Here is a 72,089-nt window from a genome sequence, read left to right as displayed (position 1 = left end):
TGGTATACATGTTGGCTAATGTATTCAAATTGCCCTTTTTTTCAGATGCCACAGCTACAGGCTGGGCCATCCAGGCCTTCTAGAGGAGCTGGGAGAGGGAATTCGACTCGCAGCCGAGGCAGGCGTAGAGCACCTATCCGAGATGATCCAGAGTCCAGCGAGGAGGAGGAGTCTGCACATCCTCAGTCAGAGACATCTGCGAGCAGAGAGGATGACTCTGAATCCGGTTCTGAGAGCAGAGGTGATGCCGAGGAGGATTCTGAGGGTGGCGACTCTGATTCGGATGGTAATGGTGTAGAGGTTTCTCAGCCGAAGAGGACGAAGAAGGCCTCTCAGTCTTGCGCTGGATAGCACTGATACAGATGTTCTTGCTTTATTTTCTTTTATCACTAGTAGTTATAGCACATTAGCTTTTAGGAAGTTTTATTTTCTTTAAAACTTGTACCTTGTTGTAAAATGTTGTAACAAAAGGATCATGATGGAATAAAATAGCTTTTTGTTCAAAAAGTGTTGTCGGGAAATCCATCGCGAAGTCCCGACTCGCCTTTGTTTGTAATTGATTTCAGAAAGTTGCACGAGGCTCCAGAGAGATGAAACTCCACCCAAGGAAGCTGTAAGAAGGCTGCCGACCAAGCTATGGGCAAGGGAGACCACCTGCCGACCACCCTTGGTGGTGAAGACCAAAAAAGGTGGTCGGCCTGCCAGAAAACCTAGTCGGCCGACCAGTTCATTCTCTTGGTTTTTGCTTTTTCTGCAACAAAGGCAAGGGAGAGAGAATGCAAGGTATTTTCAACATATGTGTGCCCAACCATTCTCCCCCCATCATTGCATAAGATCTAGGGAGTGTAGTCCTCGATTCTCGGGCCACTAATCACGCATCCCGATGCATAATGGCCGAGGAGTCGAATTACACGACTCAATGGGACATGAATGCATATATAAGCAACTAAAACCAACAACTCCATCATGGATAGTCAAGAGTGTCGGTGACCAAGAATCGAGGCACGTTTCGTCACTTTGAGTACGAAACGTCCCTCGTTTTCCCGCGTTCAAACTAAACCCTACTCCAAACATAATGTAACAAACAATGAATGGACAAATGCAACTCTAGCATGCGATCTAAATGCAATGCAACTAAGTGATGCGAAGATGCACGAAATGACATGCAAGCATGCAAATGGCATACACAATGCTATGAACTAATCAATGGCATACTCAATGCACATAGATTATATGGCATGCATACACAATGCACTACCATACACAATGTTATGAACGAGGCATACGCAATGCAATGAACTAATCAATGGCATACTCAATGCAAGATGGACTTAAACCAAGATGGATGGGCTTCGGCCACACCCAAATCAGTGGCCAAACATGATGAAAACAAGGCAATGACACACACGCAAGCATGTACAATGCAAGGGATCAAAGCCTAAGGTACGAGATACAACTCTACCAAAGCATGACAAGGATGAAATATGACATACAATGGCACAAGTTCCAGCTCTGAAATGACATGCAAGATGGTCCTGAATCATGCAAACAACTCACCCGATGCATGTTGGATGGCACAATTACCGAAACTAGTGAAGTGCATTACACTAAAGGTATGCAAAGCGATGCCCAAATGACCAAACCAACCCCAAACATTCCCTATGCAGACCCAAAATAGTGGTGAAATGGACTAAAACGATGGCTTGCAATGCACAAAAATGAAACTCATGCAATAGCCCAAAAATGAGGCATACAAGCATAGCTCTCAAACGCATTTAAAGAGTGGAAAACATGGGAATATGACACAAGTATAAGCTCTGAAATAACATATTCAACGATGCCAAAACAAGAAAATAACTCAAGTTAAGCATGCAAGAGGCTTCAAAACTCGAAGCTAGGCAAGGGTATTACACTACAAGCATGCATAGCAAGCATCATTCGACCATGGGACCTCAAAATAGAGCTAAGGAAGCCCAAATCATTAATAAAATCAATTTAGAACATGGCCAAAATATTCTAGAATCAATGGCCAAAACAACATGCAATGAAAGCTAGTGAGCATGGTTTACACTATAAGCATATGAAGCATTCAAGAGGCCACTAAACCAGCAAAAGTTAGAGACATGAAATGCCAAATAAAGCCCAAAAACCCACTAAAACATGATCAATGCATGCAAGAATGACATGCTCCTTTGATAGGCTATAAGAGGGGTTATTCTACGCATGCAAGAGACACACCCAAGGTGACAAAACCAACTCTGGACAGAGCCTAGGTAGGCCCTAAAAGTCACTGAAAAGGGCCTAAAACAAGGCTTGGTTGTATGCAAATGAAGGCTCCTTTGTAAGGCCAAAAATGCTAGTGAACAAGATAATGAGGGAGAGGGTCACCCCTCTCTGATTTTGGCTCTCAAAAATACATGTTAACCACTAAAAATTTTCTAGATTTTAGTAGTTAAAAGGCCAAGCAAAGGTCAACACAAAGGCCTTTGGGCATGACTCAAAACAAGGCAAAATGAAGCATGCAAGGGACTAGATGACCCCCAACAACAAAATGACCTTAAACAAACATCAAAAGGACCTCAAAAAAATACTTTTTTCAGTTGACAACAAAGCTCAAATATGCATGCAAATAAGGCTAAGAGATGGATCCAAATAAAGCTTAAAAGAGGGAAAAAGTGTTACCCTTGTAGCTCAGCAAAACTAGCAACTTCTCCAGTCCAAAACCAACTCTTTGAGACCTCTTAAGACCCTCCAAGAACCTTAGAACAATGGTGGAGGTGTGTGGCTATGAGGTGTGGTGTGATAGGTCAAGAACAAGACCCTTTTGGACTCAAAGTGTAGAGATATAGATAGGGATATATCTTGGAGCCTTAGAGCAATTTCAGAACCTGGTATAAGGAGAGGAAGGCTCTCTCTTATAGCGATACAAGGCCAAAGCTTTTTCAAGAAGCTAAAAAACAAGGCTCAAGATCCTCCATACACGTGTATGGAGGATGCAGTCTGTGCCTTCCAGCTGGCACAGTTGGCACCAACTCACAGAGACAAAACTGGAGGGAGCACGCCGACCAGTTAAGGTGGTCGACCGACCACTTCCCCTGGTCGGCGACCAGTTCAAAAGGTTCAACTCAAAAAAAGGTGGTCGCCAACCCATTTGATGGTCTCCACATTGAATGCAAGCTAGTGGTATGGTGGGAGACCAGTAAATGTGGCTCAAAAACCAAGGAGACCAGCTTCCTGACAAGAAAATCGGCTGGCGGAAGAAAAGTGGTCTCCAAGGAGAAAAGGTGGTCTCCCACCCTTGTATCACCTCCCAAACAATGAAAACAAGGTCCATGCCAAAAATGAACCAAAACAGATGCAACACGAGGGTTCGGGGGTCAAAACGCACAGCCGGGTGCCCCGAAAACAGGCTGTTAAGCATCGAAAGCGGCGTGCGACCACAAAGGTGGTCTCCCGGGCCACAGTGTCCCTCCAGAGAGAGGAAGCAAGGTGTGTGCCAAAAACCGTGCCACACAGAGAAAGTTAAGTGGTCCCGAACCGAGGCGCACGACCGACGGCTCCGAAAATCGAAAACTAGCCTCCAAACGGGAACAGTGGCCTACGACCACAAAAAGTAGCCTACGGCCACTGAGAGATGGTCTACAAGACCTCTCCCTCCATTCGGGAAGAGAAAACAAGACTTGGTTCGTAAACCGAGGCAAAATACAAAAAGGGCCCGAGGTATGGGGGTAAGGACCTTAGCCGAAACTCCGAAACCTCAGAACAAGCACAACATGCGCAATCACCGAGCGTTCAATCGATGACGTCTGAGTCTTAAGGTCGGTCAAAAATGGATTGTCTACACTCGGCTGGCGCCCCGGTACTACTTTGACCACGTGTTGTCATTCACAAAAATATGCCCTCGCAGATGCCATGCTCTATCTTTTCTTTTAAAAATGTTAATAACCTCTTTATAACTTGATTGTTATAATAATATGATAAAAATAATTTGTGGAATTAATAAAAAAAATTTAAAAATTCTGCATCCCCATTTTGTCATCGCACTAATCCCGTCATACGGGTGGAGAAGTGCGTTGCCATATGATTTACTATGGTGGTAAAATGTAAGAGATAATTTTCGCTTATTTTAAAATATTTCTTAATTTATCATGTATTAACACTCACCTTTATTTTCAAATTTCCTTTCATTAATCACAGTATTGCATTCACATAATTTTTTCTTCTGATAATTTCCCTAATGAGATGTCAAGACAAAATACATATAATAAGAGTTTTAAAGGAATATTTGAATGTGAGTCAATTTTTTTAATTTTGTTTGCCACGTCATTTAGAGGGAATAAGTTGTGTGAAATTCAAGTCTAGTGCAAGCTTAATTTATTATGCTTGAGTTACGTTCGAACAATATTTAACATAACTGAAAGAGTTTTGAATAACTTTTCAACCCAATTGAACCCAGACCAACGGTACCCTACCAAACGAAGAGGAAATTAAGAAACAAAAGGTTCATTTGTGGGTTGGTCTTTTAACTTTTTAATTTTTTTAGTCTGAAACTAGAAAGACTTTTTTTTTTTTTTGATTAATTAACATAACTGGAAGAGATTTGAATAACTTTTCAACCCAATTGAACCTGGACCAACGGTACCCTACCAAACGAAGAGGAAATTAAGAAACAAAAGGTTCGTTTGTGGGTTGGTCTTTTGACTTTTTAATTTTTTTAGTCTGAAACTAAAAAGACTTTTTTTTTTTGATTAATTTTTAACTTTTATAAGAAAAAAATGAAATAATTATGATTTAAATGTGACATTTTATCTTATCGAGATTAAAAAAAAAACTTTTTTATCTTTTTAGCTAAAATAACTTCAGTCTCACCCAAATCTACATACCAAACAAGCACAAATAAATGATCCTTGCCCCGCAAAATATATATATATATATATATATATAAAAGCAAATAAAAAATTATATTTACATTATTTTTTAAAAAAATCAATTCAGGCGAGGATTTTTTGGTTGTCTCACATTAGGGGTGAAATTTTGGCCCGCGGCCTGAGGTGGGTCTGGCCCGTTAAAACCTGTTTAGGCCCAACTCCAAGCCCAAGTCCAGCCCGAGGCCTGGGCCATCGTTTTGAAGCCCACCCCGGCCCACAGACCCGCCCAAAAGCCTAGCCCGCCCGAGACCCAGTGTTATTTTTAATGAAAAATAATAAAATTTTAGTGGAAAAAATAAAAAAAAATTTAAAAATTGTTTAGGCTTGCCCAAAACCCGAGCCCAGGCCCAAGCTCAAGGGCCCGCCCACTGGCCCACCCAAAGCCCAAATACCCTTGGGCCTGGGCTTAGACCTGGGCCTATTTTTTTGACCCGTGGGTCTGCCCGGCCCGATTTTTTGACAGTAACCCACAAGGCCTGACATGGGCCAGGCCGAGCCAAAATTACACCTCTATCTCACATGTGTCATGTCCATAGTTTAACGGGAAAGACTATGTCTATAGGGTGTGTATTATATATATTTTATAATCATATAAAAATGCTATAATTTTATATTTTTTAAGTTGTAATTAAAAAATTTATAACTAAATACAAATTAGGCATAACTAAAATTTTTAAAATAATGTCATAATTAAAAAAAATGACATGATTAAATGTACATATGATACTAGAGTGTATATGATATAATTCTCATTATTTTAATAAGGACTTGTTAATGATTCGTTTAGGAAGAATTTTTTTAACTTGACTTTTAATTTTTTAACTAATTTAAGTAAATAAATTTAGTTTAGAAAGAATTTTTTAACTTTTTATTTTTTTAAAAAAATAAAATACTTATAATTTAAATATAATATTTGTCTCTAGTCCACCATCTAGATTGGAGGGTCCAGTCCGGCCCATTGGATATACTTTTGGGTCCTTCTTCAATAATCTGAACCGTTCATATTTTAAGATTTATTGAGTAGGGGTGCAACTTGGGCGGGCTCAACCCAAGCAATCCGAACCCACCCCGATTTTTTTTAGGATTTGGATAAAATATTTTCAAATTTCTTATGGACTTTGGTGAAAATTCAAAAGGCCGAATTAAATTTGAACGGGTTTGGACAAAGATGTCAGATAATCCGAGCAACCCGAATCCCGAATTATACATATATAGATATATAAAAATATCAAATATACATATAAATTGTTAGTCATTACATGATATTAAAATAATTTAAATTATTAAATCTTATTGAATATATAGTATATATACAAATAATATAAAATCTTTTTTTTCACTCATAAATTGTAAAGACTACTATAACGGCACATCTCTTACATTATACAAATTATTTGTTTTTGATGTTATTAATGATTTTCTAAAAAAAATGTAAATAGAGTTAACTTTTAATAATTTAATAAAATAATGCTATATGTACCAATTAATATACTAACAGATGATGTGACATAATTTTAGAGTTTTTGGATATTTATAATTTGTATAATATGTGGGATTAGTAATAATGACATAAGATTAGTTGGTACACTAGTGTGTACATTAATTGGTGCATGTAGCACCACCGAATTTAATAATGCAGCTGCAAAAAAAAAAAATTGAAATTCATTAACAATTCGGGTTTAACTTGGGTTGGACTTGGACAGGCAACCTCGGGTTACAATTCGAGCCTAGGTAGGTCTCAGCACAACTTGGGTTAGGTTTAGACAATCTCTCAATCAGACCGAACCTGCCCGAGTTGCACCCTTATTGTTGAGTACATTATCCCTGTAAAAAAATCACGTCTATCGGATAACAGATACTATGTATTCAGATCAACTTTTTATGAACCGTTAATTTTCTGACCATTCATTTTTTTAGACACAAGTGATTCGAATACATAGTATTCATTATCCGATCGACATGATTTTTTACAGAAATAATATATTCAACAAATTTAAAAATGTGAAGGATTTAAATTATCAAAAAAAATCCAAAAATAAATTCAATAGGCTGTACTGGACGGACTGTCTCAGATTTGGACTAGAGACGGTCCAAACGCAACCCAATTTAGGGGTGAGCATGGTCCGGATTGGGCCAGATTGGAGGTAAAACCAGGACCAATTCGTTATTTACGGTTCTTGAAAAATTGGAACCAATCCAATCCGTTTAAATCATGGAACCAATCCGAACCAATCCATTTAAACACGGATTGGATCGGTTTAGGACCACGGATTCACATAATTAAATAACAAAAAATATATATATCACACTTTAATTTCATAAAAACATAAACATAGTGCTATATTAGTTCCACAATAGTAACATGTCTTTCTATAATAGCGACATACTGTTCTAGAATTTAAACAACCAAAAGAAAATTAGTTTCACCATAAGTATTTAAACCATTACAAATTAAAACTAAAAACTAACAAATAAAAGTAATAAAAGAAGATATTATGCAGGTTTAGGTTTGAGTTTAAGTTTTATATGGAATAAGAAAAGATACTATGGGGAGGATGTATAATAAAAATATAGACTATTTGTATATGGTCCGGATCGGTTCCAATCCGGAACCATGGAGTTTAATCCGGAACCAATTCGTAAACTGCGGATTTTTAATTGTTCAATTCGAAACCGAACCACGAATTCAAAAAACCAATCCAAACCTATCGGATTAGACTGGACTGGATCGGATTATGGATTTCAGAGATTCCTTGCTCAGCCCTAACTCAATTCACTTTGCGGGGACCAAGTGACACTAAGGCCTGATTTGGGGTGTTTCAAAAAAGTTAAAAAGTTACAAAAAGAACAAAAAAGTTATCACTATTCACAAATTAAAAAAATTAAAAAATTAATATACATAATATTTTAATCAAACAAAATTTACACAATTTTCAAGGCTGAATTGACCCTTTACTACCATGTGAGGGGAAAAAAAAAGAATTACACATGTAAAATCACTAAGTTGGACGAAAATGTTGGGCCATGGGAGTTCATCACGGGTTTTGTTTTGATAATTCGGACCGTTAATATGTAGAACTCGTCGAAAATTATATGCTTGTAAAAAATCACGTTGACCGGAAATCGGTAACTATATGATCAAATCAGTTTTGTATAAAAAATGAATGGTGTTATAATTAACAATTGACAAGAAAAACTAACACGATCAGATAGCTATTGATATCCAATCAACGTGATTTTTTATAAATATATAGTACTCGATGAGCTCTACATATTAACGGTTTCGATTAACAAAACAGGGACCCGTAGTGGGCCCCCATAGGTCGAACAATACCGTTCAATTTATTCCCGAAAAAGAGAGAATCAATCTCCTACCCCTGCCCCACGCTGCCCCTACGCTTTTGTCTGTACGGTTTATTCCATCACTAACTTCTGCTAAACACTTATCAATATAATTTTTTAATATATATTTTTTTATAAAAAATCAAAAAATTAATTCAAACATTCATATTTTTATCTTTAATTTTTTAATTTAAAAAAATAAAAAATACACTTATTTAAAATATGTCAAGCAACTCCTAAAAGTTGGCACCACTTCCATTTATGTCTCCAACTAACTCCTCTCTCTCTACCCTCTTCATTTCTACCCCAAAATACTCGAAAGAGAAAATTAAGCCAAAACAACAAAATGGAAGGTGTGTCGGCGACCATGTGCAAAGGCCTGAGAGGGTACTGGAAGAGGAAGAACTACGAGCGGCTCAGTAAGTCGGGCCGGCGGCGGAAGAACAACAACCAGGTGGAGCTAGGGCGGTCCGGCCGCCGCAGACGGCGGTTCTGGCGGATCAAAATCTCTCCGAAGCTCCGATTCTTCTCTCCGAAGAAATTTCTGATCGGGCTTCGGGACGCGTACGTGAACTTCATGATTCGGATCGCCAACAAGGGAGTGATGAGCAGTGGGTTCGGAGGAGTGGTTGATAATTCGATTGCTGGGTTCGGGAGGGGCCCAGTGAAGGAGTATGATGAGAAGATGATCATCGAGATCTACAAGTCGTTGGTGATGGCGCAGGCTCAATTCGTGCCCCGCGATGCAGGGATACTCGGTTCCCAGATTGTTTGTCAACCATGAAAGTTGAGTGATTAATTAATAGTAATAATAATAAACACTCAAAAAAATTGGAAAAAAAGAAAATTAGTGAAATGAAATTCAATAAATTGTGATATGTTTTCATTTTCATTTTATTTTTATTTTATTTCTGTGGTTAGAGCTGTTCTTGTTGGTGTAATTGTAACAGTTTACTAACTATTTTCTAATGAATTGTCAATAAATTCTACTTCGTTACTATGGCCTATTTTGAAAACAAGGTTTAAGGATAGTTTATTGACTTTTTGATTTTATTAGGGTGGTCTAAATAAGTGTATTTTTTATCTTTTTACGAAAATATGTGTAAAAAAAATAGAGAGGGGATGTAATGGAAAAAAGATAAAAAGATAGATTATTTTAGTATTGCCAAACTTAACCTTATTTTATTTTTTTGTACTTTTTTTTAGAAAAGATTACAAAAAAATTAAGAAAACCAACCTTTAACCTAATTCCAAACCATACCTATGTTTCTTCAACTTGTGAGTTTCTCCAAGAAATTTTACTTTTGATTTGGATGAGTATCAGTTGAGGTCTCTCAAGATAAATCTCTTGTTAAATGAGCGGGTTACATGAATAAGAATTATTAATAATTAGGTCGCGTTTGGTAATGCTTACGTTTTTTATTTATGTTTATAAAAATTTTATAAATTGATTTTGTTTGTTTTTAGAAAAATATAAACTACAAACGCGTTTAGTTTGAATAAAATGTTAATTTTTTTTTAAAAACATAAACTAAAAAATATGTTTATTTAGGCTTATAATATTTATATTTATTTTTTATTATTTATGACAATGGAGTCCTACTTATTATAATTTTAAAAAAAAATAATTAAAAAAAATTAGTTGAAAAAAATTAATTGAGAAAAAAATAATTAAAAAAAATTATTAATCAAATTTTTAAATTTCTGTTTAAAAATTAATGTAAACTTATTTTTTGAGTTTATATTTTTTCCTCAAATATATAAACTGAGACACCCATTTATAAATCAAAAAAATTATTAAATAAGTTTTTATGACAGTTTTTAAATTTTTGTAAATATAAATTAAAAATTAAAAATTGAAAACGAAATGATTATCAAATACACCCAAGTAATTAATATTTTGGAGATTAAATTTTTTGGTGACTATGAAATTATGAGTAGATTTTTAAAAAAATGATGAAGAGTAATTTTGGCATATAAAAGAAGTTTTATGACATCGACTCAAATATTTACTTTATACAATAGTATAGATAAAAGTGGTAGAATGTGAATGAAAAAAAATAAATATTGTTTAGAGATTGATGAAAATATCCACACACAAAAAAATAATAATAATTATACCACTCATATTAATATGGTAATTAAGTTAATAATTTATTTTAAAAAAATTATAAGAAAACTTAAATTTATTCTTTCAGTTTCACACTTCTCTAATTTTTCTTTTCTTTTTTAAATGAGATGGAGCCTTGGGGAAATTTTATTATTTGGTGCTCTTGGGATGAGTATCTTGTGATGTGAATTTGGATACTTGCAAAGAACCCACATTTTTTTTCCTTTTTTTGATTGGGTTGAAATAATTGGAAGAAAATGAATAAATATCATTTTAAAAATTTTATTTTTGATTAATTATTTATATAAAATAAGTATATAGAATTAATTTTATTTAATTATATTTTTAAAATTCAACATACAAACATATTAGAATTTGTGTTTTGGAATGCTTTCATGAAATTCCATTACAAATGGTTATTATGATGAGTTTTTAAGACCAACCAATTTCGTTGAATAATTTCTGTCCATAAAGAAAATTAATCAAATTTGTTGGCTAATAAAAGGTAGTCAAAACTTATCCAATAATTTATATAAATAATTACTTCCAAGTATTAACCAAAAATTAACTTTGGTGCGTTGTTATTGAGGTCTATATAGTAGGTTTTACGATTTCCACAAAAATAATTTGTCCATAACAATTTATACTGTTGAAATATTTATTGTCTTTCACCTCTGGGTTGTGCTTCAGACCCCAATGGGGGTCAATCCCAGTGACGTGGCGCACTGGGATTGGCCGAAAATCAAAAAAAAAGAAAAAAGTTTTTTTTTGGCCAATAGGAGCCGATCCCAGCACCCCAGCTAGGGGTCTAAGGCATTTTTAAATAAAATAAATAAATAAAAAAATAAAAATTGTGCTGAAAATTACAAATAGTTGTAGTGTGTTTGCGATAAAAGTTTGTTAATCATTTCACCACTTTTTTTAGTGCTAATCTTTTCTTCTTTGTTTTTTTCATACAACAAAATTTTTATGCATAATGATATGATTTTTATGATTCTCTTATTTCAAGTCAAAATACTACTATTATAGCTCTTAATTGCAAAAATACCTGGGCCATTGTATTTTGATTGTAAAAATAACGCTCAAGTAATATACAATAATGTATTTGATTGTAATATTATATATATTATAGAATGACCCGTTATATATATATACTAGCGTATGTCTGTGTGTTAAGGCACGATATAAATAATATTAGAATTAAAATATAATTATAATCTCAACATTATTTAAATTTATTTTTTAATTTAATAAAATCACAAATTTATTATAAAATTTTGGAGTTCTCAGAAAACTCCTCACAAAAACTTGCTTTCGCTTATATAATATATAACTGGATAGATAGATGTGCCTAGCATGCATACAATTTCCACGGACATACATACAATACTGCTTTTATTTATATAATTATATGAAAACTGTATGTATGCCCGTAATGTCCTAGTGGATTACGGGCATACATACATTGTATGAAAATATGTGTAAAATATATTGAACAAAAAGAAGAAAATAAACAAATAAACAAATATAGAGAAAAATAAAAACGGAAGAAAATAAAAAAATAAAAATGAAAGAGGGAGGAATGCGGGATCATGGGATCATGGAATGATGGGTGCGAAAAGGAAAAAGTAAGAGAGAGAGAAAAGCGAAAAAGTAGAAAATGTATGTGTAGGACATTTTTTGAAAAATATAACTCAGCCATTGTTTTATAATTTGAATAAATCTGATGAATAAAAATAAGTGAACAAAAAGGAGAAAATAAAAAAAATAAACAAATAAAGAGAAAAATAAAAATGGGAGAAAATAAAAAAAATAAAAAGAAAAGAGAGTGGAAGGTGGGATCATGAGATCATAGAATGATGGGTGAGAAAAGGCAAAAGTAAGAGAGAGAAGCGGAAAAATAAAAAATGTACATGTAAGATATTTTTTGAAAAATATATTTCAGCTGTTATTTTATAATTTGAATAGATCTGAGCCATCCAAATGTCTCAGTAGAGCAAATGTGTGTAGGACAAATTCAAAAATCATCATACTTTATTATATAGATATTAAAGATTCATATGAGATCTAAATTTACGAAATCTATCATGTATTCAATATATTTAAAAATAATAATTAATTGTTCAACTTCATTTAATTTGTAGACTGAAAAATTCATCAATATAATCTCCACAATAAACAGTAAAATCTAACTCCTAATTTTGAGATTACAGACATTTCCATATAATATGAATAAGAATAAGTGAACAAAAATGAGAAGAAAAAAAAAAACAAATAGAAAGAAAAATAAAAGGAAAAGAGAGATGAAGGTGTGATCATAGAATGATGGGTGAGAAAAAGAAAAAGTAAGACAGAAGTGGAAAAATAGAAAATATACATGTAGGATATTTTTTGAAAAATATATCTTAATCGTAGTTTTATAATTTGAATAGATCTGAGTCATCCAAATGTCCTAGTAGGACAAATATGTGTAGGACAAATTCAAAAATCACCCTACTTTATTATATAAATGTTGAAGATTCATATGATGTCTAAATTTATGAAGTCTATCAGGTATTCAATATATTTAAAAATAATTATAAATTGTTCAAATTCATTTAATTTGTAGACTATAAAATTCATTAATATAATCTCTACTACATACAGTAAAATCTGACTCCTAATTCTGGGATTGCATGATTTTCCATATAATATGAATAAAAATAAATAAACCAAAAGGACAAAATAAAAAATAAAAAAAACAAATAAAGAGAAAAATAAAAATGAGAGAAAATAAAAAAAATAAAAAGAAAAGATAGAGGAAGGTGGGATCATGGGATCATAGAATGATGGGTGAGAAAAGGAACAAGTAAAAGAAAGAAGTGGAAAAATAGAAAATGTATATGTAGGATATTTGTTAGAAAATATATCTCAGCCATTGTTTTATAATTTAAATAGATCTGAGCCGTCCAAATGTTCTAGTAGGACAAATGTGTGTAGGACAAATTGTGGACTAAAAAATTCATTAATATAATCTCTACAACATACAGTAAAATTTGGCTTCTAATTCTGAAATCGCAGACTTTTCCATATAATATGAATAAAAATAAATAAACAAAAATGAAAAATAAATAAATAAATAAACAAATAGAGAGAAAAATAAAAATAGGAAAAAATAAAAAAAAATAAAAGGAAAAGAGAGATGAAGTTAGGATCATGAGATCATAGAATGATGGGTGAGAAAAAAAAAAGTAAGAGAGAAGCGAGAAAATAGAAAATGTACATATAGGATATTTTTTTAAAAATATATCTCAACCGTTGTTTTATAATTTGAATATATATGAGCCATCCAAATGTCCTATTAAGATAAATATTTATAAGATAAATTTAAAAATTATCATGCTTTATTATGTAGATATATATATATATATATATATATATATATATATATATATAAATTGTGTTTGTAATTAATTTTCTTATTCATATTGTCATCCTGGTCTGTGCTGTGCCTAGTTTGGTAAGCCATTTAACACAATTGTACTATCATGTATTAATTACTTAACAAAATTCCTAACATTGTTTGCTCATTTTCTTGCATGGGTGGCTTAATTATTAATTGAAATTCTAAAATTAATAATGCTAAAATATATACATTTATTTACCACGTTTTTATTCATTATCTCATGTGGCATTACGGGATTGACTAATGCTATATGCATCAATTAGTGTATTAAATAATGTATCAATTGATAATGTAATATAATTTTAGAAGTTTTAAATATTTGTAATTTATATAATAGGTAAGGTCAATAATAATGATATAACACTAATTAATATACTAGTGTATATATTAATTGGTGTATGTAGCACCATTGTATTGGATTAATCACTAATACTAGTAGTGGACCTTTGTAAATTAAATACAAGAATAAATTACAAATATATCCCTGAGATTTGATTAAAATACAAATTGCTCTCTGTTAAATAAAATTTATAATTTCATAACAAATCGTCCATTTTATTAATAAATTATCAAGTCAATTAATAGTTGTTAATGATATTAGAAATATGTTTCAATTAATAATTTAAGTAATTTTATTATTGTATAGGAGAACAATTATAAATTTTATTTTTTTAGTTAATTCTGTTAAATAAAATTTTTTGGCAAGGGATATTCGTAATTTTCCAAACCACAAAAAGTAATTTGTACTTTAAGCAAATCTTAAGAGGTATATTTGTAATTTACCCTTAATAGAACTTTAACACGTAACATTATAATGGAAAATTTACTTATAAGTCCTATCTTTAGAAATGATCCGTTTAGTCCCAATGATATTTTTATATACTAATTAGTACCATTGATTTTGGAAAGGTATATTTAGGAGTTGTTTGGGGTGTTCTAAATAAGTGTATTTTTTGTCTTTTTAGACTAAAAAATTGAGGTTGAAAATATGAATGTTTGAGTTAACTTTTTGACTTTTTATAGAAAAATGTGTATTAAAAAATTATATAAATTAATGTGTAGGAAAAAATTAGTATTAGGAGTTGTGCAGCCGTAATTGTTGACTTTTGGTGAATAGTGATAACTTTTTAACTTTTTAAATAACATTTTGACTTTTTGACTTTTTTGAAGCTTTCCAAACTTGGCCTTAATATATTATTTGAAAATTGAATTTACGGTTATACTCATATTTCTATTATGTTTTCTTTTTCTTTCTTTTTTTTTCCTTTTGTGCTAGAAAGGTAAGATTCACAATTTACGATAATCAAATTTGGGATAAATTTTTATATAAAAATCTTTTTAATTTGGAAAACATTTCAAAATGAGTACAAAAATGATTTCAAATATGAAATTCTTCAAACATTCCAAAAGGATGTGACATTTTTCAAACATTTCAAAATGAGTACAAAAACCTCTTAATAAACTTTGAGTAAATGTATAATTTCAAACTGTAATACTTCAATGTAACACTCAAACAAAACACTCAAAAAAAACTCCTTAGTGTACTTTTTTCAAACGTAACAGTCCAATATAACACTCCAAAAAAATTTCTTAGTGTACTTTTCTCAAACGTAACACTCTAAAAAAATTTGTTAGTATAACACTCCAATATAACACATAAGAAAACTCCCCAATGTACTTTTTCCAAACGTAACACTCTAATATAACACTCTAAAAAAACTCTATAGTGTAACACTCTAATGTAACACAACACACAAAAAAACACTTAACTACATTTTTTTCAAACGTAATACTCCAATATAGCATTCTAAAAAAATGATATGGATTCTTCAAACCATTCCAAAAACATGTGGAATTTTTCAAATCATTTCAAAAAGATATGAGATTTTTCAAACCATTCCAAAAGGAGGACAATTAATGAGTTTTTTTAGACACTATTTGTTTGGAGAATTAAATGGGGGATTGAGATTAGTAGTGAGTTGGGACCCACTAATATTGTGTTTGTTTTGAGAGATGAGGAGGGGATTGATAGTAAGCTCCAGATTATGATGGGCCTCCCCAAGGGGATTCGGATGGGCCTCCAGGACTTGGTATTATAAAAATAATCCGGCGGATTAAAAATTTTTTATTTTATTTTTTACATGTCGGACATTTGTTTTTTAACATTAATATTTAATTTTTTTGTATTTTTTGTTAAGTAAAAATCATTAATTTATTTGTTTTATTTTTTTCTGGAAATTTTTTATTTTATTTTTATTTTATAATTTTTTTTTACATGTTGTGCATTTTTTAAAAAAACATTAATGTTCAATATTTTTGTATTTTTTTTATTTGTTTTGTTATTTTATATTTATTTTATATAAAAATAATTTAACAATCTGTACACTAACAACTATCATCAAAACAAACACAATTTTACTTAATCCCCTCACTATCAATCTCTTCCATTCTACCTCTGAAAACAAATGGGGCCTAGTGTTATGTTATTATGTTTAAGAAAAATACATTAAAGAGTTTTTGGAGTGTTACATTAGAGTGTTACGTTATTAAAGTATTACATTAGAGTGTTACGTATTTGTTCGTAATGTGGGATTTGTTTAAGAATGAGAGAAAATTCAAAAGCTCTATAGTGTGAATTATCTAAATGTGTAATTTTATATTTGTAGAAACTCAATTTTATCTCCTAAAAATTAAACCTAAATGTGTAACTGACTACTCTTTTGTATAATTTCTACTTGAGTGAGACCTTTGGGTTCATAAGGAAAAATAAAGAACTAAATAATTCATAAAATTATATTTTGAGATTTATTGATATTTTACCCCATCATAAATATAATATAATAAGTAAATATGATTATTATAATATTATTATTTTAAAATATGAATATTTAATTCAACTTCTATGGTCATTTCCTTTATTAAATTGTTCAAAAAGTTTCAATTAGACTGCTCAACTTACGTTTTATATGATTAATTCTATATCTATGGACTTATGGACTTATTGAATATAGAAAATATAAAGTAGTAGGTATGAGATGTAGGTGTAAATTATGTAAGTAGGAACAATATATAGGTGGTGTGTCTTATCATTCATAGGAAACACGTTAGTATTTTATCTTTAGGTATGAGATGTAGGTAGAAATTATTTAAGTAGGAACTACATTATTATTTTATCTTGTAACTTTTAGATAAAGATTGTGATATATTTCTTACATAAATATGGGTGTGTAAATTTGGCTGGATCTGATTCGATTTGACCCATGTGGGGTTGTGTGGGTTTCAGGCAAAATTAAGGTTGAATTGGACCAGTTTACGGGTCAAAAAATTAGGCCAAGTCTCAAACTTATGTGCATTTGGGCTTTCAACGGGCCAGGCCTGGGAGAGCCTAAATATATATATATATATATATTTTTTTTTTCACCTAAATTTTATTTTTTTTCATTAAAAATAATACTAAGTGTCAAGTGGATTGAGTTTTGAGTGGGCTTTACGAGGGCTAATGAGACAAGCCATGGGCCAGGCCCATAGGCTTGGGTCTATCTTCAAAAGGAAGGCTCAGGCCCAAGATCTGAGACTGGACTCAGACTCAGGCCTAACCAGGCCAAGCTCACCCAAAGCCGCACGCAAATTTCGAGCTGTTTACGAATTACAAGCCATTTTTACACCCTTACATAATGCTATTGAACACTAGGCATGATAAATGCTTAGGGTGTTGATGGCAATGACATTGATCATGAAAATTAAGATTAAGAGTTTAGAAAGAATAATGAGTGTATTAACAGATGATGTGATATAATTTTAAAGGTTTTGTGTGTGTTGTTTTTGGACCACACTGCCAAACAGGTACTCAACTGGAGAACACCGGCAGAATAGATTAAAATAAGACTCTGGCGGTGGTTCTTCCACCTAGGGGTACTCTAACAATCAAGTCAATACTCAATTATCTCTCAAAAATAGCAAATAGTGCTTTTACTCACTAGTCAAAATACCAAAAGCGTATCTTAGACCCACGAGGGCACCTTACTTTTATAGCCAGCACTGACCTGATCCTCGTAGAAACCTAGCTTCAATGGATTTTGGCTCAATGCTAATCTAGGACTCTCAAATAGATAAAGATAAACTCCCTATGAGCTCTTATTCTTATCCAGACTGAGATCCCCCTCCATTCTAGGACTCTTGACCCTTATCCGTTCACCCAGAATTCTGGTATCTCTACAGATAACCTCGGCCTAGCCGAGATTACCTCAACGCCATGACCAGGACATATGGCACCTCGGCTAGCACTTTGGTGCCACCTTAACCACGTGTTGTTATTCAGAAAATGTCTCCACAACTGCCCCCTAGGTTCTATTACCTCGGCATCTTGAGGTGATGGAACCTATATCATTCGTTCACATAGCATATCGGCTAAAGCTTACTTTATCCTTCATTACCGAGGTTATCTCACATCAGCTCCATATGACCAAGACTTCAGTGTGTTTGTCAATGCCTTAAAACCAAGAGCCAAGTTTTCCAAGTTCCTTAACCGAGATCGTTCCCCTAACCGAGGTTTTTGCTTCATTAAATCAAGAACTCCAAGAGTTCCTACACGCGTATGAGCTGTCACGCACAGTAACTCAACCATTTTCGCCACACGTCTCTTCCTTATTGAACCGTACCTGACACGCGCCATCAGGTCGCGTTGCTTTTGCGCACGCCGCCTAACAGACACGTCGTCCTAGGCACACTAATTGTGATTTTGCTGTCTTTTCATGTTTTGTTCAAAAACACCTCTCTTTCTCCGTTTTTTCACCTTTGCATCCTCGTTTTTTCCAAGCTTACAAGTTTTTCTCTCTCTAAAAATCCCCTACCTCCATTGTTGCCTTCTTCGAGCTTCCTGCAACTACTTCGTTCACCTTCTCCAGCGAAACATTTGTTGTTCTTCTCCGCTCACTGCCATCGTCTAACTCCGGCGCACTTCGTACTAGCTTCATTTTCTTCGGTAAGTCACTGTTCCCCTCCTTTCAGTTTTGACCTCGAACTTTGTTGCTTTTGTACACTACTTTTGTGAATGCATTCACGTTCTTGAATATATTTGTCTGTGACTTGAATTCCATCACTTTGCGTACAAAAGCATGCTTTGTTTGGGAATTTTTATTTGTTCAATCTATTTCTAGGTATACACAACCACACACATACTATTCATACACTTGATATTCTTGTAAATTGCCACTGTCTTCGATTAATGCACATTTTTATTCAATATTCTTGAATCCCTTATGGTTTTCTTGAGTCTGAATTATTGTTCTTCTATGTTTTCTGTGTCTTTTTTTCCAGATTCTTGCCTTCATTTCTTGTTTCCATAGTCTTAGGCTTGGGATTTTGTTCTAGAAACTTGATCTTTAGGAAAACCGAACCAAAAACCCTTTAGATCTTGTTGAAAAATTTACTTCAGTGCTCTCTAGGGGTTAGCCGAGGTCCTTGAAACCCACAAAAACCTCATTCTTCTGAATTCCCATACCTTATCCCTTGCCGACGTTATAGGTATGTTTAGGTGGAGGGTAGATATCCCGGAAAAACTTAAACATTTTAGGAGGGAGTTCTCCATCCCTGCCGACGTCCAACTCAGGTTGGCCGGGGAGGAGGACTCCATTATGCCCAACGACAACCTCATGCCCTTTCCAGTAGTCTCCTTCATCAAGTGTGGTCTTAGGTTCCTTCTTGACATCCTCTTCTACCAAGTCCTCCACTACTATAAGCTCAACACGATGCAATTGGCCATTAACTCTTATAGAGTCATGAACGAAATAATTGCCTTAGCCAACAAAGAGAACGCTAGGATTACTCTAGCCGACATTCAATACTGTTACACCATGTGTGGCCTGAAGTCAGAAGAGGGCTACATCTATTACCTTAAGCCGAGGTCCACAGAATACAAACTCATCGCCAACTTCCTAGACTCCAACAAGGGTGCTGGAGACGATTATTTCATCGTCTCGGGCAACTGGGAGTTCCCACCAGATGATGACCTTCACCTCTACCCCTCATACCGAATAGTGTTCAAAGAGAAAAATAGTAAGAGTGAAGTGTCACTTTACTTGCTTTCAAGTCTTTATATTTTGATACTTTTGTATGTTTTAATATTTGTTTCTTACTTGCAATCCTTCATCAGCCGCCCAAAGAATTTCGCAAGACATTCTTCTCCAGCAAAGACTTCAAGAGATTGCTGGACTGGTATGTTAATTAGCGTAAGGCTCCTCTACTCCTGAACTACATCCCGACCTATAAATCCACATTGCCCGACGTCCCCAAGAAGAGCAAGTCTCTACCCTTAGCAACAACTCCCCCAACAACCTCATCACCAAGGCCTGACCAAGCCTCGACATCTGACCTAGCAGAACAGCCATCAACTTCTGTTTCACAACTGATTCCACATTCTCAGCGTCAACGCCGACGTCGAGTTCCAAGGCACTAAAGTCACTGTCGTCGTTGCCACCGATGAAATAGGGCATAAAAAGGCCGTTGCTGAAGACCTTCTAGCCGATATTCCCAACGTTGTCACAATCCAATCTTCACCTTCACAATCCCAGCCCAAACCGAAGCCAAAAAGGCTAAAGAAGGCCCAAGCAAAGGCAACAGTGACTCAGATTGATTCTGAGGATACCTTGCCGATTTCAAAAATGGCCAAGGCAGAAAAAAGTTCCTCCGCCGCCAAGAAGAAGCCCGCCGAGGCTGACCCCTCCGAATCCACTAAGTCAAAGAAGCCGAGGTCGAACTCAGCAGCCAACTCGGGTTCTCTTAAATCTGATGACTCCTGGGCCTCCTCCATCATGATTGAGGATAAGCCAGTCAAAACCGGTGACAGCGCCTCTGATATTGAGGTCGATGTCTCCTTCTCCACTGCGCTGCTCCTTCCCAATGACCTCAACCGTATTGCCGAGGTCAGCGAATATGAAAATTTCGCGTTGATGGTGCAACATTCTGTACTGGTAAATCCCTAACACTTGGTACTCTTCATTCTTTGTCCTTAAACTTAAAGTTTACTAACTTTCTTTATTTAGTTTTTTTCAGGCAATCCAGTACGCCCATTCCTTCGCGATGCAGGCCGAGGAAATAAAGAAGGATTTCGTCTACAAGACCATGGAAGCTGCTGGCTTGCTTAAATCGTTAAACAATGTCGAGACCAAGATGAGGGTGCTGATAAATCAGGCCAAGGCAGCCAAGCAAGCTCAAGACGAGGCCGAAAAAAGGACTGGGGATGCAGAGGCTGTTGCTGAGGTCCTCAAGGCCGAGAAAAAAAAGGCCATAGCAAAAACAATCGAAGTCTAAGCCGAGCTCCGAGATGCCTTGGCCACAAAAGCCGCCGAGATCAAAGCAGCGGACGAGAAGGCCTATGCCGAAGGGGCCGCCGACGTCCGCGAGAACCACAAAAAACAAGTCAGACAAGCATGCAACAAGGGTTACACCCTTGGTTGGATTGCTGCTTTGAAGGAGTTGTCTGTCCCAAAGGACTCTCCTCTCAAAGATGAAGGCCGACTTGTGCCGTCATTCCCTTCCGCTTCAAGCCAATCTGAGGCTAAGGCTGGGGGGGAAGAAGAAGGAGAGGAAGTCGAAGACAAAGAGGCCGAGGTGGCAACTAATGCTAAAGTTCCTACTGGGGCCAAGTCCCCAACTCTAAATAAGGAAGTCCTAGACTTGACTCAGGATGAGGAGGACGAGGTCTCAAAAGGTGCCTCCTCCAAGAAGACTACATCCGAGGTGCCTATCGCCGAGAAGAGCCTCAATTAGACTCTACAAGAGATCGATGCCGAGCTCGAGACTGAGAAGGCTGCCGAGAAGACTTCCCAGTTGTCTTCTGGGGCCAAGACACAGCCTGCCGCCAACGCTGAGTAGTCTTGCTAGGACATTTTATTTTCTATGCATTGTAATTTTTGCTTCTTAAACGATATATAGCTTATATTTGACTGATGTTCCTCTTTACTCTTTGTAATTGAACAAGTAATCTCCTATGTCAGGCCGAAGTGTCTTTTTGTATCTGAACAACTTCCTTATCTAAATACAAGTCTTTACATTTTCTTCTACGTGTTTGAATGTATGCCTTCTTTTCCTCTATGTGTCATTCCATCCTTAGACTATTTTTGTACATTTTCAAAAGTGCACCTTATCTGTGCAATCTCCTCGGGTAAAAATACCTCGGACACAACTTCCAACTTGTTTATCTCAGCTTTGTCTTAACGCTCAAAAAACATTGTAACTTAGACTTTTCACAAGTGTTTATCTAAAACTTGCCATTTTACTTACTGTCTTCTATCAAGACTTCAGTCCCCAATGCTTTCCAAGCTTGGCAACCTGGTAATCTTGGCAAGTAAGTAAATACTTATTTCAATATCACCTCGGCTTAACTTCAACTTGTAAATTTTCCTGAAAATTTCAACAAGTGTTGTTTCAAGCATCATTCTCCAGCTCTCTACCCCGTAATGTGAACTTAAGTTTTACTTAGGTTTTCATTAAGCATGTGGCTATGGCCTTGTTCCCGAAGTTATGTTCAAACAGAGACTAGCCGAGGTTCTCAACCTTGGTTCCTTTGTTAATCTTACTCAAATGTACTTAGTTTCAATCTGTGTTTTACTCTGCCGATATGGCAAGTCCAGGTTAATTCAACTTAGTTCAACTCCATTATATGCAAGTGTAATTCAACTCTATTATATAATGAGTCTAAGTTACTCGTCATGTTTCACTTAGAAACAGCGCCAACTTAGTTCAACTTTATTATATGCAAGTATAATTCAACTCTGCCCTATAATAAGTCTAAGTTATTCGTCATGTTTCAATTAGAAATATCGCCAACTTAGTTCAACTCTATTATATGCAAGTATAATTCAAATCTGCCATATAATAAGTCTAAGTTATTCGTCATGTTTCAATCAGAAACATCACCAACTTAGTTCAACTCTATTATATGCAACTATAATTCAATTCTGCCATATAATAAGTCTAAGTTATTCGTCATGTTTCACTCAGAAACATCACCAACTTAGTTCAACTCTATTATATGCAAGTATAATTTAACTCTGTCATATAATAAGTCTTAGTTATTCGTCATGTTTCAATCAGAAACATCACCAAGCGACTGGTCAATCATTTTACACAAGTTTGAAAAAATTGAGCTAAACTTTATTATTTACTTTGGCTAATAACAAAAAACTTTTAAAAAACAAAAAATCTAATGATTGAAAAACTTCAGGTTGCAAGTATTCAAGGTCTTGGCAACTCTTTGCCTTCACTATCTTCAAGCCGATATGCTCTATTCCCCAGGATCGAGATGATTCTATAAGGTCCCTCTCAATTTGGGCCAAGCTTGCCCTCTCTGGGATCCTTCTTGTTGCCGACGACTTTTCTCAAGACGAGGTCCCCGACTTGAAAGTCTCGTGGGTTGACCTTCTTATTGTAAGCCCTAGCAAGCTGCTGCTGGTATGCCCCCAGCTGAATTGCTGTTTTCTCCCTTCTTTCTTCCAATAGGTCCAGATCTCGGGCTAAAAATGCATCATTAGTCTCGTTCTCCACTCCCTGGGTTCTAACCCCTAGGATACCGACCTGTAATGGGATTACTGCCTCTGTGCTATAAGCCATGGCAAATAGGGATTCCCCAGTTGATCTTCTCGGCGTAGTCCGATATGCCCAAAGTACATTGGGCAACTCTTCCACCTACTTCCCTTTTGCTACTTCCAGCCTCTTCTTAATCTCATCCAAAATAGTTTTGTTTGATGCTTCAGCTTGACCATTGCTTTGAAGAAAGCTTGGAATAGAGTAGTAGTTCTTGATTTTGTACTTTGCACAGAAGCGTTTGATTAGCTTACTGTCAAACTGCGTACCATTGTCTGCTATTATTTCCCTTGGCATCCCAAACTTGGTAATGATGTTCTTCCATATGAAGTTCTTTACATCAATGTCCCGAATCTTTGCAAGGGGTTCAGCTTCTACCCACTTGGTGAAGTAATCTGTTGCCACCAGTAGGAACTTCCTTTGTCCATTGCTTAAGGTAGTTATCCAACAAGATGTATGCCCTACTAGGCAAATGGCCAAGGGCTGGATACTAGATTTAAATCTGCTGCTGGTTGATGTATCAAAGGTGCAAACCTCTGACATTTCTCACACTTTTTGACATAAGCTTCAACATCTTTCTGCATATAGGGCCACCAGTACCCCTAAGTAATGGCCCTATGAGCAAGTGACTTGCCCCCTGCGTAGCTTCCGCATACTCTTTCGTGTATTTCATACAGGAAGTCTTCAACTTGTGAATGATGCACACACCTTCTGTAGAGATGTCTTTTTGTAATTAGACTGAATCTTGCCGATTTCAGTCTGATCTTGTATGCTTCTTTACGATCATCTGGCAGTTTCTCTTCTCTAAGGAATACTATTATCGCATCCATCCAACTTGGTCCTATCTCCACACGCATTGCTTCATTCTCTGTATTCTGTGGTTCTACACTTGGACGTGACAAATAGTCAACCATTATTGTTCTTGCCTCTCCTGGTTTCATTGCGCTAGCCAGGTTGGCCAAGGCATCAGCATGGCTGTTGTCATCTCGACTAACTTGCTGTAGTCGGCAATTATGGAATAATGCTACCAGTCTGCCCACCTCCTTTACATAGGCCATCATCCTTTCATCTCGGGCTACGTATTCGCCTATTGCCTGGTTGACGATAAGTTGGGAGTCAAAGAAAACCATCACCTCGTCGGCTTCCACTGCTACTGCCAACTTCAATCCTGCGATCAGTGCTTCATATTCTGCTTCATTGTTTAAGGCCTTAAAGCCCTAAATGAATGGATTGTTCCAGCATCCGCCCATCTGGCGATACTAGCATTATTTCTGCCTCATTCCTTGTCGGTTTGAACTCCCATCAACAAATAGGCGGAAGGAGTCACAGACGTAAATACCGCAGGGACTGAGTTTCTCTTCTTTCTTCTGTTCTGCTATCCTCCGCTGGGTTTCTTCTTGTTGATCTGGACATCCTATACCGTGACTCAACGGAGCTCAATGTACAGTGGCGCCTAGTGTGAACTCGGCCATGAAGTCGGCCAAAACCTGGCATTTGATTGTTGTTCTAGGTCTGAATTCCAGGTTATATTAGCCCAACACCACTGCCCATCTGGCTATTTTGCCTGTCAGGTCTCCTTGCTGCAACAGGAACTTCAAAGGATGCTCAGTTAATACCACAATCTTGTGGGCTTGAAAGTAATGATTCAGCTTCTTGAAGGCCATTACTAGAGCCAGTGTCAGTTTTTCCAAGGGTAAGTATTTGATCTCTGCATCTGCTAGGGTTTTACTCACGTAGTAAACTGTCATTTGTTCTTCATTTTCTTCTCTGATTACTACTGCACTCATTGCATGCTCTGAAACCGCCATGTATAAGAACAGCTCCTCTCCAGGTACTGGATTTGAAAGAACTGGATCTATGGTCAAGTATTTTTTCAAGTCGGCCAAGGCGACTTTGCACTCTTCTGTTCATAAGAAGTCTGTGGCTTTCTTTACTAAACTAAAGAAAGGTTTGCATTTGTCAGAACTTCTACTTATGAACTTATTCAGGGCTGCAGCCCTTCTAGTCAACATCTGCACTTGTTTTGCCAATGTTGGGCTTTTCAAGTCCAAGATGGCCTTGATCTTATCCGAGTTTGCCTGAATGCCCTTTCTGGTGACCAAGTATCCCAAGAACTTTCCTGACCCAACTCCAAATGCGCACTTTGACGCATTAAGTCGAAGCCAAAATGTCCTCAGGATATCGAAGACTGCTTTCAGGTCGACCAAATGATCCTCAGGTTCTTTGGTCTTCACAACCATGTCATTAATGTATACCTCCATTGTTTTGCCTATTAGATGTCTGAACATCTTAGTCACCAATTTTTGGTAAGTTGCTCTTACATTTTTCAACCTGAAAAGCATCACTCTGTAGCAATACAGCCCTTTTGGGGTGATAAATGTAGTATTCTCCTCATCTGGGAGGTACATGACTATCTGATGGTACCCTCTATAAGCGTCCAAGAAGCTCATACTTCCATGTCCTGAGGTGGCATCCACCAATTGGTCAATTTTCAGGAGTGGGAAACTGTCTTTGGGACAAGCCTTGTTCAGGCTGGTGAAGTCCACACAGACCCTTCACTTCCCATTATTTTTTTTCACAACAACTGTGTTTGATAACCATGTTGGGTAGTTTACCTTTCGAATGGCTCTGGCCTCAAGAATTTTATCCACTTCCTCTTCTACTGCCTCAACATGCATCAACGTAGGCCTCCTTGCTCGTTGGATGACAGGTTTGGCCGACATGTCCACATTTAGTCTATGGCAAGTGACCTCGGGGTCAATGCCAGACATTTCGTATGGTGTCCAGGCAAACACCTCAATGTTTGCTCTCAAGAATGCCTCTAACTTTTTTTCCTCTTCCTTTGCCAAGCCTGAGCCGAAAAGGAAGAAGCGTTCTTCATCCCTTTGCTGGACTAGGATCTTCTACAGGGCTTCCTTACTCTTCTCGGTTGGTTCTTTGCCGACGTCCTCTAGGACCTTTATGTCCTCGTCCTCAATTTCTGCAATTCTGCTCCTCGTACGCTGCAGGTGGACTTCATTACTGCCATGAAACAATTCTTCGCTTGCACCTGATCCCCTCTAACCTCCTCAATTCCATGGTCTGTTGGGAACCACAACAGCTAGTGCATTGTTGAAGGAATAACCCTTATTGAATGCAGCTATGGCCTTCCCAGGATAATATTGTAAGGGGAGAGAGTGTCAATTATTGTGAACTCCGTGTTTACCTTCTTGGTGCCAGCCTGCACCTCTAAACTTATTGTTCTTAGGGGCCATGTTGGCGTTCCGTTGAACCCAACCATTGGACTGCTCCAAATCATCTTGGTGAAGGCCAAGCTCTTTGTAACACCTGACATACATGATGTCATAAAAGCTGCCTTGGTCAATTAAGATGCGCTTTATCTGGCACTCTCTAATTTTTAGGGATATTACCAGGGCGTCATTGTGTGGATGCTGTACCATGTCTAGATCGTCTTCAATAAAGGACACCATTAGTCCCTGGTGCTCGTCTACCCTAGGTCTTTTCTACCGGACCTGATACACATGTTACAAGTGTTTTACCTTCTGAGTCTTCCCACGTATCTCGTTCTCATTGACCTTCGAGTGAATCACATTGATCACTCGAGGTTTGCCTACCTGCGGTTGTGGTGTGGCGGGGGTGGTGCTGTGGTGCCTAAGGCAGTCTCGCTTGTTCCTCCCTTGTCCTGGCCTCATTTACTAGGTCCCTTAAATAACCTTGTCTTACTAGGTCTTCCAGATGTGTTTTTAGGGCTCTACACCCCTAAGTTAGATGCACATCCTCATTATGGTAGGCGCAGTGCTTCTCCAGACTTCTTCCCATAAATTTGCCAGGAATTTTCTCTGGTGCTCTATAATAGGGCTGATTCCAGATTCTTTCCAAGACTTTGTAAACTGAAATTCGGAATACGGTTGTGGCTGCCTGTGCAGCCCTCAGTCTTGTCTCTTGCTTGTTGTATCCAGTGTTACCTCGGCCTCACTTCAGCGAGCCGTTTCTCTTCTCTGGTTTTGACACCTTTGTCCCCGGCTTGTCTTCCTTGGCTCTCGCATACTTCTCTATCCTGGCCAGAAGTTCCTCCATACTTTTTGGCTATGTCTTTCCCAGCGATTTTCGAAGCAAACAATCATCGTTCAGGCCATTCTTGAAAGACACGACTGCACCTCTTGGTTGCACCCTGGTATTCGGTTGAATACCTCATTACCTCTTGGCATAAGCCCTGAGACTTTCATCCTTGCCAATTCTCAGAACCATCAGGGAGTCCACCCTCAACGATTGTAGTTTGTTTGCCACAAACCTCGCCACGAACATCTCGGCCAAGCCTTCCCAGCTTTTCACAGTTCATTTCGGCAACTTGTGAAACCAATCTAATGCGATTACCCTAAAAGATGAGGGGAACACCTTGCAGAGCAACAGCTCGTTTCCGGTGTATAGTGCCATTGAGTTCAGGTACAAGCTGACGTGAAAGTTAAGGTCAAACTTACCGTTGTATATCTAGAATCTCGGCATGTGGAACCTTTTCAAGGCCTCAAATTTGTCCAATTCTACCGAGAACGGCGTTCTCGGCATGACCGGAGAGGTTACCTCGACATCTTGTCACTTCCTCTGGAGGTAATCTCTTAGATCCTCTTTGGTCCATCAAGGAGCTCGGCTATCAACGAATTTTAGCCTCTTTGGTGCACTACTCCCGGTGTCGTTATGAGTCCTCTTGGAGCTCCCTCCATTAGTCGTGTCGAAACAAAGCTCATTCCCTTAAGCATGCTGATGTTCTTTGGCATAGACTTCTTTGGTACGATATGTTTTCCGAGACTCTCCCTTCATCGACTTTCCTTGTCCGACCTCCTGTGAAGGCCGGTGAGAATGTTCCTTGGTCCTGTCGTGTTGAGGGACTGTAGGAACTATTTTCTGCCCTCTTTTTTGGGCATCTTTTTTGGCCGCTAGAATCGACATATCTTGTAACAGAAACGGTGGCAGCATGACGTTGTTCTGCATCATGAAATTGAAAACCGATTATAGGTCTGCCAATTTGTTCGCCATTCTCTTCATCTTGTCGTCCCTCCGTGTGCATCTATCTTTCCATACCTGGAGATCATCCTCGTTATAATACCCGCCTCGGTCTGCCTTTTTTTGTACGTCTCCCTTCTGGCCAATGTCTTTCTCTCTAGGATTCTGATCCTGAGTTTCTTCATTACAGTTATCCTTCTCTACGTTAGGGTCAATGTGTTTACCATTTCCAATAGGGATGTCATCCCAAATCTTCTCTTTCTGTCCGTCGTTGGCCATCTATTCTCCTTTATTTCCCACAGACAGTGCCAAATTGTGTGTGCTGTTTTCGGACCACACTGCTAAACAGGTACTCAGCTGGAGAGCACCGACAGAATAGATTGCGCCCGAACGACCTATCACAAAAAGATAAGACCCCGGCGGTGATTCTTCCACCCGGGAGTACTCCGACGATCAAGTCAGTACTCAATTATCTCTCAGAGATAGCAAATAGTGCTTTTACTCACTAGTCAAAATACCAAAAGTGTACCTTAGACCCACAAGGGTGCCTTACTTTTATAATCAGCACTGATCTGATCCCCGTAGAAGTTTAGCTTCAGTGGACTCTAGCTCAATGGTTATCTAGGACTCTCAAATAGATAAAGATAAACTCCCTAAGAGCTCTTATCCTTATCCAGACTGAGATCCTTCCCCATTCTAAGACTCTTGACCCTTATCCGTTCACCCTTTATTCCGGTATCTCCGCAGATAACCTCGGCCTAGCCGAGATTACCTTGGCGCCATGACCAGGACACGTGGCACCTCGGTTGGCACTTCAATGCCACCTTGACCACGTGTTGTTATTCAAAAAATATGTCCCCACAATTTTATATATTTATGATTTGTATAATGAGTAAGGTCGTAATTTTAAAATAATAATATCATAATATATGTTGGTATACTAATTAGTATACCAATTGGTGTGTATAACACCTCTGTTTTAAAAAAATTCAAGTGTAGTTATGGTAGATCTTATGGATCCGATTTACTTAGCAATATGTTTTGATTTAATATTCAATGATAAATTTATCACTATAAAATATCATAAAAGATTATAATTCAACTAATTACACTTCCTACATCATATTTCAATACAAATTAATACAAATAATCTAAAAATAAATTATAGCTCACAAACAAAAATTAAAATCTCTCAATCATTTATAATTTTCTTAAAATTTTCAGTATCATTATCATCCCAAATGATTATTTAACAAAACAAAATATACCACGAAAAATTTTCAAAATTTTCTCATTATCAAAATAAAAGACCTAAGTACCTGGGTAAAAAAATTTATTTAAAGTAAATAAGTCCAGTTTGTAAGATAGGAGAGATGGGACAGCATGTTGTTGTGAGGTTCGTTGAGGGCATGTCTCGAGTCTTTTTCGATGATCCAAGCCATCATATTATAAGATTCGTCGAGTAGATCATTCATGCAAAAACTCAAGAAAATTGAACATCTGTAACCTCATGGTAAGAGCACATTTGTTTTTAAAAAGTAAAAGGTTAACATGATTTTACTAATTTTTTAAAAAATAATTAGGATTTGATCATGGGATTACCGATTTCCGATTAACTTTATTTTTTATATGAATGATATACTCAACAAACCTTATAATTTGAATGGTTTAAATTATTAAAATATACTGGAAAAATACCTCTAAAAACTCACACAGCAAGACTTTTATGCCTTATGGCACAACAACAACCCTCAACCCCTGGTTGTAAGTATCCCAATTTTCAAATGAGATGTGAATTTGAGTGGCGTAACCATTTTGCCCTCAAGCATCGAATTTTTTTATATGATTTGGCCCAACTTCTTTAGTTCCATTGGGAAAGATTGTGGGAAAACAATTTCAATTGGGCTAGAATTTAAATGGGCCTAAAACCTTGTCAATGAAAAAAATTCCGAATAAACTAACAAGCCTCCGTTCAAAAAAAAAAACTAACAAGCCTGTATTTTCACAAGACCACAAATGAATGAGGTTTGATTGGGCTTTCTTGACTAGTTCTTTGAGTGATAGGACCTAATTTATTTGGGCCAGAGTCTCAGGCCTGTTTCTGCTTTTTAGGCCCATGTTTGTAGGAGTAACTGGCCTTGTTGGTCTCTTATAAAATACTTTACACGAGAATTCGGAGTTTTTTTTTACCAAACCATGTGATTTTAAAAAAAAAAATTTGTTTGGAAATGCAAATATAAAACTCAATTATTTTGTGAAGTCATATTTTTAAAAACTGAACTTCAATTCATTTATATGTAATTTGCCCTAAAATTTATTACTAATTTGAAAATATTTTCTTAAACTTGCACTGAAAAGATATTTTCTCAAATAAGTTCAAATCAATCAGCATTTGAAAGAAATTGTATGTAGAAAATCAAGTTAAAGGCATCTATTGAATTTTATTTTATTTCCCTCTTAAAGCTTAAAGTAAAAAGCTGACACTGACATCTAAGCACAATTACTCACATGCAATGCACGGAAAATCCGAAATCAGATTTTAGAAACCAATGATCCAATTTTGAAACTCTAGAGATAGATAAAAATAAAAAATAAATAAATAAATAAATTTTTTAAGTTAAAATAATCATAAAAAAATAAAATAAATTAAAAAATCAATAAGATAAAAAATTATATTCAATCTATAATCATTTCATTTTTTCTCTCATAAAAGTTAAAAAAGTCAAAAAAATTAATTCAAAACGAGACTTTTTAATTTCAGACTAACATAATAAAAAAAAATAAAAAGTCAATGCACATCCAAACGAAGACTCAGGATGCTTTGAGTCTCGTTTGAGAACAGGATAATTTAGTAATTTTTTGACTATTTAGTTAAAATATGAGTTAAAAAAATTAGTATGTTTAGGATGATTTTTTAATTTTTTACGAAACGATGTACAAAAAATAGAGAAAAAAGATAATCTTTGACTTTTTTGTATAAATTGTTGACTTTTTAACTTTTTTAATAACTTTTTCAATTTTTAACTAAACTAATTTGTTGCCAAACGGGACCTTAGTGTCGGGGATTAGGGGACCATGTCAATTGGGTGCAATTTCTCTGTTGTTCAGCTCTTGAATATAATCTGTCATTTTTTCTTCAAATTATCGTGCCAAGTGTTTCCATTACTGTTGGTGACTTGTAGTTGTGGTAATACGGTGATATGGATAAAATTTTAGTTTGAAAGTATTTTTGTTTATTAAAAATAAGTTTTTTCTTTTTAATATATTAATTTTCATAAAAACATCAACAGATATAAATACTCAAAATTCATTTTCTACCTCAACAAACACAACGTTATGACCGGAATTCCCGAACTAATCTACAACCAACTTCATTAATTCTTGCATATCTCTGACACCAATTAAGCACCTTTGCCCTTGTCTGATTCCACCGACTAATAGTGAGGTATAAATAATCCTATTAAATTAGTATAGTATTCACAATTTCACTCCCACCCCATTATTAATAATTTTACAAATTTATTGGATTAATTATGTATTGGATTAATAATCCTAAAACAAATTATCAAAACAAACATGAGATAATTGGGCTCACAGATTAATAATTCCAATCACATGTTCTAATCCTTCCAATTAAACATGCCCTTTAAGTACTCGAAGCTTTCCCTTTCCTCTCACCCACCATGTCCAACCCAAATTTAACTCTTGTCAATAGCTTTCTTATTTGTTCGCATCATGTAATTAGAGAGTATCGCTTGAATTTTAAGTTCACACTTCTAGGCTAGGCTAGCCTGGACATGATTCTCATTTATTAAAAATAAAATAAAGAAAAATATTTTAGAATTATAATTCTTGAGCTCTAAAATTAATTCTAATGAACTGACAATGACAATGGGTCATAGTGATTTGATATTTTGATCTTAATTTGTTTTTTTTTTCTCCTTATCATGTCATTAGTACTCTTTTACGCTGTGTTTGGTTGAAGGATTTGAGAAGAGATTTGGAAAGGGAAAGAGAAAAGTTAGGTGAAATGTGAATAAAATATACCTACATTTCATCTAATTTCACACACATTTTTCCTTTTCCTTTCCAAATCCTTCTCCAAATCCCCCAACTAAATACAGTATTAGAGTACCAAAATTAGTGTTCCAAATTATTACTGTAAAATAAAATTGTGATAACAATGTTTATAAGTCGCCTCCTTGTGAGACACGGTTTTGGCAGGGTAAAGTAGTTGTTGTTTTTGGTAGGTAAGGCCTAGTTTGGGAAGTTTGACAAAAGTCAAAAAGTCAAAAAGTTACTTAAAAAGTTTAAAAGTTAATACTATTTATCAAAAATTAACAATTACGGTTGCACAACTTCCAATTCTAATTTTCCTCTACAAACCAATTTTTATAATTTTTTATTACATATTTTTTTCATAAAAAGTCAAAAAGTTAACCCAAACATCCATATTTTTTCTCTCAACTTTTTAGTCCAAAAATACAAAAAAATACACTTATTTAGGACACCCCAAACAACCCCTATGATGGTGGATAAAAGTCTCTCAAGTGAAGAATGTTAAAAAAAATATGAGTAGGTGTATATAGGACTGCAGAAGATGAAAATGCTCGATTATTAAAATGCACTTCAAGGAAAAATGAGAACTTTTCTTTTTTAAACGTCAATCCTTAGTCCTTAAGAAAAGCAAAGCAATATTCAATTATAGCTCTAAATCTTAAAATTATGATTTAAAAAAGGATGAATACAAGTTATGATGTAGATGTATTTTGTCAACTCAACGTGCCCCTTGCGGATGCTGTTATGTATATATAGGTATTGTTGGGGAGATTGACCATTTGACTTTGTGGTTATTTTAGTTTAGGTAAAAAACTTGTGTTTGAAAAATTAATTAGTTTTTTTATTTTATTTTATAGTTGATTTGATAGTTGTAAGAGAAAAAATAAAATAATTATGATTAAATGTGACATTTTATCTTATTAACTATTTTAACTTATGTTATCTTTTAGTGAGTTATTTTAATTGAATTATCTTCTCAATCAATGCCATAGAAATACTATTGTCCCAGACATGCTAACTCAAATGTGCTTGTGTGATTGGAAAAAAATTTGTATACCAAGAGGGTATCAATATATAATAGTAATATTAAATTGGTACAATATATTGTCCACTTGTGATCTATAAATTGATGTTTTTAAATAAAATTTAGAGTAAAATTTTTAAATTTATAATATTACTAAAAAAATGATGATAGATGACAATCCAAAAGACTATTATTAGTGTTTTTATTCTTTATTTATTATTATTATTATTATTTTTTGAGGACTTCATGTTGAGGTTTTGTTCTTATTGTCCATCATCACCTTAATAACCTTGGTGATTGCAAGTACCTCTTGAACCAATTGAAGGTAACAATTATTGACCATGTCTACATGAAAGTGAACCATATTGATATCTTACTAAATCAAGAAAAAAGACAATTGGTGAATTGCACATTTTTCACTATATATACATTACAAATCAATTGTGTAATGGTATCAAAGGGGCTTGATACTCCAAGCTCTTGCACTATTTTATTTAAGGGTAAATTACATTGACACCCCTGAGATTTATATTTATTACAGTTTTTTCTTTCATCTTTTGGAAATTACATCTCCCTCCCTGAGGTTTAAAGTTTCATTATAGATTCGCCCCTCAGCAATTTAATTTTTTTAAACACCAATTTTGCCCTCACTGGGTAAATTATATTGACACCCCTCACATTTTAGAAATTACAATCTCCTCCCTAAAGTTTAAAGTAGCATTACCAATTGCCCCATCGGCTAGTATTAGTTGGATTGGAAAAAAAAAATTAATTGAAAAAAAAATTATTAGTAAAATTTTTAAATTTTTGTTTAAAATCCAACATAAACTCATTTTTTGAATTTACGTTTTTTTCTTCAAATTTACAAACTGAAACAACAATTTATAAACCAAAAAAATTACGAAACAAGTTTTTATAATAGTTTTTAAAATTTTTGTAAATATAAATTGAAAACTGAAAACGATTTCGTAACCATTTCGTTTTCAGTTTTCAATTTATATTTACAAAAATTTTAAAAACTGTCATAAAAACTTGTTTGGTAATTTTTTTGGTTTATAAATTGTTGTCTCAGTTTGTAAATTTGAAGAAAAAAAACGTAAATTCAAAAAATGAGTTTACGTTGGTTTTTAAACATAAATTTAAAAATTTTACTAACAATTTTTTTTTTCAATTAATTTTTTTTTTCCAATCCAACTAATACTAACCGGGGAAGCAATTGGTAATGCTACTTTAAACATTAGGGAGAGGATTGTAATTTCTAAAATGTGAGGAGTGTCAATGTAATTTACTCAGTGAAGGCAAAATTGGTATTTAAAAAAATTAAATTACTAAGGGAGAAATCTGTAATGAAATTTTAAACCACAGGGAAGGAGATATAATTTCCAAAAGGTGAGTAGGGAACTATAATAAATATAAACCTCTAGTGGTATTAGTGTAATTTACCCAAAAATTAAATTGCTGATGAGGGAATTTGTAATGAAACTTTAAACCTCAAAGAGGGAGATGTAATTTTCAAAATGTGAAAGGAATAATTGTAATAAATATAAATCTCAGAAGGTGTCAATATAATTTACCCTTTATTTAAATAAGAGTAAAAAAATAAAAATAAAAAAAAAGCTAGTCATAAAGTTTCGCCTCACTAAGAAAACAAATTATTGAAGGTGAAGAAGGTACAAGTGGCTATGCCATGTGTATCCTTCACCAATTAATTTTTGTTTAAGCGGCAATTTTGTAGAAATGATCCACACTCTCAAAATGATCATAATCCTCTATGTATATGTGGGGTATATTTATATATATGTAGAGTTTATATCATAAGTGATTTAAATTTGTACGGATCTTATGAGAGTGAAGTCTTAATCATTACTCGTTTTCTTATGTGAGAATGGAAGGGAATAACCAAAGTCATGCTTTTCCTCCCCTTTGATTGGTTTATGAAAAACAAACATGAAGACTAGTGATTCGTGATTGGTTTTTTTTTTTTTTTTTTTTAACGTATAATCAAAGATGTGTACATTTAGGTGATTTTTCACGATAAAAGTTTGTTGTTTAGTAGAATTGTAAGAAAATATTTTCATTTTTATTGTGGTATAATTTTTTTTTTTTGGGTCATATTTATACCCAAAAAAAAATCACCTATAATGTCATTATTTTTAAACTGTCTAATTTATTTATAATTTTTTCTTTTTTAAAAAGTTTGGTTGGTGGTGCTAAAAGTTCTTCCTCTTTGTGTATATTTGTTTTTGTTTTTCGTTTTGGGTGTCCTTACAGTCAACATTATAACTACTACATAGAAGATGTGAAGAAAAATTAAAAGTAAAAAGTAAAAGGAAAATTAAGATAATTTTTTCTTTTGAATAAATAGTGAGGATGGCCTATGAAATCGAAGATACAAACATACCATGTATGTGAATGTGAATTGATTGAGGAAATGACAAAAATTAGATAGTTGAAAGAAATCAAAACCAACTTCTAAAGTGCTTTGTCCAAAATTTGTTAGTGATTAGCACTTTCTCTTATGCTTTCCAAAAAGCATCTCTCGGTGGTAAGCACTTCACTACATTTCTTTCATACCAAGAAAAACTTTAGTTCACTTTTAAGGCCCCCTTACAAACAATTGACTCAATCCAAATGGTCTTGAGAGTTGTAGGCTTGCTTGATGAAAGTGAACACTTTGAAAAAATAATAATGAATTTCATATTTAAAAAGTGTGTTGATTTTATTCAAAATTATGCCAAAAGCACAAATCACCATTAGAGTGATAAAATTAAAATATAAATTTTTTATACTATATAACAAGCCTAAAATAATTTTGATAGAATAATTTTACCTTTCACAATTAAAAATTGTTCTAAATAATTTCCGTTTGAGAAGATAATTAGGACTAAATTAGCCCATTAAAAGGTAAAATAAGTTAAAAAATTATTAAGAGAAAATATCAAATTTAAATTATAATCATTTTATTTTTTCTCTCATAAAAAAGTCCATAGTTCTTTCCAAATGAAACTTTTTTAACTAAATTAAAATAATTTTAAAAAATCAGGCTAATTTTCTTTTCTCAAACAAAAACTTAAGAATGTGCCACTAACGGCTGACATTAGCATTAATTTTTTTAGCTAGCTTTTTTGTATTGGGATTTTTTTAGCTTAATTTTTTTAGTCTCGTTTGGTTTGGTTTTTTTTTGGTTTTTTTAAATTTTATGAGAGAAAAAGTATAATGATTCTGCTTTAAATGTGATATTTTATCTTATTGATTTATGTAATCAAATTTATATTTTGTATTTTTTTAACTAAACATCTAAAACCAAACAAATCTTAAATCAAACTTAGCCTCCGTTTGGGAAGTGGGTTGGCTTTTTAACTTTTTGACTTTTTTAGCTATTTTAGCCTAGACTTAAAAGTTTGGTTTGGGAAGGACTTTTTGACTTTTTGATTTTTTTGAATATTTTTGTGAGAGAAGAATGTAATAATTATGAGTTGAATATGATGTTTTGTTTATTATGACTAAAATAACCTATTTTATTTTTTGTGACTAAAATAACCAAAAAAATCCAAACCATAACTTCCCAAACGAAGCCTTAAAGAACTTTAGGAGTCCAGTTTTTTAAGGCTTCAGTCACAGTGATTTCAGCAGCCCAACGGCTAAAAATGACAGGGAAGACTACCGGACTGGATCACTTTTCATTGGTCAGACAAGTCCTCTTTTCTATTTTTGAGTTGCGGCAGTCAATAATGTGCAACTAACGGCTAACCCTCCAAACCCCTATTACGAGTAAATAATTGACGCAATGATATTTATTTTATTTAGTTTAAATTATTTTTAAAAAATTAAATTTTTATTTTTTTATTTTTTATTTTTATTAAATATTTTTAATAATTTATAATAAAAAAAATTAGATATACCTAATCTAGATATATTTAAAAATATAGTAATATTTTTTAATTTTTTTTAACATTCACAAAATTTAAAAAATTAAAAAATTAGTACATTTTCATTTTTTTCTTTTTTTGTATTCAATGATTTTTTAAAAATTTTTTTGTACAATTTTTATATTTTTTAAGTATATCTAGATTTTCTTGAATCTAAAAAGTTAAAAAAAAATGATTAAGATATTTAAAAAATCACTAAAAGTATAAAAATATGAATCAAAAACTTAAAAAATTAGTTTTGAAAATTCCAAATCAAATAAAGTGATTTGTATTATCATTTAATTAATATTGTTGATTTATGATAAAAATTATAACATTATTATTTTAAGAATAATGTTATACGTACCAATTAATGTATTAATTAGTATATAAACACTAGTTGATATATTAATGTATATATTAATTGGTACATATAACACCACCGTTATTTTAATAGGAGACAGGGACTGAACACTTATTACATTTACAGCCACTTATTAGCCGATGACATCACATAAGATGATGTTACATTCCACTCATTTTTTTTTTTTTTTTGGACATCTCTTTAATGCATGTGCTCCATTTATCAGAACCAATCCCGCTACATACACCCAGTGACGTGGTGATGAGGTGGCAGCTGATGTGTAAACACAGCTGAAAAAAAAAAAAAAAAAAAAAAAAGGAAAAAGCGGGAATTTCTGTCTTCCCTCGTCTTCCCTCGTATGTCCTCAACTCTCGTCGCCATCCTCGTCTGTCCTCGTCTGTCTTCCCCCGCCTATCCTCACCTCTCGCCGTCATCCTCCTCCTCCACCATAGCTCGCCGGGAATTTCTGCAAAAACTAGTGGCTAGTCTTTCTCCAGAAGGATTGAAATTCTCCGTATGGGTTGTGGAAGTGGGTCTCAGATGTTAACTCATTTCTTCAGAAGAATGTGAAATTTCCTCCTCCTCCACCATATCAGATTACTAGCTCTCATCTATCCTTAGAATTCCTGTAATTTTGCTCTGTCTGGTTTTGCTCTGCTCTGTCTCTATCCATCAATCTGGTTTATGAGGTAAAAAATCAATTTCATATGCTAATCTTTCAGTTATATGCTAATTCTGAAATCTGAAATATAATCTGTAAACTATAATCAATTTGTCATTTTGGACAAGAGTTATGTTTTTTAGGTAAATCTGTTAGCTGTGGACAAATCTGTTAACTGATCTGACTAACTTGGCTACACTAGATTGACATAGTGAAACATCACCGTTAGTGAGTTGGCTCTAGGTGGTAATCGTCACTGAGTTCCTACAAGAGCAAACCCCTTCACAGATTAAAATAAAGATAATAAAAATATACATGAAAAAAGTGGGGGCTTCCATTTTCTTGGATCCCTTCTGCATAGAATTGCAATTACTAAGTGTGAAATGAAGTTTCGTCCACTATTACCTTGCATTGATAGTGCATATTGGAACTCTACTCTTCCAACTCTAGCACTCTGTTTGGCTACAGTCCGTGGCCCTCCAGCCAAGAAAGGCATGCTTGGTAGCAAAAAGATAATCTGGGCATTATGCGCAACTAGAATATGCGTGAAATTGTATCCCTCAACATTTTATTTATGGATTTTCTGCAACCATAACACCATTTTAACCAAATACAATTTATATTTATGAGTAATTGTGCTCAACTATGGTAGCAAACTTCATAAGCTTGGTAGCAAACTTCATATAATTTCCATAATCTGTAAACTGTGTAGTTCCATAATCTGTAAACAGTTTATATAAAATCTGAAATATGAAGTTTAGTTCCATAATCTGTAATGATATTTGTTTAATTGTTATTTCAGTACGCAAAGTGGAGAAATAGAGGTTGATTCAAATGTTGAAGGTGAGAATCCTTTAATAAATAAGGGCGAACACGTTGAAGAACCTAAAAAGGGTATGTGTTTTAGCTCAAGGGAAGAGGTGTACACATTTTATGGCAAATATGCTAAGCATGTCGGATTTTCTATAGCTCATAGAGCACAACATTTTGGAGATGATGGGCAATTGCTAAACTTTGCAATTGAATGTTCTCGAGCGGGACAGAGAAGAAAGACATCAGAAGTCAACCCTCTGAAGCCATGTTTGTCCACAAAAATCGGTTGTACAGCAAGGGTACGAGGTAGTGTACACAAGGATGGGAGATATAAACTAACCACAGTTAACCTTGAGCATAATCATGATTTGATTTCCACCGACTCACGTCATTTTACAATGAATAAGAAAACTCTTACTCCTGTGAAGAGAAGATTAGAAATTAATGATGAAGCAGGGATTGGGGTGTCTAAGAACTTTCATTCAATGGTTGTCGAAGCAGGGGGATACAAGTCATTAACATTTGATGAGCGAGATGCAAGAAATTACATTGAGAGAGCTAGAAGGTTAAGGCTTGGGGAAGGTGATGCCGAATCACTTCAAAGTTATTTTATGAGGATGCAAGCACATAGTGAGAGATTCTTTTATGTGATTGATGTTGATGAGGAGTTTCGCATTAGAAACTTGTTTTGGGCTGATGCAAGGAGTCGGGCGACTTATAAAGCATTTGGAGATGTCATTTCATTTGACACAACTTATTTGACGAACAAATATGACATGCCATTTGCTCCATTTGTCGGAGTTAATCACCATGGTCAGTCCATTTTGCTTGGTTGTGGATTGTTGTCTAGTGAAGACACTAACACATTTGTTTGGCTATTCAAGTCATGGTTAAGTTGCATGTCAAATCATCTGCCAAAAGCTATCATAACTGATCAGTGTAGAGCTATGCAAAATGCTATAGAAATTGTGTTTCCACAAGCTCGACATCGGTGGTGCTTATGGCATATCATGAAGAAAATTACGGAGAAGTTGAAAGGATATGCTTAATATGAAGCCATAAAGTTGTCTATGCAAAATGCAGTTTATGACTGTTTGACAAGAGCTGAATTTGAGAGTAAATGGGAAGAGATGCTTGCAACATTCAATCTTTATGATAATGAGTGGTTGGGGGTACTATATGATGAGCGGAATCGATGGGTACCTGTTTATGTTAAAGACATTTTTTGAGCAGGCATGTCAACTACACAACGAAGTGAAAGTATGAATGCGTTTTTTGATGGATATGTAAATCCAAAAACTACATTGAAGCAATTCGTTGAACAATATAACAATGCCTTGAGAAATAAGGTAGAGAAAGAGAAGAAAGCAGACTTCAAGTCTCGACACAAATTGTTTGATTGCCTAACTATATACAGGTTTGAGAAGCAATTTCAGTAAGCCTACACCAATGCGAAATTCAAAGAAGTTCAAGGAGAGATAAAAAGATTAGTTTACTGTCAGGCGGTGATTATGAAAGAGGAGGGATCAATTTGTACATATAATGTCCAAGAAGCGATGGTAGTTTCTGAGAAGATGAAGCATGTGGACTTTGTTATCTATTTTAATTCAACTGAATGTGAAGTTCAATGCATATGTCGGTTGTTTAAGTTTAGAGGCATTATGTGCGCTCACTCACTCGCTGTGCTTGTCGGAAGTTGCATAAATGAGGTGCCAAGTAAATACATTTTGCCCCGGTGGAGAAAAGATGTGGATAGAGAATACGCATGCATCAAAACTACATATACCGGCTTTGGGAATGATTTCAATGCAAGTACCTATGAGAGGATGAACAAAAAATTGATTGCCATTGTACAACTTGCTGCTAACTGTGAAGGCAAAACTAGAATTGTAGACCTTGGGTTGGATGAAATCAAGGAGAGAGTCATGAAAGAAGAATCCAGTGATGGGAGTAATTTACCATGTTCAACAAGAAGTCCGATTCACACCGGTTCTACACAAGGAGGTACTAGTAGGAAGGTGATTAGTCCTTTGGTTGCTCGGCGAAGAGGTCGTCCAGTTACGAAACGGAAGGTTGCCAAAGTAGATCAAATTGTTAATCGGTTCAAGGCAACAGCAAAAAAACAAACAAAAGCAAAGGTAAATTGTGTATTCAAATGTTTTTTTGGACAAAGTATATTGAAGTATGTAAAAGTAATTCATAAATTTCAATATGTAATTATTCTTCAAAACATGCAGGCTGCTAAGTTGCTCCGATTTGAACCTGAAGCTTAAGCTCAAGCTCAAACACCGTATTATCCTTATATGGTTGGCACAGAAAATAGTATGTATGTACCGGTACGTGTTCCAAAGAGGCCTTCATGTACTTTTACAAAGTGTATTCGAAAGAGTACTTCTTGTACTTTTGCATCTTTGTATTGTTCTAACATGTACTTTTTGCAATGAATTGTCATAGGTGGCCCATGGTATTGGAGGCACATCTCTTACTCCATCAGACTTCATAAGTGGCACACAGGAAAGTTTGATGAGTGCTCCAACTCAGATTTATGGTTCTGCATCGGGAAACTTGGATATTACAGACTTGTTTGACTAGTTTCTATGTATTCCAACTGTTTGTTTTTTAGATTGGAAATTATGTAGTCTATTATCATGAGTTTCAAACTTTGATGTTGAGAAGATTGGATATTATGTAGTCTACTATTATGAGTTTCAAACTTTGTTATTTAATATACAATGTTTATTTAGCATGTTCAATTTACCATGTTCAATAGTTTACCTGTATTCAACAATAGTTACCTTGTATTCAACAGTTTCCTGTATTTAACAATGTCCATTCAATGGGTATTGAAGAAAGTTTACAAATTTGAACAAGCCATTTTCCATTCCACTAACAACAAAAGAGGTACAATAAGTAGGTTTCAATACACAACAAAACATGACTTCCTCCAAAACATCACAAAAGTATTAAGTCTACTTCAACTTGTACATTGACATCTACTTCTACTTGTTACATATTCATAAGTTTAAAGGCACCAATTACAAACAACACGGACAACATATATATCAACTTTTGCATCTTTGCGTTCTAAATTCGAAGTTGTTTCGTCAGCTGTATTTGTTGTTCGGTCATAGCTTGAAGTTGTTCGGTCATAACTTGTTCGCCAACAGTTGGGACTTCGTCTGTTTGAATTTGATGACCTCCATATTCTGGATTCGTCGGTAAACACCATCCGATAAAACCATAAACATTACAATAGTAGAATAACTTGTTCTTGTTTTGCTCGGTTTGTGATATTTTGATGGTGGCCTTTTTGTTACATGTACGACAAATTCTGTTCACGTATGTCAACCAACCTAAGCTACTGCCACTGACACTTGAAGTTGACATCTGCAAAGAGGGACAAATAGCAAGTTAAGTTAAGTTAATGGAGAATAAGTTAAGTTAACTTAATAAGTTAAGTTACAGTTATAAGGAGTCCTGTAGCAACCAAAATATAAGCTTATCAACCAAAATCCACTTAGAGTAAGCAATATGAATTTTATTAGCCAGACCCATTCTATAACTGCAGGAGTTCAGTTGGTGTTGGTACCAACATAATACTTCAAGTTGAGGAAACCATTTCACATTCTGAAGTTCAGTTTTCCTTTATGTACTATTTACTCACTGATAAAACAGAAATTTCAAATATATATATTCAAATGATCTTATAATTTAGCAATTAAAAATAATACATAAAGGGAGGAAATTTCTGTATACAGAAGATGAATGCTGAAGGTACAGCTTTACAAGGCTCTGGATGACAAGGTTCAGTTTTTTATTTACATTCTTATATATGACAGTGGCTTGGTGTGGACAAAGAACTGAAGAAGCTTGTGGTTGAGACCACTGCAAATCAGGTAACACTCTGCAGAGATTGCCATCAAGTCATTCCATAATGATCAATCCTAGGTTTGCTCTTTTAGATGGATTCCCACTCTTCATTTGTAGAGGTCACTGATGCTGATATATGTGTGTTAAGTACAAGTTTGCTTTTAGACTAATGCTACTTGTCTTATTCCTCCCTTGTTTTGAAAAGAATTCTGCAATAATGAGAACTTCTTATGCATTAGAGAAACTAGAGCTCATTATGCTTTTTATTATAACTGGTTACTCATTATGCTTTTTATTATAACTGGTTACTTATTATTTATTATAATTCTATAATTATTATTGTTTAATCATATTTTTAATGGCTTGAATTATCTGTCACAGGACCCACTGGTTTTCATAATTGATTATAAGCAACAGAAATGACAAGTCGAAATTATGCACCTTCAGCATTCATTATGCCATTTATTTAGTCGAAATTATGCACCTTTAGCAATTGCTTATAATCAAAGCATTCACCTTATGCACCTTCAGCATTGACTATAAAAGCATATTAAAAGGTAAACCATATAATGGGCATTGACTATTAAACCATCTTCTGGTGCATAGAAATTGAACCAATTGAACCAATTATGCACAGAAATTTCTGTATAATCAAGATGAATCCTGAAATTGATTTAATGAAGAAATTATGCACTGGAGAAATTGAACCAATTCAAAAAGGTAAATGATTAGATTAAACATTTCGTTGGGGAATTTCATCGAACACGTTTAAGGCAATGTAAAACTCCAACTGAAAAGGCCACAATTCGTAAATGAAAATGCCACAATTCCCAAATCAAAAGGAAATTTCACAGATAATACATACAAATTTCACAGCTAATAAATGAAATTTCACAAATTTCCCAAATGCCACAATTCATCGAACAGAAAATAGATAGATAGATAGATAGATATATATATATATATACGCAGATATACATACAGTTGAAGTGAAGGGAAGGAGAGACAGAGAGATTCCACAATTCATCGAACAGGAAATAGATAGATAGATAGATATATATATATATACGCAGATATACATACATTTGAAGTGAAGGGAAGAAGAGACAGAGAGATTCGCGAGTAAAGGGAGGGAACGAGTTGTCGGTGTCGGAGTGAAGGGAATGAGTGGTCGCCGGCGTCGGAGTGGGAGTCAGGCATTGGAGTGGGGGGCAGTAGCAACTCAGATTTATGGTTCTGTTATTGTTGTTTGAGAGGGGAGGGGGGGAAATTTCAAATGAAATGTGAACCTGTTGTTTGGGTCTTGTAAACACAGTCACGTGACTATCATGTGAGTGCCACCTCACTGGGGGTCACTGGAGGTCAGGCTAACTGGGGGTAGGAAGCATTTTTGTTATCAGAACTGTGAAATTTGTAAACAACGGTGGAAACATGCATGTTTGGTTTGGTTTGGTTTGGTTTGATTGTGAGTGAGTAATTTTTAAAAATTATTTTGAGAAGAGAGTTTAAAATTTTTTTTGGTTTATTTGGTTGTGTATTTTAAAAGTAGTTTTAGAGTTTGGGAGTTTGAAATGATTTGATATTTTGTTGTAATTGAATAGATGTGTATGAGAGCAAAAAGTGATTGAGAAGGAAAAAAAGGGAAGAAAAAGTGATCGATTAATGTATAAGAGTGAGAAAGTGATTTTAGAAATTGTTTTAGAAAAATTACAAATCAAACAAGTTTTTTAGAAAAAAATTTCCAAAATCACTCTACAAATCCAAACCAAACATACCCGAAATTTTTGTCACCTAAAAGACAACCTAAGAGGGGGTGAATTAGGTTTTACAAATAAAAATAATAATACCCTAATAAAAATTATGACTAACACAATTGATAAATATAGTTAATGAAATAAAAATAATTAAAATAAGTGTTCTAACAACTATGTCAGTGAATAATTTTAGCACAGTGAAAATGTGAAATATAGTTACGACAATTTAAATAAAACAAAGAGATAAGAGAGAGACAGAGACAGAGACAGAGAGGCAAACAAATTTATGGTAGTTCGGCTTCAACTCGGCCTACGTTCACTCCTCAAGTTTCACTTGAGATTTTCCACTATACTCTAACTTCACAGAGTGCTAGCAACATTTTCACAGATGGAGCAATCCTCCACATATTTTACACAGACTTCTAAGTCAAGAACACTGAATGTACTACACTCTTACAAGGTTGAAAAGAATGTGTTTTTGCTTTCACAGAAAGTTACAAGAATTATCTCTCAAAGATAGCTATAAAAATGAAACTCTAGTTTTTCTGTAAACCTCACACAGAAAATATGGGCTTAAAGCTATACCTCTCAGTGTATAATTTTTTAAAGAGGATGTAAACAAAAATTGAAGAACACTTCTCATAAAAATTTTCAGAGAATAGATGTGAGTGATTATAGATCAAAGAATATTTTCTGATTTTTTTTTTGTAATTTGTTTGAGGCTTTGGTATATATAATGAAACTTATAGCCGTTTATAGCCGTTGTATTCATTTGAATATCTTTCACTCCATCATTACTAATTTGAATATCTTCCACTTGAATCTTTTGAACCTTTTGAACTGCTACTGTGCTGGGCTGTTTGAACCTCTGTTTTGGGCTGTTTGAACTCCTGATTTAATCAAATATTAAATACATTTTAACAATATTTGAGATAAAGGTTTAGGTGAGAAATAATGGGACAAAATAAATTTTGATTTTATTTTTCTCTTTCAAATAAATTAAAACATAATTAAATAAATCATCAAAATAAATTTTGGATTCTATTAAAACATAATTAAATAAATCATCAAAATAAATTTGGGATTTTATTTTTCTTTTTCAAATAAATTAAAATATAATTAAATAAATCATCAAAATAAATTTTAGATTCTATTTTTCTCTTTCTAATAAATTAAAACATAATTAAATAAATCATCAAAATAAATAAGTCTAACAATCTTCTCCTTTTTGATGATGGCATACAATGATATTTTGATTTGATTTGAGAGTAAGAAAAGCTCCCTCTCAAGTCATGCTTCCTGAATTCATTTATAAATACATAGGTTAGCACATGTGTAATAAATAAACTTTAATTAGAGACATAATATGAGACTAAGATATCAAACTATAAATACATAACATCATATTAGTTTGAAAATAATATCATAATTTGAAAATAATACCATAATACATAACATCATAAGTTTTCTCTCCCTGTGACATTATCAAAAGGAAATCATGAGTCAGAATCTAGAGGAGGAGGAGAAAAATGATAGGGATAAATGGCATAAAAAAAAAATAGATAATCAAAACATATATATACATATATATATGATTTGCCCGCGTCTCTTTTTTTCGTTGAAAATCGCGTCGGATACGCGGCCTCACTTTTGCGTCAACCGACCAACAAAAGCGAGACAGGTCAATCAGCTGCCTCGGCTCTCTCTCCCTCTTGTCTTCTTTTCCTTCTTCTTCTTAAGCACTCTCTTCGCCTTCTTCTTCCTCATTCGCTTCCATCTCTTTCGTCTTCTGCATGAGAGAGATAGAATAGAGAGACTGAGCAGAGCAGCAAGGATGCCAAAAACGACCCTCCTTTTGATTACAACTCTCTCTTCTACTTCATGGCCTCGTCTCGTTCCCTTACTCTCTTTTCGAACTTAAATGATCTCATAAGTGTTGTTGGGCCGAGTGCCCCGGCTCCTACTCTTCCCAACCTTCCTATGATGTCGATTGAGCAAATAATGACAGCTCAATCAGACATTGAAGCCAATCATTTCACACTGACGTTCTATATGGAGACGATGACTGCAGTCACAAAATTGGCTCACCGACTACAGAACAAGACGAGTGAGCTCCACCAGGTCAACGCCCAACTCTCGCTGCTCTAGCGTATGTACGAGGATGCGCGAGCAGAGATAGGCGCACTGAAGGCCAAAAATAAAGAGCTTAAACGGAAGACCACCTCCATGGCTCGATTTGGAGCAATGTCGTTCTTGGCTTTTGATAGTCAGTGGAGAGTGCTCGCTCCCGACGAAAGCACGGGGGCAGGAACATCAAGCGTTGCCCAAGGTGATAAAAAGAAGAAGAGAGCCGTGGAAGAGGCGAGTAAGTAAGATCGGTGTATGGCCGTAAAAAAAAATGAAAGTTTTTTTCTTCTATGTAAATATGTTTATTTTGATCGGCGTATGACCGTAAAAAAATAAAGGGTATTTTTTTTATGTAAATATTTGTATTTGTATTTTGATTTGTTTTTGTTTTTATGTTTAAGTACTGAAAAATGAAATTAAAAAGCAGAAAAAAAAATTAAGTCCAAACAAAAAATAATAATGAAAATAAAAATAAAAATAAAAGAAATTAAGCCTAATAGCAAAATAAAATAATACCAGCAAAAATTAAACTTAATGGGACGTTGGTGTTGCTGGAATGATAATGCAAAAAAAATACCATGAGGGTTTAAAAAAAATCATTGTATGCAAAGTTAATTTTACCTCAAGATGCAGAATCCAAAAAATTTTTTTTTTTTTGGGTAAGTAAGTCATAACCCAAAAAAAATTACACAGTTGAGAATAGTAAACTGTTAAGGAGAATAAATGTATGAAGGACTTGAGACCATTTAACTGATATAAATGTTTTCATATCAATGTAGCAATACACATGTATCATTTGAACAAAAATTCAAGTTTCACAGTCATAACAAAACTTTTTAAGTAAAAATCGACATTCCAAGCTCGCCACGAATAAAATTGAAACGATCATCGCTTAAGGGTTTTGTGAAAATATTCGCCAATTGCTTGTCAGTGTTTACAAATTCAAGTACAATATCCCATTTTTGAACATGATCTTTTAAAAAATGATGTCGAATTTCAATATGTTTTGTTCGTGAGTGTTGAACCGAATTTTTGCTTAAATTGATGGCATTAGGGATATGATCATAATGCGAATCAAAGTCCTCCAATTGTTGCTTCATCCAAAGTATTTGGACACAACAACTTCCGGAAGCTATATATTCAGCTTCAGCCATTGATAAAGCAACAGAATTTTGCTTTTTGCTAAACCAAGACGCTAATGAGTTACCAAGAAAATGACAAGTGCCACTGGTGCTTTTTCTATCAAGTTTGCATCCGGCAAAGTCGGCATCTAAGTAACTAATTAAATCAAATGCAACACCTCTAGGATAAAACAGTTCCAAATTTTGAGTGCCAACAAGATATCTAAAAATTCTTTTAACAACACTGAGATGTGATTCCTTAGGATTTGATTGATATCTAGCACAATACAAATACTAAACATAATATCGGGTCTACTTGCAGTTAAATAAAAAAGTGAGCCGATCATACCTTGATATTTTTTTTTATTAATAGACTTACCTTTTTCATCCTTATCTATCTTAATGGATGTGCTCATAGATGTTCCAGCTATTTTTGTGTCATACATACCAAACTTTTTTAGTAGTTCTTTTATGTACTTAGCTTGGTTGATAAAAATTCCTTCCTTACATTGTTTGATTTGAAACCCAAGGAAATAATTTAGCTCCCCCATCATGTTCATCTCAAACTCACCTTGCATACATTTAGCAAATTTCTTACACAAGGTTTCATTAGTAGCACCAAATATAATAGCATCCACATGTATATGCATAATAAGTAAATCATCATTTTTAGTTTTAACAAAAAGTGTTGTGTCAATCGTTCCTCTAAAAAAATTATTTTCAATCAAAAATTTACTTAATCGTTCATACCATGCACGAGGTGCTTGTTTCAAACTGTATAAAGCTTTTGATAGTTTAAAAATATGATTTGAAAAAGCATGATCTTTAAAACCTGGGAGTTGTTTAACGTAAACTTCCTCATTTATAAAACCATTAAGAAATACACTTTTTACATCTATTTGATAAAGTTTGAAATCTCTAAAACATGCAAATGCAAGTAACATGCGAATGGCTTCTAATCTAGCAACCAGAGCAAAGGTTTCATCGAAATCAATACCTTCTTTTTGATTGTATCCTTGTGCAACAAGTCTAGCCTTGTTTCTTATAATTGTGCCGGATTCATCAAGCTTGTTTCGAAAGATCCATTTGGTACCGATAATGGTATGATCTTTAGGTTTTGGCACGAGTTCTCACACTTTGTTTTTCTCAAATTGGTTAAGCTCTTCATGCATAGCTATTATCTAATGTTCATCGAATTCGGCTTCTTGAAAGTTTTTAGGCTCAATCTGTGAGAGAAAAGCCAAGTTACTACAAATATTTCTAAGTGAAGAGCGAGTTTCAATACCTTTTGTAGGGTCACCTAGGATTAAATCCGTAGAGTAATTATGAACAAACTTCTATTTTCTTGGCAAATTATCATTGTTTTCTCATTCTTCTTGAGGTGGGAGAATAGGTTATTCAATCTCTTTGTTCAACTTACATGGCTGGTTTTCTTCTTTGTAGATACTTGAATCTTTCACATTTGGTTCAAAATCTATATTATCATTAACAATTTACTTTTGAGCAGAGATGTTAGTTTCATCAAATACCACATGTATAGATTCTTCCACGACAAGAGTTCTTTTATTAAAAACACGATAAGCTTTGTAAGTTAAGGAATAGCCAAGAAAAATTACTTCATCAAATTTTGAATCAAATTTACCTAAGTTATCCTTACCATTATTATGCACAAAACATTTACAACAAAAAACATACAAGTGACTAATGTTGGGTTTTCTATCATGCCAAAGTTCATAAGGAGTCTTTTTGAAAATTGGTCTAATTAATGCACGATTTAAAATATAGCATGCGGTGTGAACGGTTTCGGCCCAAAAATATTTAGGAAGATTATTTTCGCAAAGCATTGTTCTATTCATCTCTTCTAAAGTTTTATTCTTCCTTTCTACTACATCATTTTGTTAAGGGGTTGTAGGTGCTGAAAAATTGTGTCCAATACCATGCTCATCACAAAACAATTCAAATTTCTCATTTTCAAGTTCTCTACCATGGTCAGTTCGAATATTAGTAATAAGAAAGCTTTTTTCATTTTGAATTCTACGACAGAGTTTTGTGAAAGAAGAAAATGTTTCATCTTTGTGTGCTAAAAACATAGCCCATGTAAATCTTGAATAATCATCAACAATAACAAGATAATAATGTTTACCACCTAGACTAGATGTCCTTGAGAGACCAAATAAATCCATATGCAATAGTTGTAAAGGTCTAGTTGTGGAAATATGAGATTTTGATTTAAATGATGTTTTAGTTTGTTTTCCTTGTTGACAAGCACTACAAATATGATCTTTTTTAAATTTAATTTTTGGAAGTCCAATGACCAAATCCTTTCTCAAAAGTTTAGCAATTAAATCCATATGGCCCTGTTTGTTTCACTAGATATAAAATGGAGGATATAATATGATGTGTGATTTAGTCAGGATATATATAATGAATAGGATATAGGTATTGGATAGTATATCCCTCAAGTCATGTTTGTTGACTTGATATATAAGATTGGATATAAGTTATGCATGTTTATTTTATTGTGGGATATAACAAGTAATTTCCAAGATTGCCCTCATAATATTATATTAAATTAAATTAAATTAAATAATATTATATTATATTAAATTCAAAATTTATATTAAATTATATTATATTAAATTCAATTCAATAATATTATATTAAATTAAATTAAATAATATTATATTATATTAAATTCAAATTTTGTATTAAATTAAATAATATTATATTTATATTATATTAAATTCAATAATATTAAATTAAATTCAATAATTATATTATATTAAATTCAAAAAAATATATTAAATTATATTATGTTAGATAGACAAAAGGGTAAATTGGACTTTTTACATCATATCCCAACCAAGGGGATATGATATAATGGAGGGTGGTATTGTATATTCTCCACTTTTTGGAGATATACAATCCCACCGGATATTATATCCCCTTCAAAAAAAAATTACAAACATGGGATATATGGACCCCACTGGATATAATATCCAATCCCAATCTTCATATCCCCCAATCAAACAGGGCCTATGAGTATGACCAAGTCTTCTATGCCATAACCAACTATTTTCATTATTAACATATAAACATTTAACATCACTAGCATAGAGATCATTAAGATGAAAAACATAAACATTATTATAGCGATTACCAACGAATAAAGCTTTATGATCATTTGTGTTTTCAATTGTGTATTGTGATTTATCAAAAATAACTCAATTACCTTTATCACATAATTGACTAATACTAAGTAAATTATGCTTAAGTCCATCAACAAGTAAAACATTTTCAATAGAAGGGTTAGGAGAAATACCGATGCTATCAATATCGATGATTTTTCCTTTCTTGTTGTCTCCAAAAGTAACAAAGCCTCCATATTTGGATGACAGTGTAGTAAAGAATGATTTATCTCCGGTTATGTGTCTGGAACATCCACTATCAAGGTACCACTTCCCTTCTTTAGTTTTGGACTTAAAGAAAACCTACAAGATGACAATCAAGTGTTGGTTTTTGATACCCATAGTTTCTTGGGTCCTTCTTGGTTAGTTTTGTTAGATCCCTTAACAATCCAAATCTTTTTAATTCCCATGTTTATATTATTTTTGAATGGACAAGAAGATATATAATGGTCTTTCTTTCTACAATAATAACAAGTAATATGAAGGTGAGTCATGAGTGGTGCCTTTTCAAAAATTGTATTGAGATTCTTTTATTTTTTAATAGGGTCATATCTAATGCCCGCTTTACTGAAAACACATCTTTAATTTCTAAGAAGTATGTTGAGATTATTTCTACCTTTTACAAAATTTTCAAGTGTTTTTGTTAAATCATCAATATTATTTTTTAAAGTAATTTTCTCATTAGAGATAGTATCAAAATCATTTTTCAAAACAATTTTTTCTTTCTTTAATTCTTCTACATTAATAGATAAAGATGTAACAGATTTCTTCAACATATTATTTTTAGCACAAACTTTTCTAAATTCATCTTGTAGCTCATGGAATGTACTTTTAAGTTCTTCATAAAGAATAGTTATCTCATCTTGAGTAGAGTCTTCATCTTCAAGAGCCATGAGACATAAGTTGGCTACTTCATTTTCAATTTCATCACTTGAGCTTTCATCTTCACTTTCTCCCCAAGCTGCTACCATGGCCTTTTTGTTTCTTTTGTAGTCTTTTTCATGATTCTTCAATTTTGGACAATCCATCTTCATATGTCCAGAATTTTTACACTTGTTATCCCAGACAGGCAATCCAAGAGGGAGTGAATTGAGTTATTAAAAATTTCACAATATTAAAATTAACACAATATTCAGAATGTTAATAAATAAATAAAAACAGAATAATAATTATCAATATAAAAGTAAGAGAGATAGGGAGAGAAAATCAAACACTGCGATTTATAGTGATTCGGCATGCCAGGCCTACGTCCACTCCCCAAGGAACCTCCTTGAGAATTTCTTTACTATCAATTAAATAAATACACCACCAAGCTTGTAGATTTGGCATAGGACTTACTCTTATCTATTGAGCCTCACTCAACAATAAATGTCTTATCCTTACAAAATCTCTCCCAAAAATAAGGAATAAGAATAAGTGGTACTTAAACCCTCTTTTACAATAATTCTCTCACAAAGAATAGATATGAAAGTGTAAGAACAAAGGCTAGACTTAAATCTGAAAGTGAAAGAGCAGAATACAATGTACTCAAAATTTTGGAGCTCGTAGAAAATTTTCTCTTCAAGTTTTTGATTTTTCTCCACACACAACACTTCTATTTATACACAAAAATATACCCGTTGGACGCTCCTTACTGACGTCATGGCTTACATAAGCACGCTCTTTAATTTTAAATATTCAGCACATGTTAATAAAGAAAAAGATGAAAATAATTAGTAAGAGTAACTTTTTCTTTTCCCTTTTTGTTTAGTAAAAAATACAGCAACCGTTTTAGAAAATTTTGATATAAAACACAACTTTCAACCAAGCAAATAATTTGCTTCAACTTTTTATTCTTGTTTCATTAGTGTATATGTGTGTGTGTGTGTGTGTGTGTGTGTGTGTGTGTGTGTGAGATGATACAAAATTCAAATGAGCCACCGATTTGTAGACAATTTGAATCACATCTTTGAATTCAAATAGGGAATTGATTTTGCTCCATCATTATGGACTCCTTGAAGTCAAGAACTACATGATTTTGTGTCTATTTTCTTATTCAAGCAAATTCAAAGCATTTTGCAACTTTTCTTTTTAATTTTGTAGGCAAAACATCGTCAAAGATTGATTTACAATTACATAAGTCTTCTCTTGTAATCATGGGCACCTTTTCTTTTGTATAAATTTTCTTTGTTCACTTTTTCAAACTTTACAGACAAATCACCAAGGTTTGAATATATAATCTAATCAACACTTTTGAATATAATATCTTGTATATATATGCATATATATAAGATGCAATAATTTTGTCAAACTTTTACACTTACCTTTTCTTATTTATTATAGTAATATATATATATATATTTATCAATGATGCAAAATCCACCGTCAAATGATTTGCTCATCATTTTCTTTTTACAATATAATATATATATATATATATATATATATATATATAAAAAGGTATGATTTGTTTTCAAACACCACTTGAGTAAGTTTCACTTTGCATGCAAAATATAAATCAAATAATTTTGCTATATACCATTCATCTTATGTGATCAAATCAAAAGAAAACAAATTATCAATATCACATTTGTCAAAATAATATAATTAATCAATTTTAATTTTGTCAAAAAGTGAATAGTGATTAGCCTAAATTTTCAAAAAGTGAATAGTAAAGTGTTCAAAAATATTTTTATTTAAATAATATTTAACAAATATATATATTTTAAAAAGATAATATTTTGTGTCAAATAATATGTATATTAAAAAAATCTAAATTGTTACAAATAATATTTTAAACATCATCAAAATTAAATAATATGATTAACAGCACTCATAGCAAATAATAGACTCTTTTTTGTTATCTTTGTTGTACTCTTTCTTGAAAGATCTTCTTTCTCTATAATTGTTTTTCTTGAAGTGCTTTTTGAGATTTCTACTAAACATGACATAACTTTTATCATCACTGGTGTTTTCATGTTCTTCTTCATTTGATGAGGTTTTGAATGCAATTCCATTTTTCTTTTTGTTTTCAACATCCTCATGTCATCTCATGGTGATCTCGTGAGTCATAAGGGAACCCATAAGCTCATCCAATCAAAGTGTGGAAAGATCTTTGGCTTCTATAATGGCGGTGACCTTTGCTTCCCAATTCCTTGGTAAAAACCTAAGAATTTTTCTTACCAACTCACTGCTAGTATAAATTTTGCCAAGAGATTTCAAAGAATTTACAATTTCAGTAAATTTAGTAAACATACTTGAAATAGATTCATCAGAGTTCATTTTAAACAATTCATAACTATGAACAAGCATATCAATACGAGATTCATTCACTTCATTTCATTTGTTCCTTTATACGTTATCTCTAGTTTGTCTCAAATTTCTTTTGCCGAATCACAACTTAAAATTCTATTATACTCCTTAGAGTCTAATCCACAAACAAGAGTGAGTTTGGCTTTAGCATTAGCTTGCAATAATTTGTGATCCCTCTCATCACATTCATCTTCTGTTTTAGGTACACTAATATTGTCTACTAATTTGGTAGGAATTTTTGGACCTTTGCTGACAATAATCCACATGGCATAATCAATGGCTTGAAGGTATATGGTCATTTTATCTTTCCAATGATTATAATTGTTTCCATCAAATAGTGGTGGCCTATTAGTGGCTTGTCTTTTAGCAGTTCTAGCTAAGGTTGCCATAGATCGAAACTCTCATATGGTTAAATCTAAAATAAGAGTCTAGGCTCTAACACCAATTGTTACCTAAAAGACAACCTAAGAGGGGGGTGAATTAGGTTTTAACAAATAAAAATAATAATACCCTAATAAAAATTCTGACTAGCACAATAGATAAATGTAGGTAAGAAATAAAAATAATTAAAACAAGTGTTCTAACAACTATGTTAGTTAATGATTTTAGCACAGTGAAAATGTGAAATATAGCTATGACAATTTAAATAAAATAAAGCGATGAGAGAGAGAGAGGGAGAGAGAGAGAGAGAGGGGCAAACAAATTTATAATAGTTCGGTTTCAACTCGGCCTACGTCCACTCCTCAAGCTTTACTTGAGATTTTCCACTATACTCTAGCTTCACAGAGTGCTAGCAACATTTTCACAGATGGAGCAATCCTCTACAGATTTTACACAGGTTTTCTGAGTCAAGAACACTGAGCGTACTACACTCTTACAAGGTTGAAAAGAATGTGTTTTTTCTTTCACAGAAAGCTACAAAAATTATCTCTCAAAGATAGATATAAAAATGAAACTCTGATTTTTCTGTAAACCTCACACAGGAAAGATGGGCTTAAAGCTATATCTCTCAGTGTATAATTTTTGAAAGAGGATGTAAACAAAAATTGAAGAACACTTCTCAGAGAATTTTTCAGAGAATAGATGTGAGTGATTATAGATTAAAGAATATTTTCTGATTTTTTTTTTGTAACTTATTTACATTAGAGGCTTTGGTATATATAATGAAACTTATAGCCGTTTATAGCCGTTGTATTTATTTGAATATCTTCTATTCCATCATTACTAATTTGAATATCTTCCACTCCATCATTACTAATTTGAATATCTTCTACTTGAACATTTTGAACTGCTGCTGTGCTGGGCTGTTTGAACCTCTATTTTTGGGCTGTTTGAACTCCTGATTTAATCAAATATTAAATACATTCTAACAATATTTGGGATAAAAGTTTAGATGAGAAATAATAGGACCAAAAAAATGTTGATTCTATTTTTCTCTTTCAAATAAATTAAAACATAATTAAATAAATCATCAAAATAAATTTTGGATTCTATTTTTCTTTTTCAAATAAATTAAAATATAATTAAATAAATTTTGGATTCTATTTTTTTCTTTCAAATAAATTAAAACATAGTTAAATAAATCATCAAAATAAATAAGTTTAACAGTAAACAACAACGGTGGAAACATGAAATTTTGTTTGGTTTGATTTTTTAAAAATTTTAAATTTATTTATTTTTAGTCAATTTTTGTATATTCTAATTATTAATATTTTTTCACTTTTTTTATCATAAAGATTAGATGCATTTAAATAAATAAAAAATCAAATATAAAAAGTTCAATTCAAACAAATAAAATTTGAACAAAAATATATATTTTAGTCAATTTATGAATGTGTTAACAAGATTATAGATTTTTATGCCTTATGAATTAAATTGTTGGATTGAAAAAAGTGAAGCAGAATTATTTTATTGCCTTTGAGGCTAGCAAAAAAAACATTCACTAATTAGGGGTCATTTGGTAATAACTTTTTTAGTTAGTTTTTTAGTTTTTTTTTTTTAAAACTTTTTTAGGCTCAGACTTTTTTAGTTGTTTGATATTCTTGTTTGGCTTTTTTAACTTTGGAATGACAAAATTTCCCTTAGTATAGAATGATACTTTTTTGACTTTTTGTTTGTATATGGAGTAGTTTGATACTTTTGTAGCTTTTTTATCTTTTTATAATTTTGTAACTTTTTTTTGTCTTTTTGTGATTATATAGCCAAAGATGAAAACCAAACCAAGGCTAAAGAATCTTTTGGACAATCCAATACTTTAAAGTTTTAAAAAGGGTAAATAACAAATACTCTTTGAGGTTTTTTTAAAATACAGATTATTTTTGTGGTTTGAAAAATTACAAATACTCTATTATTAGAATTTTTTATTTAATGGAATTAACTATAAAAAATTCATAATTGCTCTCTTATACAATAATAAAATTACTTAAATTGTTAATTGAAATATATTTTTAACATCATTAAAAACTGTTAATTGACTTGATGATTTATTAATAAAAGGGTCAATTTGTTATGAAATTAGAAACCTCAGAAGTGAAAAGTAATTTTCAAAATCACATGAGCCGATTTGTATTTTGATCAAATCTCAGGGGTGTATTTGTAATTTACCCTTTTATAAAAAATAACCTAATTTTAGGCTTTATTCGGCATATAGAGTTTGGGCTAAAATAGCCACAAAAAGACAAAATAAGCTTTTTAGCCTAATAAGATAAAATATCACATTAAACTATAATCACTTCATTTTTTCTTTCATAGAAGTCTAAAAAAATCCAAAAAACCTATTTCAAACCATACTTTTTAGTCAAATGCTAAAATAATCAAAAAGTCAATCCACATCTCAAGCGAAAGCTTATAGAGGTAATTTCTGAGGTTAGATTTTAAGAAACGGAAGTTCCAAAAATCACCGTTAGGTGGTGCTATACAGCAGAATTACTTAATCGTGTAATGATAAATTATCGACTCACACGCAAGCGAGGATTCAAATTCACATTCTTTTAAAAATTATTTTTCCTTATCTTGTGTAAGTAAAAGGAGATAACTCGTGAGTCACTACTTTTTCTTGGCCTCATTTAAGAAGTTAACTATTTTATTTTTATTGACTATTTTAATTAAAATAATCCTCCCAAAATAGGGTCATTTTATTCATACTTTACACAATTTCTCTTTTTCTTTATTTCTTCTCTTAATTTTAATAAAATAACCAACAAATGGAAACTCTCTTGTCATTAGCTTCTACATTGACTTCTCATTGTCAAGAGTTTGTTTAAGAAGTAATTTTTGTTGGAAAATGGTTTTATATAGGCATAATTTTGAGCCCATTTTGGGTGGGCCCCAAACGTCTTTTGGGGTGGGTCCGAAGAGGTGACGTGTTCCTTGCCGCGTGGCAAGTCACACGGTGAAGACGGTACGTCAAAACCATTTATGAGTGAATGGGAAGTTGACGTCGTTTTCGGGTTTTACATTAATTTTTTAGATAAAATTCATTTGAATTTTTTCAATAAAAATTATTGTGGGAATTTAATTTAATTCTAAAAATTCAAATTTTGGATTCCTGAGTGGTTTCTTAAAAATTGTAATTATGAGAATTTAATTTAATTCTAAATTCAAATTTTAAGTTCTTAAGTGATTTCTTAAAGTTTGTACCTCTTTATTTATTTAGTAAACTATTCAATTTGTTCAAAATAGTTTATATAAATAAAAGATGCAATAGTTTGTATCAGTTGCACTAACGGACAAAATTTCCACTAGCGGACAATTGGTTTGAATATTTGTATTCAAATGTGCTTCAGTTAGAATCTCTTTTTTGAATTCGAAAACTGTTGCACCGGTTCTGTCTATCAGTACCTGTTCGGATTGTGTATTTTTTTGCCTATAAATAGAGCTTATTCTAGCAGTTTAAAAGATCCCCAAAAAATCAGTCTGAGATATAAAAGTTCAATCCGGAAATTCAGTCTGATATTTGGTCCCTTTGCTGTTCATTTCTTTTAGTGCATTATTCTTCATATTTAGTTTTAGGAAAAAATATTCAGAGAGTTAGAACACAGGTTTGGTTCGCCGAACAAATTGTTTGGAGTACTACTACAATTTGTGAAGATCATTGTATCCTGGGAGATAGACGCCACTCAACCGTAAGTACCATAGCGGGGCGAATCTGTCTTAAGGACAGAGTGTCACACACTCGACTTGGTCTTGTAATTTTATTTGGTTCGACAAAATAAATCCGGTATGTTATTTATTTATTTTGTTTGAATTTATTTCTAGTTTTTTATTTACACAGAAGATTGTTCCAACAATCTTAAGACAGAATCGAATTATTCTGTTTACAGAATTTTTCGTTTGTTTTCCTTTTTCATTCTTCGTAAATAATTTCGGAAGAAAATTATTTTCTGTGAATTTACAAAATAATATTCTGGTTGGAAAAACAAATAGTGATTATATGCTATTTGACAGATAGTAGTAATATACTGTCTCTTTTCTTTGACAACAACTAGTAGTACGATACTGGTGTCATTAACAATTCAGAATATATTTTTGTGGAATTTTTTCAGAAATTAATTTTGGTTTTTAGAAATTATTTTCTGAGTTTTCTTTAATTAAAATTCTGTTTCAGTATTTTAATTATTGAAGTGTTACAGAAATTTAATTTTCTGTGTGGAATTAATTTGGTTAAATAAAATTTTATTTTATTTCCAAATTAATTGAAAAATAAAAGTTATAGTTTTTATTTCTTTTATTTTTACAGAATTTAATTTCTTGTGTGGAATTATTTTGGTTAAATAAAATTTTATTTTATTTCCAAATTAATTGAAAAATAAAAGTTATAGTTTTTATTTCTTTTATTTTTACAGAATTTAATTTCTTGTGTGGAATTATTTTGGTTAAATAAAATTTTATTTTATTTCCAAATTAATTGATAAATAAAAGTTATAGTTTTTATTTATTTTATTTTACAGAATTTAATATTCTGTGGAATTAATTTGTTTAAATAAAATTTTATTTTATTTTCAAATTAATTGGAAAATAAAAGTTACATTCTTGTTTCTTTTATTTTTACGGAATTTAATTCTGTGAATTTGGTTTAATTTTCTGTGTAGTGTAAATTCTAATTATAATTTTGTTTTATATATTAGAATTGATGGCTACTGAAACAAATGCCCAAACAAGTACTACTGTGGTGGCTGCAATGACGCCAACCCCCTCTCCTGTTGTAACAGTACCGGTAAATCACGGTGAAAAGCCAGAGAAGTTCTTAGGAACTGACTTTAAAAGATGGCAACAGAAAATGTTGTTCTATCTTACAACTCTGAACCTGGCTCGTTTCCTCCGTGAAGATGCTCCTATCCTGAAAGAGGATGAAACCGACCGGCAAGTGGTTGCTGCGGTTGATGCCTGGAAACATGCCGATTTCCTTTGCCGAAATTACGTCTTGAACGGACTTGACAACACATTATACAACGTCTACAGTCCAATCAAGACTGCAAAGGAACTTTGGGAATCGTTGGAGAAAAAGTACAAAACGGAAGATGCCGGCTCAAAGAAATTTGTGGTTGGCAGATTCTTAGATTTTGTAATGGTTGATTCCAAAACTGTGATCAGCCAAGCTCAAGATTTCCAACTCATTCTGCATGACATTCACGCAGAAGGTATGTCTCTCAGTGAATCCTTTCAAGTTGCAGCCTTAATTGAAAAATTACCAAAAGGCTGGAAGGAATTCAAGAACTACCTCAAACATAAGCGCAAAGAAATTTCTATGGACGAGTTAATTGTGCGTTTGAGGATTGAGGAGGACAACCGCAATTCAGAAAAGCGGGCTGGTAAGCATCCTATGGAGTCTAAGGCAAATGTGGTGGAACATACTTCAAAAACCAAGAAACGAAAGTCTTCTGGAGAAAGTTCATCACAAGGCTCTAAAGGGGGGGATAATAAAAAGTACAAGTTTAATGGCAAATGTTACATCTGTGACAAAGAGGGACATCGGGCCAAAGATTGCCGTAGCAAAGGCAAAAATAAAAGAAGAACAAGCAAGAAGCCTGCTCAAGCCCACATGACTGAAGTGGACAATATTTCCAATGGTGTCGATGACATCAATCTTTCTGCAGTCGTTTCCGAGACAAATCTTGTCGGAAATCCTAAAGAATGGTGAGTGGACACTGGTGCTACTCGCCATATCTGTGCCGACAAAAAGATGTTCACATCTTATTCTACAATAGATAATGGTGAACAACTTTTTATGGGCAACTCCTCAACTTCCAAAGTTGAAGGACAAGGAAAGATTGTACTCAAGATGACATCTGGAAAGGAACTCACTCTCAACAATGTGCTGCATGTACCGGACATTCGCAAGAATCTTGTTTCCGGATCTTTGTTGAGTAAGAATGGGTTTAGGCTAGTATTTGAAAGTGATAAATTTGTACTTACTAAGAATGGGATATATGTAGGAAAAGGTTACATGTCTGATGGCCTTTTCAAGTTAAATGTAATGACCGTTGTACCCTCAGTTATTAATAATACTACATCTTCTTCTTACTTGCTTGGGTCTTCAAATTTATGGCATGGTAGACTAGGACATGTTAATTATGGATCTTTGCGTAGATTAATTAATATGGAATGTTTACCTAAATTTGACATTGATTCAAATCATAAATGTGAAATTTGTGTTGAGGCAAAATTATCTAGAACTCCTTTTCATTCAATTGAAAGAAGTACGGAACCACTTGAATTAATTCATAGTGACATTTGTGATTTTAAATCAATTCAAACCAGAGGTGGAAAAAAGTATGTAATCACTTTTATAGATGACTATACTAGATATAGTTATATTTATTTAATTCGAACCAAGGATGAAGCTTTGGAAACTTTCATTCAATATAAGAATGAAGTTGAAAATCAACTTGGTAAGAAAATCAAGAAACTTAGAAGTGATAGAGGTGGTGAATATGAATCACCTTTTGGTGAGTTTTGTAAAGAACATGGTATAATTCATCAAACCACTGCTCCTTACTCACCTCAGCAAAATGGAATTGCTGAAAGGAAAAATAGGACTTTAAAAGAAATGATGAATGCCATGTTAATTAGTTCTGGATTACCTCAGAACTTGTGGGGGGAAGCAATACTTTCTGCTAATTATATTTTAAATAAAGTACCCCGAAAGAAAGTGAATCAAACACCTTACGAATTGTGGCATGGAAGAGTACCATCCTACAAATACTTAAAAGTGTGGGGGTGTTTGGCTAAAGTGGCTATTCCTAGTCCTAAAAAGACTAAGATAGGTCCTAAGACCATTGATTGCATTTTCATTGGTTATGCTAAGAATAGTAGTGCATATCGGTTTTTGATTCATAAATCAGAACATTCCGAAATGCATGTAAATACTATTATTGAATCTCGGAATGCATCTTTCTTTGAACATGTATTTCCAAAGAAGATTGGACAAGAGACTAGTACTAATAAAAGATCTTTTGATGCTATTACTAGTCAGGATCAAGAACATGATCAAGAACAAGAGTTAGATCAAAATGAGGAAGAGGAACTTAGGCGTAGTAAACGTGCTAGAACCTCAAAATCTTTTGGTCCAGATTTTCTAACATATTTGTTAGAAAATGAGCCTTTAATTTTTAAAGAGGCTATGTCCAGTCCTGAAGCTCCTTTATGGAAAGAAGCTGTCAACAGTGAAGTTGAATCCATCTTGCAAAATCACACTTGGGAATTAGTGGACTTGCCACCAGGTTGTAAACCTCTTGGGTACAAGTGGATTTTCAAAAGAAAATTGAAAGCGGATGGATCAATAGATAAATACAAGGCAAGACTTGTAGTCAAAGGTTTTAGACAGAAAGAAGGTCTAGATTACTTTGACACATACTCACCGGTTACTAGAATCACATCCATTAGAATGCTAATTGCCATTGCATCTCTATACAATCTAGAAATTCATCAAATGGATGTTAAAACCGCTTTCTTAAATGGTGAGTTAAATGAAGAAATTTACATGGAACAACCAGAAGGGTTTTCTGTTCCAGGGAAAGAAAAGAAAGTGTGTAAATTGGTTAAATCATTATATGGTTTAAAACAAGCGCCAAAGCAATGGCATGAGAAATTTGACAAGGCAATGATGTCAAATGGATTTAAAATTAATGAGTGTGACAAATGTGTTTATATTAAAAACACAGATAAAGGTTATGTCATTGTATGTCTTTATGTAGATGATATGCTCATCATTGGTAGTAATAATGACATGATTAAAACTACCAAGAAAATGTTGAATAAATATTTTGACATGAAGGACATGGGCATTGCTGATGTAATACTTGGTATGAAAATTACCAAAACATCAGAAGGATATGCTTTGTCACAATCTCATTACATTGAGAAAATACTTGACAAATTCAGCAAAGATGATGATCATCTTGCTAGAACTCCTGTAGATGTTAATTTGTATCTTTCTAAAAATGTACAGGAAAGTATTTCTCAATTAGAGTATGCCCAAATTATTGGAAGCTTAATGTACTTGATGAACTGCACTCGCCCAGATATAGCTTATGCAGTAAGTAAATTAAGTAGATACACGAGTAATCCGGGAGTAGAACACTGGAAAGCAATGATTAGGGTTCTAAGATATCTTCGATTTACTCGTAACATTGGGCTTCACTATACTAGATATCCAGCAGTACTTGAAGGATACTGTGATGCAAATTGGATATCGGATACTAGAGACTCGAAGTCCACCAGTGGGTATGTCTTTACTCTTGGTGGGGCGGCTGTATCTTGGAAATCTTCCAAACAGACTTGTATTGCTAGGTCTACTATGGAATCTGAATTCATAGCTTTAGACAAAGCAGGCGAAGAGGCAGAATGGCTTCGTCACTTCCTTGAAGATATTCCAATTTGGCCAAAACCGGTGCCTGCTATATGCATACATTGTGATAGTCAATCAGCAATAGGTAGAGCACAGAGTCATATGTATAACGGTAAGTCTCGACACATTCGTCGTCGACATAATACCGTAAGACAACTACTCTCTAATGGAATTATTTCCATAGAATATGTTAAGTCTAAAGACAACATAGCGGATCCACTAACCAAAGGGTTAGCAAGAGAGTTAGTTGAAAATTCATCGAGGGGAATGGGACTTAAGCCTATTAAATAAGAGTTACCACAACGGCAACCCAACCTAGTTGACTGGAGATCCCAAGATCTAGGTTCAAAGGGACAACCGAGTTGTGATTGACTCAGAAGGATCACTGTGGAGTCCAACTCCTACCCATTTCTATGATGAAATAAGTGATGTCTGCAGCGATTTAGGTTAAGTAATACTTTTAATGATTCTTATATCTAGGTAAACCTAGTGGAGTATGGCAGGATACTTTTCATAAGAATCACCTATGTGAGTGTGAACTGGGCCGGTTCTATAAGATTTGTGAAGGGCTACAAGTCTTTAGAGCACTCATGAAAGACCAGGTTGTTCAGGGCCAAAATGAACACAATAGTGAGAACTAAACTGTGTCTGGGAATATACTGTGTGAGTTCTATTGTCTTGGTTTACACAAACGGCTGAACAGTTCAAGACATCATGTTCACTGGTTAGTTAGTAAATCCGATAGTGTCTCACAAGGGAAGGTTCAAAGCCAAAAGCTACCTATCCTTTGCAGAATATTTCCAATTTCTGTACTCTCTGTAATTAGATCATGTTGTTGCATTTTCTCTCCGTCAAATTCCATTCATGTGGGGGATTGTTGGAAAATGGTTTTATATAGGCATAATTTTGAGCCCATTTTGGGTGAGCCCATTTTGGGTGGGCCCCAAACGTCTTTTGGGGTGGGTCCGAAGAGGTGACGTGTTCCTTGCCGCGTGGCAAGTCACACGGTGAAGACGGTACGTCAAAACCATTTATGAGTGAATGGGAAGTTGACGTCGTTTTCGGGTTTTACATTAATTTTTTAGATAAAATTCATTTGAATTTTTTCAATAAAAATTATTGTGGGAATTTAATTTAATTCTAAAAATTCAAATTTTGGATTCCTGAGTGGTTTCTTAAAAATTGTAATTATGAGAATTTAATTTAATTCTAAATTCAAATTTTAAGTTCTTAAGTGATTTCTTAAAGTTTGTACCTCTTTATTTATTTAGTAAACTATTCAATTTGTTCAAAATAGTTTATATAAATAAAAGATGCAATAGTTTGTATCAGTTGCACTAACGGACAAAATTTCCACTAGCGGACAATTGGTTTGAATATTTGTATTCAAATGTGCTTCAGTTAGAATCTCTTTTTTGAATTCGAAAACTGTTGCACCGGTTCTGTCTATCAGTACCTGTTCGGATTGTGTATTTTTTTGCCTATAAATAGAGCTTATTCTAGCAGTTTAAAAGATCCCCAAAAAATCAGTCTGAGATATAAAAGTTCAATCCGGAAATTCAGTCTGATATTTGGTCCCTTTGCTGTTCATTTCTTTTAGTGCATTATTCTTCATATTTAGTTTTAGGAAAAAATATTCAGAGAGTTAGAACACAGGTTTGGTTCGCCGAACAAATTGTTTGGAGTACTACTACAATTTGTGAAGATCATTGTATCCTGGGAGATAGACGCCACTCAACCGTAAGTACCATAGCGGGGCGAATCTGTCTTAAGGACAGAGTGTCACACACTCGACTTGGTCTTGTAATTTTATTTGGTTCGACAAAATAAATCCGGTATGTTATTTATTTATTTTGTTTGAATTTATTTCTAGTTTTTTATTTACACAGAAGATTGTTCCAACAATTTTTGATTAAAATATGAGATACAAAAAGTTGAAGTATTTGAAAATAAAATTTTGACTTTTTATATAAAAAAAAAATAGTAAAAAGAATAAAAAAAATATTTTTCGACTTTGTTGTAAAAATATTTTAATAATTTTTTGACTAATTTTATCTGTTACAAAATGAACTCTTAATGCTTGAGAAAAATTGCATCATATGGCATATTTCGACATATTTAGGCATCGTTTGAGGAGTAATTATTTTAGTCAAAAAGTTACTAGAAATTATCACATTACTCTCTCTATTTTTTCTGCACATTTTTTCGTAGAAAGTTAAAAAAATTACTAAAATAACATGTTCCCAAAAGATGCCTTAGGCCCGGTTTGGAATTGACTATTTTAATTAATTTTTAAATTTTTTTAAAAAAGTAGTTAAAAAAGTATAGATGGTAATATGGTAACTTAAAATATTTTTTGAACTTTTTTTTTGAAAAACATTGTCCCCAAGCAAGGCGTTAGGCTCTGTTTGGTTTGCTTTTCAAAATATATTTTAAGAAAAATTTTCTTAAAAATTGAAAATTAATTTGTAAAAAACTGAAAAAAATAAAAATAAAAATTATTTTTATATAGTTTTATCTTTTGAGAGAGGACAAAAATAATTTTTAAAAATTTAAAAATAACTTATTAGTATTTTTTTGTCAAATTAATTTATATTTTTTCAAAAAAAATATATTAAAATATTTTGAGAAAATTAATGAAATATCCCTCTCTAACTTTGTATAGTTGAAGAGGTCCAAGATTTTTTTTATTAGCTAAGTCTCTCGATGAAATTTCTCTCTCTATGTTGGGGCTGAAATTTCTCTATGTCAGGAGAAAATTTCTTTGAGTTGGGCAAAATTTCTCTGAGTCGAATTTTTTTTATGAAAATATTATGTGTCTTTTATCTTATAAAGTGTTATTTTAGGAAGTAGATTAAGAGTTAATTTTTTAATTTTTTTTACTTTTTAAAAAAATGTATAAAAAAGTAAAAAGATAATATAATCCAGAATAAATTAAAAGTCAAAAATTAATTTTTAACAAAGTTTCCAAATTAAGACAAAATCTTAAGAAAATAAAGATTGAGAGCTCTAGAAAAGTAACTTTAGGTGTCGTTTGGGAAGAGCTCATTTGGGCTCTTTTGCCTCTTTGAGCCACAAAAGACAGAGTAGGCTATTTGAGCCACAACAGACAAAACATCACATCTAACCCATAATCATTACATTATTTTCTCACAAAAAAAGTAAAAAAAGTCAAAAATCCAAAAAGTCCTTCTTAAACCAAGATTTTGAGCTCAGGCTCAAATAACTAAAAAAATCAAAAAGTTAAAAAGCCAACCCACTTTCTAAACGAAGGCTTAGAGAACTCTAAAAAATATTAGTTTTGCATCACTTTTTATTAGGATGTTAAAAAAAAAATCCCAAATAATTTTAGAAAAATAAACCAAATGTGGCCTCAATTTTTACAGTGCGTGCCAGGCTGGCGGAGAGGAGAACCATGGTACGGACTGATAAAGTAGTGATGTAAAAGAGTAGTGCTCAGCTGTGTTGCAGGGGAAAGAATAACCGTACGCCTGCATCATCCTCCACTAAAAAATTGACATGACATCACAGCAATCAAAAGCAATAATATGATTGATGAGACTCCGTTGCCTCGTAATAACTCTTCTGATTTTTTTCTGCTACAGTCTGATTTTTGACTGAAATGCACTAAATTCCAAACACTCTTTTCAATTTTAAATTTCCAAAAACAGTTTTTCGTTTTTTGGTTTTCGCATTTTGTCGTCTTTTTTTTTTTTTTTTGTATATAAATATTTTAGATGTATTTAAATTTAAATAATTTTTAAAAAGAAAATATTTATAAATAAATTTTAATAAATAAAAATATATTAGATTTTCTTATATTTTGTTTTTCTGTATTTAGCAAAATTTTAAAACATTTTTCACAAATTTTATATATTTTTTAAATGTATATAGTTTAAGTAAATTTAAAAAGTAAAAAAAATTGATTAAAATATTAAAAATTTTACTAAAAATCAAAAAATACAAATTAAAAATTGATATATTATTTTTGAGATTTCAAAACCAAACAGTGTGAATAGCAACATTGGCCTCTCGACCAATATCGAAGTTGAACTATGGGCAATGCGAGATGAACTAAAACTTGCTCTTGACTTGAATCTCACAAGAATAGAAGTGGAAATAGATGCAATCATCATGAAAAATCTCATTCTTAGTAACTCCAGCCATTGTCATCAACTTAGTAATTCATGACTGTAAGTATCTCCTAGATCAGCTCAGAATCTCGACTATTAGCCATACCTTTTGCGAGAGAAACAAATGTGCGAACTTACTTGCTAACAAAAAATTTAATTATGAGAGTCTACTTGTTTTCTCTTTTATTTCTAACTATATTTCCTTTCACGTATTTGAAGACGCTATGGTATTTTTTTACCCTAAAAATGTAACCGCTTAACTCTTTATTAATTTAATTTCAATCTTTATTATAAAAAAAAGAAAAGAAGAAGAAGACATGCTTCAGCAAGAATACAACCGCACAAAACATAAATAAAACAAAATCGTTTTATATACATATTCAAAATTGTTTTATGTTAAGGAAAATCTAATATACATTTCTTTAAAAAGAGTGTATCATATGTATTTTTATTTATAGTATTTTCTTATATAGTTGTGAATAATTTTTTTATTTAGGTCTTGTTTGGTATGATCTAAAAAAATCAAAAAGTCACTATCATATGTAAGTCGCATCATCTTATTTAAGTCATATCACTTTGACATCTCCTACAAAAATATATATTTTTTATATTTTTATCTTTTTAAGGTCACATCATCTCTTTATTTTTTACACATTTTTTTTTTATAAAAAGTCAAAAATTATACTACATTGGATCATTTCAAACACTATCATAATGATAACTAATATATATATTTTTATAATTATCAAATGTATATGGTGCACAGCAGTGTGCACCATAGTGTTTCCTTATATGTTATTGCCCCTTGGATTGCTGGTTGGCAGGTACACATTGTCAAATTGGTCACTCTAGGAGCTTGTATTTTTACATATTATTTTATTTGTGTAAGTTATTTGGATCACATAATATCTTATTTAGGTCATATTAATTATTTATCATATTATTTTAAGCTCAACTCATATTTTATATTTTTTTTTATAAAAAGTTATAAAATATACTAATCTAACACTTCTTAAACAATTCCTAAAAATAACTGTGGTTCCTGCAATTTAAAATTCACTTACCGTTTGAGACGAAGGTTTCGAGGCTTTTTTGACTATTTTAGCCACAAAAAACAAAATAGGCTATTTTAGTCACAACAAACAAACAAAACATTACATCCAACCCATAATCATTACATTCTTTTCTCACAAAAAAAGTCAAAAAAACTAAAAAGCTAAAAAACTCTTCCAAAATCAAGCTTTTTAGCTCAAGCTAAAATAGCCAAAAAGTCAAAAAGCCAACTCACTTCCCAAACGGAGGCTTAATTTTTTTTTATTATTTCTAAAAATTTTTTATACAAATTCTAATATTATTAATTAATATATTAATGGGTGATTTGGAAATTGAATGTTTTACTTTTTTATGAAAATATGTATAAAAAAATAAAATAATATAACAATTTATAGTAAGCTTTTTTATTTTTTTTAAATTTTAGGCTAAAATAACCTATCTCCAAACCAATTTATCGATAAATTTTTTCAGCTAATTTGACAAATCCAATTAGCCTAAAATCTTTAACGTCTTTGAAAAATCTTTGAATAAATTTTAAAAATTTGGTATTGACTTGTTTTGAGAAGTAGGTTAAAAGTTGATTTTTTAGTTTTTAAAAAATTTAAAAAAATAAAGATGTTATGTTATCCAAAAAAAACTAAAAAGTTAAAAAAAAACTGCCTTTAACCTCTTTACCCAAAGAGGCCAATATTGTCCAACTAGCTAAGTTTTTCACCAATAAATTAACTTTTGAATTAATTCCCACAAAAGCCTTACAATTAAATTCAAAACAAATCCTTATTACTATTACATTATCCATACCAGTTTTAGTTGTGCATTTTTTTATTTTAATCTTACATTTGTTCTACAATAATTTCTATATTATCATTGAATTCAAGACACCAATAGTTGCACATTTTAACAATGTTGAGTGGATGGTGTGGGGAAAGTTAATTAATGTTCTTAGTTAAAGGTTATGTAGTATTCGCTTTTGATTTTTATTAGTTTAAACTGAATGATTCATTACTTTTATCCTATTTTTTAGTAAAACAACATGACAAATCTCACAAATTATTTGTGTTGAGCAATGCTGTAAAATATTATTTATTACATGATCTTTCTCACATTAACGATGAAACTATGATTGTTGATCTATCGTCTTGAGCTATGAAATCATATTTTTAAAATCTAATACTGAAGATATAAATAGGTCAAGAGAGGATTACATTAAGCCAAGTACAGACAAGTGTGAGGGAGAGCGGAAGAGTGGGTAAGGGTGCTAACCCATACCTATCCGTTGTCATCCCTATTAATTGAGCGACATATGTGGGCCTACGTGATCTTGAATAATCATAGTTAATACTTGGCTATTTTAATTTATTTTTTGACTTTTTATGAAAAAGATGTGTAGGAAAAAAAAATATTGTAACAATTTATAGTGACTTTAGCCTAATGTCAAACAAAGGCCTTACGCTAAATCAAATTGTTTTGATCTAATTATGAATTTATAAATTGTCATTTAACAAAATTATAGTCCCTTTTCTAATAATATATGTCGATATATAGATAGATATATTGTTTTTGTTCATTTTAATCAATTTGTTTGCTAACTCACAGATTATATAATTTTGTCTACTAATCTTCTTCACGTGACAGATAGATTCGATTATTGCACTATGCACTAATTATTTTAGGGCTACACATACCAAATCACTAACAATGAAAGTTTGGGGCTTAAGCATGTGGAAGGACATTCCGGTTTACAAATGTTATGTTTGCATTTTGAATTTATTAAAAGGTTTATAGAAGGTTATGTAGTTTGGGAGATTATTTTGATGATAACACAATTGGAAGTTGTCTGTTGATAGATACTTACGCCCCGTTTGTTTTCAGAGGTAGAATGGAGGGGATTCATAGTGAGGGGATTAAGTAAAATTGTGCTTGTTTTAATGATAGTTGTTAGTGTAGAAATTATTAAATTATTTTTATATAAAATAATAAAAGAAATAAAAAATATAAAAAATTAAACATTAATATTTTTAAAAAAATTCCCAATATATAAAAAATAAAAATAATAAAAAAATTTCTAATCCCCTCACTATTTTTCTAATACCATTTCCACCTCCTCCATCTCAATCCCCCTTCCAACCTCCATCTATATCACTTCCTCCATCCTAATCCCCTCCCTAATTCTACAAACAAACACAATACTAAATAACCGCATATCTATCCTAATCTCCTCCCATCTATTTAACCCCAAAATAAATAGGGCTTTAGAGATTATTTTTATGATGACAGTAAGATGAACCAGGAAATGTGGTTTATTGTGGTGGCAGAGTGAAAAGGGGTGTAAAGAAGGATAAATAAGGAAAAAATGAAGAGGCAAAGGTTCTAGTATTGTGAAATCACATTTTAGTGAACAGTGGCATGTTATAATTGGGAGAAATTACTTTTTTATTGAGATATATGGGTGGTTGATGATTGAAGTGGTAAAATCTTTTTTTTAAAGGACTAAAGTGAGAAAGTGGCCATTCTTTACGGGTAAAAGTGTAATTTAGTTTTAATTGTGAATTGTCCCTATATATGTATTGAGTTTCGGATCAACAAAAGCCACACATGCATTTCCCAATCGTTAGAAATTGAACTGAAGTTAAAAGAATTTGATAGTTTAAGTATCAGAGTGAAAATATATTTTCTTTAATGATTAAAGTAAAAAATATGTTTTTCTTCTAAAAGTCGGAAAGTATAATTACTTTTTTAAAAAAAAAAAATTTCTTTCTTGGTATCTTTCACTAAATACAAAATCCAAAATCTACCTAAAATACTTTCAAAACATGTTCATTTTCATTAATTATTTTAGATTAGAAATTTGCTGAAGTAAATTTGACTTGGTTATTTTTTTTCTCAAAAAACAATGCGGATAAATCAATCTTATTAAATGAGTTAATTAATTACACCACGGTGGATGGTAAATCCATTTTTTAATCCATCTCTCCATCTTCCGAATCAGATTATGATCTACTATAATTATTTAATTCGTAAAAACGTGGGTTGAAATTTTATGACCAATACCTACTTTTATTAATATATAATTTTAATTTAAGATTGAATCAAACACATGCCCCCCATATCATTAGATTATGATAATGCTAAGTCAAATTTCTAAATTTGGCATATCTATTTCAAGGAAAATACATGGCCCTTGGATACAATAACAAAGGAAAATGCTTTGTAGCACTAAAAAAAGTCCCCCTAATCCCCCTAATTTCCTTTTTGAGAAACTGTTTTTTTTTTTTTTTTTCTATCTTCTTTTTTTTTTTTTTTTTTTTACTAAAAACGGAAATTGTGGGGATTCGGGGGACCCCCATTTCGGGGGACGAAGCACTACCCAATAACAAATTAGATATAATTCAAAAATTTAGATATATGAGTTATACTCAAAATAAATTTGAATGGCAAGATTGTTTGGAGTGTACTAGCAAGTACATATT

The 72,089-nt window shown here is 32.8% G+C and overlaps 1 protein-coding gene across 1 annotated transcript; it reads left to right on the top strand.

Moving 5' to 3' along the window:
- The first annotated feature begins 38,118 nt into the window (after nt 1–38,118).
- On the top strand, nt 38,119–40,463 carry LOC145789194 (protein FAR1-RELATED SEQUENCE 5-like). The gene is made up of 4 exons (XM_082897204.1): nt 38,119–38,274; nt 38,321–38,388; nt 39,224–40,047; nt 40,318–40,463. The coding sequence occupies exons 1-4, from the start codon at nt 38,119–38,121 to the stop codon at nt 40,461–40,463; spliced, it is 1,194 nt and encodes a 397-aa protein (XP_082753330.1).
- The last annotated feature ends 31,626 nt before the right edge of the window (nt 40,464–72,089 follow it).

This window comes from Camellia sinensis, chromosome 12 (assembly GCF_055761805.1).
Source record: "Camellia sinensis isolate YWXY chromosome 12, ASM5576180v1, whole genome shotgun sequence".
Classification (NCBI taxonomy): Eukaryota; Viridiplantae; Streptophyta; class Magnoliopsida; order Ericales; family Theaceae; genus Camellia; species Camellia sinensis.
Note: the sequence above shows the minus strand (reverse complement) of the source record. Positions and strands in the feature narration are given on the sequence as shown.

What these genes read in the sequence shown, in the direction of transcription:
- LOC145789194 (XM_082897204.1), top strand. Translation starts at nt 38,119, where the DNA reads ATGTCCTCAACTCTCGTCGCCATCCTCGTCTGTCCTCGTCTGTCTTCC. An exon ending in CAGAAGGATTGAAATTCTCC is followed by an intron (nt 38,275 to 38,320) that starts GTATGGGTTGTG and finishes TCATTTCTTCAG; the next exon opens with AAGAATGTGAAATTTCCTCC. An exon ending in CATCTATCCTTAGAATTCCT is followed by an intron (nt 38,389 to 39,223) that starts GTAATTTTGCTC and finishes TTGTTATTTCAG; the next exon opens with TACGCAAAGTGGAGAAATAG.